General features: G+C 53.4%; 2 protein-coding genes across 16 annotated transcripts; both read left to right on the plus strand.

The window, feature by feature from the left end:
• Nucleotides 1-922: 922 nt before the first annotated feature.
• LOC135174575 (protein disulfide-isomerase TMX3-like) lies at nt 923-28,593 on the plus strand. Of its 15 annotated transcripts, none has more exons than XR_010302011.1 (13): nt 923-1,018; nt 6,045-6,143; nt 6,334-6,508; nt 11,531-11,641; nt 12,862-12,960; nt 17,875-18,287; nt 19,785-20,073; nt 20,432-21,742; nt 24,987-25,229; nt 25,933-26,055; nt 26,144-26,527; nt 27,420-27,549; nt 28,337-28,593. XR_010302011.1 is itself a non-coding variant. In XM_064141903.1 (7 exons), the coding sequence occupies exons 3-7, from the start codon at nt 25,163-25,165 to the stop codon at nt 28,433-28,435; spliced, it is 525 nt and encodes a 174-aa protein (XP_063997973.1). In that variant the 5' UTR covers nt 11,648-12,960; nt 17,875-18,287; nt 24,987-25,162; the 3' UTR covers nt 28,436-28,593. The 15 variants fall into 15 exon arrangements, 7 of the variants coding, with proteins under 7 accessions (XP_063997973.1, XP_063997975.1, XP_063997974.1 ...); XR_010302009.1 differs by lacking the exon at nt 6,334-6,508 and adding an exon at nt 1,747-1,919 and having other exon boundaries at nt 1,001-1,018; nt 11,575-11,641; XR_010302010.1 differs by lacking the exon at nt 6,334-6,508 and adding an exon at nt 1,744-1,919 and having other exon boundaries at nt 1,004-1,018; nt 11,575-11,641.
• LOC135174579 (protein disulfide-isomerase TMX3-like) lies at nt 15,337-16,888 on the plus strand. The gene is made up of 3 exons (XM_064141912.1): nt 15,337-15,498; nt 15,720-15,849; nt 16,629-16,888. Exons 1-3 carry the CDS (start codon nt 15,470-15,472, stop codon nt 16,728-16,730), a joined length of 261 nt encoding a protein of 86 aa, XP_063997982.1. The 5' UTR covers nt 15,337-15,469; the 3' UTR covers nt 16,731-16,888.
• Nucleotides 28,594-50,652: the final 22,059 nt, after the last annotated feature.

Here is a 50,652-nt window from a genome sequence, read left to right on the forward strand (position 1 = left end):
AGTTTCCCTGGCACTGAGGTCAGGCTGACAGGTCTGTAGTTCCCAGGTTCCTCCATCCGACCCTTTTTGTGGATGGGGACCACGTTGGCCATTTTCCAGTCTCCTGGGACCTCTCCGGTGAGCCAGGACTGCTGGAAAATGATGGAGAGTGGCTTGGCCAGCTCAGCTGCCAGCTCTCTCAGCACCCTGGGATGGATCCCATCTGGTCCCATGGACTTGTGGGTGTCCAGATGGCTCAGCAGGTCCTGAACTAATTCCTCTCTCTCTTTTCCCATAACATAAGTCCTCCTACCCTGGATGTGTTTAAGGTTCATCTTGACAGGGTGCTGGGCTGTCTCATTTCAACTCCAGTGTTACCTCTGACGGTTACTCCAGGGGATCCTTGAGGTCCCTCCAAGACAGTGTTCTATGGAGTAAGTCTCCTTGATGAATAGGGATAGAAAGAAGGTGGTTTTAATCCTCCTAACTGGCATGTATTCTGTATGGCTGATAGATTTCTAGGTGATCTTTCTCCAACAAATTCCAAGTACAAATGCACCTCCATGTCGCTCCAGGACACGTGCGGTCATTGTCTCCTGGCATTCTTTTGCATAGCAGAGCAATAGATTATTTCAGTTCAAAAGACATGAAAACTGAAACTTCCAAAACAAGGCAAACCTGTGCTAAAACCTCTGTAAAGCCTCTAGCTCCAACTAAGTGTGACAGTGCCATTCCCCTGCTCAGGCATTTCATGCCATGTGTCTACAGACAACTTAGAAAGCTTTAGGAACCTTGTCCATTTCAGGCAAGCTCTGTACTTCTGCTCCCTGTTCAGATTGAGTCACAAGTTTTATGGATCTCTTACTGTTGCACTTTCTTTTCAGTACATGACAAAAGTTTACTTGATTATTTTTTTGATTCAGAGGTGCTGAAGATGAACATTTTGATTTCATGTTTCTGTTGTTGTTTTAAATTTCAGATACAGCAGCACTGAGTTTTCATCAGTGAGCTGTTTAATAGCTTCTGCTTCATTCATTTGGTGAGTCACAACTTCTGTTTGTAATCTTCTCAAAGACCTAGTTGTAGCACGGGTACAAAAGCCAAAACTAGGACTTCTGTCCTGAGAAGAATTGAAATTTGCCTTGGCTTTACAGTAGAGCTTAGCATTTCTGTAGCTGACTGAGTATATTCATGAGCTGTGATTACTGGGACAAATCTGCATCCAATTAAGTGGCAGGTCAGTTTGGAAGGCTTGTGCATTCAAGTTTGAGTTCTTCAGAAGAAAGGAACTAACTGTGGCAAACCAAAATAGCAAAGCTCTTTCTATGTCATTGACTGCATCAGTGATGCAAATCTAACTGAACCATCTCCTGACCTGAGCCCTGCCAAGGGGAAGGTTTGGTACCACGGTTTAGCTTGGCTGTGAGCCTGCCAAGCTTTGTAGCCTTTGCCAGCTGCTTCTGCAAAGCCTTTTACAATTCACTGCCACATCTGGGTTGATGTTACATCTGTCAGCTGGCCTGCATTTTGAACACAGCAGTCTGCTTGCTGTATCTCAGCAACAGTAGCTGATAAAAGGCCAACTGAGAATTGGCTCATGTCTGTTAATCTATTGACTGAAGAAGCTTGTTGAGCAAGTTGAGGCTGAATAATGGTACTAGGTGCCCACAGCTGCTGGAGAATGGAAAGAGACAATGCTATGGAGTAGATGAGTATTGTAGCTGAAGTGGTTTTTGGTTTGTGTGTGTCCTATCTTGGTACAAGAAGTAGCCAACTTTACTGTGGCTATGGATGAGTGTCATGATTGGAAGATATCCTATGGATCACCAGCCAGCTTCTGCAGATTGGACTTGAGGGAGCTGATAGCTGAATTACAGAAGTATGTAACAGAATGTCTTGCAATGTTTGTGTTCAAATTTGCCATGTTTTGGATAAAGTAGGTAAGTTATAGCTGTTATCATAGCTACCTCTTTTTAACCTTGTCAAGTCAGTTCTTTCTTTGGAGCCTGGTAGAGTCCAGTAGCTTCTCATGTCTGCATTGTTGATTAGAAGCAGTTAGCATTTACCTGCTGCAGTGGGTAGCACGTGTAAGCCATGAATGTTCTTCTGCACAGTCATTACTGAGTGGAGCTTGCAAACAACAGTGATGTCTCTGACCAGAAATAGCAGTTGACATGTTTACTGTATCTGTGGGAGCTTCTTAGAAATACTTGGCTTTGTCAACTAGAAATTCAAAATGAGCCCTGGAAAAGCAGATAGGTGATTGGGCACAGTGGCTTGCCAGGAATCTTCCAATCTTCTTTGTCAGACTGGGAATTCTACAGAGGCTGAAGAGCTCCTCCATGTACAAGTCTCCATGGGCCTTTGGATATGACAAACACAGGCTAGACACATTTGATCTAGACATGAAGCTTCTTTTCATTAGTGTCCTCTCTGGTTTTAAATGTGTACAACTGGTATTGCAAAGATGAGTTGAAAAAAGATCAAGTTTGAAAAAGAAAGCTGAGTTATTTTTCAGTAGGTATATTGTATTAAACTGTTACAAGTAAAGACACTTGAAAAGAAAGTCTTCTGTAGTCTCTGAAATGACTTGAACTTTCTGAGCCCTGATGCTTATAACATCTGTACTGAAGTAACTGTGATAAAAGCTTTGCTCTCCTGTAGCTTTAATGCTACCAAATGAAGTGTTTTAGCAGTGTACATGTACCTGTAGTCTATAGCAAGAATAACCTTCACTTGCTCCTGAATACCGTGACTGGTTTGTTTCCCAACAGCTACCTGCAGAAAGAATGGGAATTGCTTTTCAAGTTATGTCCTTGGTGATCTGGGACAGGATTTGAAAAGTGGCAGTCCAGAACCAAGCAACACTTTGGCGTTTTTCTTAGGTAGCAGTGCAGATGTACAGCCATGGTGTTCTGAGACACACCAGTCGTGGAGAAATGCTGATTCTGTAGAACATACTTAATCCTGCCACTCTGTTGACATTTTTGTTGATTGATGCTAAGTTGCAGGCAGCACCTAGCAGCAAATTATCTGGTGGGAAGAGCAGAATAATGGGTTCTACTTGACAAGCTCATTTCACTGCCACCACAAATCAAATCATAATTGGAATATGCTAAAAGTAGAAGAGTAGTTCTTAACTTTGAACATAGTCACAAGTTATTTTGATGAATGTAAGGAAACTTTGAAATCAGGCTCTTCCACTTAATGCACTGTTGTTCATGCTTTTGCCTGAAACCAGGCAGTCGTTGAATCCTCAGCATGTGGAGACATTTTCCCTTTTCTTATCTCTTATCTAACCAGAGTTCTCTGCTTTTCCTTGTTGTGCTTATGTAGTAGTTTTCTGTTAGTAAAACTTGAAAACTGGAGAGAAGCAGCCAGTAACAAGTTGGTAAGTACATAGTAGACAGTTTTCAGGGAGAGTTCCCCTTCATTGAAGTTGCTGAATATGGAGATGATTGGTCAGAATGATCTCCATATGCACTGGCACATAGAGAGCTTTGTCATGTTCAGGCCAGTGAAAGCAAAGCCAAGAAGCATCTTGTGTAGCTTGTGACCAGTTCTTTATAAAATGCTTTCTAAGTTACCTGCCAATGGAAAGGGAATGAGGTCACAGTGACTTGCATTGAACAGCCATGCAGACCAAAGCAGCTATTGGGAGTCTGTAGTGCCTGCAGAGAATGGTCTCACAGTCTTTACCTTTTCAAGCTTGAAGATTGCATTTCAGAGAATGCTGATTTTGTGGCACTGCTAGGCAGCAGGCAGAGCTCAGGTGTTTTTATTCCTCTGATGTATTTCTAAAGGACATATTTATAGTAAGGAGGAAACATTCAGTTGACACAGGCAGGAATATTTAGGTAGGATTTTTTTCAGCTTCAGCCTGATCTAAAATCTGTCTGGGTGACTTCTCCCATATCTATGTACTGATGGAAAACACTATCTTGTAATGGGTATTTCTCAGCAAAGAATTGAGTCTGGTTTCCTCAGTCTTCTCACCACTCAAGTGAAGCAGAAATAGGTCAGATCTCACTGCTTGGGCAGGCTTTCAGTCTGTTATTCTCTTTCTGTCTCTTGTTGAGGAACTGTTTCACGGTAGAGCTAGAAAAGAAGAAGACATTCAGGACAACTGTGCCATTTCCCCTTTCTTACCACCTTCATGTAGGTGGCAGTAGTGCTCTGTGGGTGCTTTGGAACGGTTATCAATCATGATAAACACACTGTGTTAGGTCAGAAGGCTGGGAAATCACTGCAGCTTCATCTGCTTGTCGTTTGTGTAGATTCTTTATCTGAAGCTACTTTTGCACTGAACCTTGTCTTCAGTCAGCCCCATATGTCAGCTGCTAGAGGCTGGGCACTGGTTTACTGTTCCAGCATTTTTTGCAGTCTGTTAAGACTATGTGAGACACTGTTTTGTTCTTGCTTCCAATAACTCAAGATCTTCTATTTAATGCAATTCATCATTCTTCAGCATGTGAAACGATGCTCAGTGAAACTGAAACATTTCTTCAGTACCTCATAGCTGGCAGAATATTTTCTTCTTCACTGTCATCTTGCCACTGGATGACAAATGAGCTGAGCCCTTTTGTAGCATTACAACTTCATTTGCGATGCAGAATGTCCCAACTTAGTGGACTGGGACTAAGTAGCTAGGCCTCTGCTCCATTATTATCCTGTGGAACATTTCCTGTAAGGCTATAGATACTTTGGCTATTAAAAGATACAGGTAGATATGTATAGCTTATAGCCACGAGGAAACATCTTCTGACATGTAGCATTAGGAGATGCAAGCTGTTGTTCATTATTGGGTTTTATGGGAGGTGAGTTCAGTTTTTAAGGCATGAGCAACCTTTGTCATGGATTTTCTCTTCTTTGGTCAGGCAGATGTACCCTTAGGAAGTGCTTCCACCAGCAATTGTAATGTACATTATAACCTCCAGTAGTTTGTGCACTTGAAATGAGTCCATTTCAAGTGAGAGCAAGTAAAATGAGTTAACCTCATAGGATGGATTGTTCACAGTAATAACTATGTGTAGGAAAGAATAGTTTCAGAGGATCTTTGCTTGTCAGTATTCCTTATTTCAACATTCAGTGAAACAAAACTCACATGGGATGGGAGCAGTTGCAGAACTTAGGTTTGCTTAGAATTGGTAGCAGTAAGTGTACAGACTAATAAATTCTCCAAGTTACCTAGGAAAATTCTGATCTCCACACATTCTGTAATGCAACTGATTAAGGTCTCAGTAGTTTGTTCAAGTAATACACATTCTTCCAAAGTATCTAGTGATGAAATGATGGGTAAAAGTCATTGCTGGAAAGTTGAGACCTTTTGAAACCTTCACATCCAGCCCATTATTCCAACCTGAAAAGAGACTGAGCCCTAGGGGATGGAACCTATCCCATGTGAGTTTTGTTTCACTGAGTGTCCAAGTAAGGAATAGATTAAGATGTGTCAATAAACTTGCTTGATCAGCTTATCTGGATCTCCTCTTTTCCTTCTCTGCCTGGAATAGGACATTTTTTCAAGTAGTAGCCCTGGGTAGTATTACTTTTGTGTGATCTGTCACTATTGTTCTGAATGGAAATAGTAAAACCAAACCATACCATAATGGTTTTTTGTCTGGTTTCTCATATTGATAGAGACCTTTAAAAAGAGAACAGAATGAACTTACAGAGAAGGCTTAAATGTGACTCATTTTAATAGTTACTGAAGTTCACATCATTGTACTATGTAGGAACATAAATTTCCAATTGAAGTACCATTTGAATGTTCTCATGCTTGTTCTTGCTGTACAAATTCCTCAAATTGCTGGGTTTGAAGGCTTTAATAAAAGTAGTTTTAGGGTTTGGTTTCAAAACAGTAGCTCACCTAAGTCTAACTGTTGGTGTAATGTATAAAAAACCCAACCTTTGTGACTGTGATAATAATTCAGGCACAATAAGTTCAGTCTGTAGAAAGGAAGCTGTGTGCAAAAAGTACATTTTAAAGAGTACTATAGAAATAAGGTAGCACTGAAAATGTTTGTTTTGTTTCTTTTGCTCCCCTCCCCATCATCTTCCTTCTGCAGGTCTGATACTCCGCTGATAGACAAAGCTGTGCCAAGCTGGTTTGTAAGAGCGGAACACATGGTAGAGAAACTGCTGGAATGTAATGCCCAATGCTACTGGTAATGTCTCCCGCATCTGTTTTGGTTTTTGTGTGTCTAGGTTTGGGTGTTCAGGTGTGTGTGTGTGCTGGAAGTCTTACAGAGCTCTGTTTCACTGGTGGTGTGATCACTTCATATTTCTGTTGCATCTTCTGGAGCTGCTGTACTGGAATGAGGCTGGTAACCAGTGTTAAATGGTGTTTTATCTCAGGTTTCACAAATGCACTGGTTGGGCAACAGGACAGTTTCCCTCACATAACAGATACAACCTGCTTCAGTGCCTCTCAGCCTGCTGCTTGAACAGATTTGTACACAATTCCCTTCTTCGTGTCAAAGAAGGCGTTCCTTGCTGATGTGAAATCCTACTGAGAAATAGGTTTTAGAGTGTGAGTAAGGGTGACTGTGAATATGCACTAATGATTTACAATGAAATACATTGCAGGATCCTTAAAAACACCCTCTAATCGTGTTAGGCAACCCTGAACAATTCAGCACAGGAGAAACTGCAAAGGAAAGTCAGTCTGTGGAAGTGCACAGACAAAGCCTCTTTACAAGGGTCCACTGGAGAGAAGAATTTAGACAGTTGTAGGCACATGTTGTTTCAAATTGCAACTCACTTTAAGCTGTTTCTTCTCATGTCCTTATTACAGAAAAGGTTGATTATTTTGTCATAGGTGCATTTGAAGAATGAAACCCAAAGCTCTCACCGTGCCATACTGTTCTGTGCAAACCCCCTAACCTAGCTGCCCTAGCTTGTGTCGTAGTTGTGAGAATTGAGTTGGACAAGTTGCAGGAAATGTTATGCTCGTGGCAGAAATGAAGAAGTATTGGTGTGAAGTTGATTTAGAAAGCAACAGACACAGTAAGAGGGAACTCTTGGTGATGGTAGCTGTTTTAAGCGTTAGCCACAGGTTGATGATTTGTCAGGGACAGAAGGGACCATACCTTCTCCACATCCATAACTTTTAATTTTTCTTCTCTCATAATTAACTTCTGCCTGGGAAGTTGAGTCTAGGCAGGAAAAACGTGGAGGTTACAGCCTTGTTTGGGTGTACTGTGTGCCACTTGAGTTGTTGTCCAGTCTTTCCTTATGTGGACTGCAGCAGAGCTGGGATTCCACCACGATGTGCCTCTGCTTAGCAACTGAAACGATGTTAGAGTGACTCAACTTTCAGTGGACAATGACAGCTTATGATGTGTTTTGTCATGGGCTGCAGTTAGCAGTTAAATTCTTCATGAGCAGCTTTTGCATAACTGCTTCCATGGTAGAGGCACAGCAAATACTGGAGTGTCTGGGCAGAGCTGGTGATCTGTGCTGCAGACTGTCCGACAATGCTGCAGCGTTGGCTTGCCAACCAGCACATGCCCAGTCTGGGTGTGGAAGAAGATTGCATAGATTAGTAAGTGTTGCTTTCTGTTTGCCATAACAGAGCATACTGTGATCCTTCTTTTGGGGAAAAATAAGCTGGAGAGGGGGCGAGAGTGTTTGTTCTTAGCTTTAATTAGCTTTCTCAAGATGCTTTTACTGTTGTGATGACTGACAGTAGACCTGCATACTTAATTTTCACGTGTAATGATCCTCTTCAGGAAGTGCTTGAATGGTAGAGTTTTGCTTTCAGAAGCAAAGCTTCAAGAAGAAACTTTTTGGTGACCTCCACTCATCCAGGAGGTATTAATAAGAATTAGTAAGCAGTTTTATGAGTAATGTTTTAGACCTGGAAGAGGGGAGATTTAGAGTGGATATTAGGAAGAAATGCTTTACAGCGAGGGTGGTGAGACAGTGGAACAGGTTGCCCAGGGAGATTGTGGCTTCCCCCTCCCTGGAGATGTTAAAGGTCAGATTGGATGAGGCCTTGAGCAGCTTGGTCTAGTGGAAGGTGTCCCTGCCATGGCAGAGGGGGTTGGGACTAGGTGATCTTCAAGGTCTGTTTCAACCTAAAGTGCTCTATGAATTGATGAAGGTTGGATGGGAAGACCAAGTGACTGTATTAACTGGCAACGTTTAACATGCTCAGAATAAAAGTCACAGTTTGTTCTCTAGGCAGTTCTTGAGTCACACCATAATTCCATAATTGAGTAGAACACTGATTCCTCAGCATTCCTCTCAAAGCAGTAAGGGCTTGGAGATTTCAAGAGGAAATTTGTGGGGAGTATAGCTTCAAGTTGAGCTGTATTATCACTGAGTGGTTACTAAAAGAACAGAAACACATTTCCAGTATGGGATCTCATGACCACTAGTTGGAATACACAGTGGCTTTTGTTAGCTAAAGATGTTTTTTACAATCTAGCTTTTAAAATTAAGAGGCATTACCTTAAAGTTTACTTCACTAATGCCAGTTCTATTTGGGGTGTAACTTCTTCAGTTGGTATTGAGAATGCTGGCCTTATTCAGTAGCCATTCCTCTGAATGTGTCACAGGAATAATACCTAGCTTTAAAAACATTATTTTTGGACTCTCTGGGGCTTCAGCATGCCCTGGAAATGAAGAAATTGGGGATAAAAGCTTTTCAGGCTGTACTAACCTTTGTGAAATGAGTTTGACTGCAGTGCTTTTTTTTAGTTCCTTGTAATGACTGATAGGTGTTTTGTCCCTTAAGAATAGCTGCCCTCTTTCTATAGACAGCCTTTGTGATGAAATAGATTAAACAGAGTTGGACAAACTTGGCAACTTGATTGCATTTCTAATGATTTTTTTAATGAGCTAGCCTACCAGTGAAGCCATAGTTATTCACAATTTATTAAAGCAAACAACTGTATCTTCATTTTCTGGAATGAACTCATTGTAGCTCTCAAGAATGATTTCCATGTGCAATGTGCCAGCAGTTTGTAAAACCAGAAACCAGTAAAACCCTCTTACCTTTCTCCTCACCTTGTTCTGCTCAGAGTGGAAAGTAACTTGTGCTGGATGTTGCTGGAAGTGCAAAACTGGACCAGCATTCCAGTACTTAAGAAACTATGTTTCAGTCTTCAATTCAAGATCCCTTAGTGACTGTTTTCTTTGCTGACTTTGATAGGGCTGCTCTTGGAGGTTTCTTCCAACCTGGTGGGTTCTATGGTCCTATGATTCTGTGATTGGATTGGGCTGATCTTGGAGGTCTCTTCCAACCTGGTTGATTCTATGCTTCTATGCTTCAACCATTCACATTTCATTCAGAGACCTCTCTTGCCCTTAAGATGCCTCAGTGCCACAACTGGAGTGAGACTTCAATGTTTCTGAGCCTTAATTCAGTGCTGTCTCACCTGCTGCCACTCATGACCTGAAGTGTCCCTTAGAATTGCTAGGACATCCAAACCAGAATTGAATGAAAATAGTTTGTTAACCTTACTCCCAGTGCACCTCAATCTTTTGTCAGGCTTGGATATGACCTTTTACACTGTTTCCCCTTTATTATAACCAAGTGCATGCAGAGAAGTTCCTGCTCAAAGTCACCTCTGCAGCCCTGCAGCAAAGAAATGGGAAGGAAAAAAAAACCCTGGCAATTTATCTCCTCGAGCCTGCTGGCCTCAGCACTTTGCTTCCTTCAGATAAAGGCCAGCAGGATCCTGTTAGCTTCTCATCAGAACTCTCCAGCTTCCTCAGCTAGCATCACTTAGGTGCTGGAGATGGTTGTGAGAGATGTGGGGCTGTTATCAGAGAAGCACAGAATCAAGCAGGTTGGCAGAGAGCTCCAAGCTCATCTAGCCCAGCCTAGCACCCAGCCCTCCACCACCTCCCTGGGCAGCCCATTCCAATGCTGATCACTCTCTCTGCCAAGAACTTCCTCCTAATATCCAGCCCAAACCTGTCCTGGCACAGCTTGAGGCTGTGTCCCCTTCTTCTGGTGCTGGCTGCCTGGCAGCAGAGCCCAACCCCACCTGGCTACAGCCTCCCTTTGGGTAGTTGTGTGTAGAATCAAAGAGGTTGGAATCATAGAATCAACGAGGTTGGAATCATAGAATCATGGAATTAACCAGGTTGGAATAACAGAATCATAGAATTAACCAGGTTGGAATAACAGAATCATAGAATCAAGCAGGTTGGAATCATAGAATCAAGCAGGTTGGAATCATAGAATCACGGAATTAACCAGGTGAGGATCATGGAATCAACCAATCCAACCTGCTTGATTCTGTGATTCTATGGTTTCTCCCTTCCCTTCTTTGTAGCAAGGAACTGATCTCAGTGTGGAGCTGCAATAAATGTTGCTCAAGTGAGATGTGACTCTTCTGAGCACAGCCAGTTTGTCATTTCCCCCCCAAGCAAACAAGCTGCTTGCTCTGCAACTCCAGCTTGCTGCTTAGCATCGCTTAGAGTAGCTTCCTGAAAGAAAGCCCTCAGCTACCTGGAGTAAACCTGGAGAGGGAAACCGCTGCTGCTGCCTGTGGGCTAAGAAGGCTGTTCCAAGGAGAAGTTTGACTCTGCTGGCAGGGGGTGGATAAGCTAATTCAGCTTTTCTTCCCTTTGCACTGATCAAGGCAAGTTCTGCACACAGCCTTGCTGCTGTTGTCTGCAGCTAACTTCTTACCTTTGTTTGAAGTGGGTATATAAAGGATGAGTGCACAGCAGGGGATCAGCTTTGTCAGGCAGTGAGTGCACAGAGTGCTCATTTATCTCATTAGGAGTTGTATGTTTATTACAATAAGCATGCATAACTTAGAATCCAACAGGCTGGAGGAGACTTCCAGGCTCAGCCAGGCCAGCCTAGCGCCCAGCCCTGGCCAATCACCCAGCCCATGGCACTAAGTGCCCCAGCCAGGCTTGGCTTCAACACCTCCAGGCACGGCCACTCCATGGAACGTGCAGCTGGTGCTTCCAGAGCCACTCCATGTAAATCTTTGCTGCTGTTGAATTCTGCAGGTCTCTCCATGTATTGTTGTCTCCAAGTGGGACAGATAAAAGTCTCCTCCATGCCTGACAATGCATGACTTTGAGAACTAGCATCAGTTATTTTTTAAGCACCTGCATTTTCCCATCTCAATTTGCTTCATCACAAGTAGTGCACTGTTGGATTTCCAGAAGCCAGTCAGGGTTGGAAGGGACCACAGGGATCATCTAGTTCCAACCCCTCTGCGATGGGCAGAGACACCCTGCCCTAGAGCAGGCTGTCCAGAGCCTCATCCAGCCTGGCCTTAAACACCTCCAGGGATGAGGCCTCAACCACCTCCCTGGGCAACCCATTCCAGGCTCTCACCACTCTCCTGCTGAGCAACTTCTTCCTCACGTCCAGTCTGAATCTTCCCCACTTCCAGCTTTGCTCCATTCCCCCTAGTCCTGGCCCTACCTGGTAGCCTGAAAAGTCTCTGCCCAGCTCTTTTGCAGGCCCCCTTCAGCTACTGGAAGGTCACAATAAGAATAACAGAAAATAACCAGGAGAACTGTACTGGAATGAATGACATTTCCACATGGGAATATTGCTGGTGTCTTTCAGAGTCTTTTCATCTTCCCTGGACTAACTGAAAACACCTCTTTCAGTATGTGACCTTGCCTGAGTTGCCTGCTGTTGTGGTCTTCAAAGATGGAGCTTCCTTTGTTTCTGATGGTAAGTAAAAGTGGATATTGGCCATATCAGGGAATCAGCCAGGCTGGAAGAGACCTCCAAGATCACCCAGTCCAACCTAGCACCAGCCCTAACCAATCAACTGGACCCTGGCACTAAGTGCCTAACAACCAGCCTGTACCTCTCTTGGCACAACTTGAGACTGTGTCCCCTTGTTCTGTTGCTGGTTGCCTGGCAGCAAAGCCCAACCCTAGCTGGCTACTGCACTGCTCCTGTGCACTGCGGCCCTCCTCTGGACCTGCTCCAGCAGGTCCTTGTCTCTTCTGTTGGAGGTTCTGTAGCTGTGTGCAGTACTCCAGGTAGGTGTCACCAGAGCAGAGCAGACTCATAGACTCAGAGTCAAGCAGGTTGGAAGAGAGCTCCAAGCTCATCCAGTCCGATCTAGCCCCCAGCCCTGTCCACTCAACTAGACCATGGCACTAAGTGCCTCACCCAGGCTGTTCCTGAACGCTTCCAGACACGGTGACTCTGTGGTGCCACAGCAAAATACTCCAGGTGGGCCCTCAAGGGTATTCTTTGAGCTGTCATGGAAGGGCTGTGCTTGCCTTCCTCTTCGCTCTATTGCCTTGCAACCAGTCACCCACCAAAGAAAAGTTCACTCAGTGACCTCCTTGATCTGCATTTGATTTAGTTTTACTTTTGAAGCGGCCTGGAGAAGGAAATTTTGTCAAAGAGAAACAATTTTAAACTGCTTTTTTGTGATGTGACCTGTCTGCTTTTGCCACCCCTGTCAAAACACACAAGCCTTGTTTCAATCCAGGCTCCTAATTCACTGTGCACAAATCTTACTCTCTTAAAATGTATTAGAAGGGTTTTTGTAAACCAATCAGTGAAGAGGCCCTGCAAGAGACTGGATATTGTTTTATGTGCAGCTTACCATTGGGCAGGAAAGTGCTGTCAGTCACAGTTCCCTTCCCATGTCACATTCCCTTCTGGGAGAGGATTGTTTGTCCTTGGTTTGGGTGAAACTAATCAGCCAATCAGCACTGCATGCTGTGCTCTAATACACTTTTTGTTCAACAGCTGCAAATTGCTTTAGCAGCTTAGGAGTGACATTTCTGGAAAGGTGAGAGACCTTATCTGGAAACAGTAGAGGGTTAAAAATAGGCTTCTCTAGGCTGAAATAAATGTTATTGCCCACTTCACAGCAGCAACAGAAGAACACATTCTGCTTGCTTGCTTTCTTTCTCTTTTGTTGTCAGAGTGTGAAGATGGTGATTTGTCATCCTGGATAAACAGAGCAAGATTTCAAGGGTATCTTCATGTGGATGGCTTTACACTTCATGAACTTGGAGACAGAGGTGAGCTGCTGCTGCCACTAAAGTCTTTGCCATCTCTTCTACGGAACAGGAGTAACAACTGAGGAGCACTAAGAAGTAACTTTTCAAGCCCCTGAAATTATTTACAGTTAAGATGGACAGTGCCAGTCTGTGTTTGGTGTTGGTGAGGACCTGCTCTACTGACCAGAAGCCTCATCCAAAGCCTGAACCAGTCCTTTCCTCAACAGAAAAAATGAGTATGTCTAACCCTGTAGTAGTCACACACAAAAAAATGAGTAGGCCTTTTAATTTGAGAGCAGTTTAGGATTTGCATAAACTACCTATCAACTCTTGCAGTGCCTACAGGGAACTGAGAAGTCTTAAGTCTGGATGGGTTTATGTCTTGTATCTGATGGGTTCAGGTAACTTTGAAGTGGATCTGCTCTGTAGTTGTTATCATGGAATCACAGAATGGTTTAGGTTGGAAGGGACCTCAAAGCCCATCCAGTTCCAAGCCCCAGCCATAGGCAGGGACACCTCCCACTAGGACAGGCTGCTCAAGGCCTCGTTCAACCTGGCCTTGAACACCTTCATGGATGGAGCATCCACAAGCTCCCTGGGCAACCTGCACCAGTGTTTGACCCCCCTCGCTGGAAAGAACCCTTTCCTAACGTCTAGTTTGAATCTCCCCTCTGCCAGTTTAAACCCATTCTCCCTTACCCTGTCATTACAAGACCCTGTCAATAGTCCTTCCCCAGTCTTCCTGTAGGTCCCCTTCAGATACTGGAAGGCCACACCAAGGTTTCCTTCTCCAGGCTGCAGAGCTCCTGCTCTCTCAGCCTGTCCTCAGAGCAGAGCTGCCGCAGCCCTCTCAGCATCTTGGTGGCCTCCTCTGCACTGGCTCCAACACTTCCATGTCCTTCTTGTGCTGGGGGCTCCAGAACTGCCCCCAGGACTGCAGGTGGGGTGTGAGGAGAGCAGAGCCAAGGGCAGAATCCCCTCCCTTGCCCTGCTGCCCACACTGCTCTTGCTGGAGCCCAGCACAGGGTTGCTGTCTGGGCTGCACTCACACTGCAGGCTCCTCTTGAGCTTTGCATCAGCCCAGACCCCCAGGGCCTGTTCCTCAGGGCTTCTCTCAGCCGTTCCCCATCCAGCCTGGAGTTGTGCTTGGGATTGTGCCCACCCAGGTGCAGGACCTTGCACTTGGCCTTGATGAATGCCATGAGGTTGGCCTGGGCGCATCTCTGCAGCCTGCCCAGTTTGTAAGTGGGGCTGTAAAGAATGGTTATGCATTGCCTGTGCTTCTGATTTCAGGAGAGTCCCATTTCATTCTTGGTGCTTTCTTTAAGAGAGGCATACAACTAAGCTCCCTCAGAGAAGCAGCATGAAGTGCATGAAGGATGCTGGCTGCACTCAGTACAGACAAGGCACATTGGAGTAGGTTAACAAGATGCTTGACATTTGCCCTTAATGGTCATTGTCTTCAAATGCATCATTCGGGAGTTAAGTTGCTTGGCATTTGCAGTTGACTACTTCTTCTCTGGCCTTTGGAGTGAAGGAAGGGAAAAACCAGAGTTGAAGATGTCAGCTCTGTAAGTTTTCTCTGGGTGATCAAAGCATGCACAACATCCTGTGCTTGTGCTCTTGAAGATTCTAGGAGCTTCACGGGGACTCAGGGAGCACAAGTTCTGGATTTCTGTGGGCTGTCTCTAGATGAACACCTGAGTGCAGTGAATCTAAAAGCAGCTGTCTCTCATTTGAAGTTAAAGTGATGTGACTGATCTGGTGCTTTATAGGTGCCAAAAAGGAGAGCTTCTTCACCTGCTTCTCCTGTGCAAGCTCTTCTGTCTGTCTGCTGAGATGTTTCTGCCTGTTTCTCTGGCAGAGAAGTGTTTGCTTTTTGGGCTGGGTAAGTAGGAGATTTGTTTTGTTGATTTGCTTTGTTTTGTCGCTGAATACTTGGTGCAGCTGGCCTCAGATGCTGTTTGTTCACAAAGGACACACTACTGTGTGATTGGTGGGCATAGAAGCAGTAATTGCTGACAGAAGCACGCTTGTGAACTTGGCTGTAAATTCATGAACAGGCATTACAGTGTTTCTGTCTCTGCAAGCCAAAGTACTCTCATGCTGAAGAACTTCTTCCTCAGATCCACTCTAAGCAGCCCTGCTCTCCCTCAGCTTCAAACCATTCCCCTTGCCCTGTCTTTAGACACCCTTATGGAAAAAGTCCCTCTGCAGCCTTCCTGCTGCAGGTTCCCTTCAGGTACTGGGAGGTAGCTTTAAAGTCTCCCTGGAGTCTTGTCCCCTTCAGGCTGAGCAGCCCCAGCTCCCTCAGCCTATCCTCTTAGAAGTGCTCCAGCCCTTGGCTCATCCTCGTGGTCCTGCTCTGAACTGGTTCTAGCAGTTTTTCGTTCTTCAGCTGGACTGTGGCCATGTGGAATGTTTTGGGTTGTGCTTTTGCCTTTGCATGCTGAAAGACTTCCTGTGTTACCTTAGTAGTACGTTTCATGTGCAAGGTTCCTGTCTGTGATCTCTTGCTGCTGGGGAAGTCATGAGCTACCTGTGGGGGTGTGAAATGCAGTAAGCTTCCATCGCGTTGCCTGCACGGATGTGAGGGGACAAAGTACTGCTGAGAAGCTTTTTTGTACCATTCTCTTCCCCCTTCCCCTCTTGCCTTTAAGGGAACACACACAGGGAGAAGCTCACTGAGCGCCCTCTGACATGCTGTAGGAATTCTTTGCTTTGCAGTGTTTTACACTGTGGCTCTTCAAACCTGTAACCCATCTGCTTTCCATTGCCAGCGAGCTGACCATCCGTACTACCGTCGTCTTGAATGCCTCCAACCAGCAGTGTTTGCTGCCAGACAGACACCTTGAGAAGACAGAGGACATGGTTAAGTTCATGAAGGATATCTTGGATGGTGCTGCTGAAGTAAGTCTTTGTTGTGGCTTGAGATATATTGGTTGGTGTTTGGTTTTTCCCCCCTTAGCTGCGGTGGCTCCGATTGTTACGCCGTGTGATTTATCTTCCTGTCCTGGCTGTCTTCCCGTGCTGGGTGCTGGCAGTGAATACGTGGTGAGGAGTGCTTGGGGTGTGCCATCCTTTGCTGTTCTCACTGTGGGAACTCCAAGAGCCATGGAATGGGTGCGTTATGAGTGATGCACAATTAATAACCAATATTAATGTTGGTATCCAGGCAAAGGTTGTTAATAACTACAAACAACCTGTTTCTTATCATTCAGTCTCTGCAGAAAGCTTATTTACAAGGTTCAAAGCACACAGCTGGGGTATTTGTACACTTAGAATCATGGAATCAGCCAGGTTGGAAGAGACCTCCAAGCTCATCCAGCCCAACCTAGCCCCCAGCCCTCTCCAGTCAGCTAGGCCATGGCACTAAGTGCCTCATCCAGGCTTTTCTTGAGCAGCTGCAGGGACGGCGACTCCCTAGGCAGCCTCTGTGGTCTGAGAGCAGAGCAGCAACTTGCTGTTAGTTTGCTGTGATGGTCTCAAACAACTGTGGGAGAGTTTGGCATGAGCCTGTTGGAATGCTTAGCCTTACTGGAGGAGCTGGGAGCGTCTGGGCAGCATGAAATGCAAGAGCAATTGCTTTTCACTTCCTACTTAAGGGTTGGGAGGTCTGAGGAATGAACTGTTGGGATCCTAACTGCAAAGTGTCAGCAGTTTTGACATGGTTCCATTTGACATTGCAGGCACAGGCTGGTGATGATGGACTTCTGCAACGAAGCAAGAGAGTCATCTATGAGGCCAAGGCTGCTGTAATGGTAGAGTTCATTGCTTATTCAGTGAGGTGATGCTCTTGTCAGTCAAGAAGGACTTAGTTGCAGAGGCTTTAGAAATGCTTTGATGTAAGCTTGTTGCCATGCTGTGCCTAGTGTATCTATTGTCACTATTTAGAACTAGGCTTAAACCAAATGAACTTCTTGAATAAAACAGCCAATCATGTCTGCCATAGTTCTAACTGTTCCACCTGCATGAATTTCACATTTTTCACTCTGCTGTTAGTCTGACATATTTTAAGGGACAGAATCATGAAAATCCAACCTCTTTTCCTTGAGCTTTTTGCCATCGCTTCAGAGGTTCTTTTGTGTTCTGAGCAATGTTTTGGTTTCAGTCTGTGCCAGTCCTCTGTCAGCCTCCCAGACAAGAAATCTCTGCTCCTGTTGAGGCGGAGCAGCTTCTGTCTGTTGTTACTTGTCCTAGTGCTAAGCACCACCAAGCAGCAGCTGGCACCTTGGTGCTGACCCCTGCCCCTCGGCAATGTATAGACGTTAAGGAGATCCCTTCTCTTCTCCAGACTAAACATCCCCAGGCCTCTCTCTCTTCTTTCCAGCCCCCTCCTCTCTTGCCCCCCCACCGTGTCGCCCTACCCCCGTCCTTTCTTCCCCCCCTCCACCTCCTCTCTTTTCCCACCCCTCCTCTCTTCACCCCCCTCCACATCCTCTCTTTTCCCACCCCTCCTCTCTTCGCCCCCCCACCTCCTCTCTTTTCCCACCCCTCCTCTCTTCGCCCCCCCACCTCCTCTCTTTTCCCACCCCTCCTCTCTTCGCCCCCCCACCTCCTCTCTTTTCCCACCCCTCCTCTCTTCACCCCCCCTCCTCTCTTCACCCCCCCCACCTCCTCTCTTTTCCCACCCCTCCCCTCTTCCCCCCCCTTCCTCTCTTCACCCCCCCACCTCCTCTCTTTTCCCACCCCTCCTCTCTTCACCCCCCCCACCTCCTCTCTTTTCCCACTCCTCTTCTCCTCACCCCCCCCCATTTTTCTCTCCCTCCCCACCTCCTCTCTTCTCTCCCCCCCACAATAACGAGAGCCACACCAGAGGCCAGAGCTGTGCTGTCGCAGCAAGCAAAGGGCAAAGGAGGCAACGAGATGCTGTAGGGACTCTGACTCTTGCTGCCAGGCTGCAACAAGAGGAAGGGAGATTCTGGCCCCCAACAGGTGAAAACAAGAGAGGAGCAAGGCAGGAAGCACAAAAGCAAACCTATCTCATGAAGGAAACAGCACAACTGCAAGCACAGCTTTAAGCACAGCATACCAAGGAGGAACAGAAATCCCAAGCAGAGCAAAGGGGAGGAGTGGCTTAGAGAAAAGCAAAAGCACCCCACAAAGCACACAGCCAAAACACCACCCCACTAAGGACACAGCCAACCTACCCCCACAAAGGGGATCAGCCCAAGGCTTCTGCCTCTCCTGGGGCAGCTTAAAAAGGGGAGGTCAATTGAAGTCTCCTCCCACCCCAGCTGTGGCCACTTTGCCCTCCCTGCTCAGTGCCCTTTATAAGCAGAGCAGGAGGAGCCCAGCCCCAAGCTGGGCCCATTGCGGGCCAAGGGATCCTCCGCCTGGCATCCCAGGTGAGTGTGCACGGGTGAGCACCGGGTGCGTGGTGGAGGGTTTCAAAGGCCGGGGGGCCTGGCTGGCCCCCCGGCTAGTTAGGGCCACCTTAGGGCTGGGCTACTGACCCACTGCAACATCCACCTTAGCTCACGGGTGCTAAGTCTGTGTTGTTACTGAGGCTGAGGTTTCTCTAGGAGGTTGGATCCTCAAGGGTTTTGCTCTGGGTTCTGCAATGGATGCAAAGATGGAGCAGGAGCACTAACTGGAGCTGGTAACGGACCAGCAGCAGCAGCTGGTAATGGAACTGGTAATGGAGCAGAAGCTGGTAACGTAGAGTGGAGAGGAGGAGGAGGAAAGCAGCAGAGACTGCCTGGGGGAAGGCAGAGAGTGGGGGCAGGACGGCAGGGGCTGCCCGGGGAAAGGTGGAGGGCAGCGGCAGGAGGGCAGGGAAGAGGTACAGAGCTTTCAGATGCTGAGCTTCAACAGAAAGACCTGATGGAAAAGAAAAGAGACTAACTTGTTTAGCAAAAGTACTCTCTGGAATTTCCCAAGTCGCTTATTTATTGAAGGGAGTCATTTGTTGGTCATTGTCATCACGAGAGAGGACCTTTTGGTTTGCGTTAGGGTGGTTTGGGCTTGCCTGTAACTCCAGGCCCCTCAGAAATTGATGGGGGGGGGGAAACCCCAACCCATGGATGTTCTCTTGGTTGTCTTTAATAGATAAACAAAGAGCAAGTGCAACTGAAAGAACTTTGCAGGTAACAACTCTGTGACACTGTTTGGAGAGTTTTGAATTGGTCATTGCCAGTGAGATCAAGGTAGTGCCCCTTGGCCTTGCTGCATGTGGTGAACTGCTCCTAACACAGCCCAGCTGAACACAGAGTCAGGTGAAATGAAGGCTGAAGAGATAGGAAAAGTCTTTCTCAGCCTCATAGCTAAAGACAGTTTAGTTTCCCCAAGAAGTCCCTTTCTGCCTGTTGTGCATTGGTTTGATGCCAAAGCCAAACAACTGCCCCAGACCTTTCTTTTTTCTCAGCTTTGGTGTAAATGAATATGAATTGAGGTTGGATGAGGCCCTGAGCAGCCTGTTGCAGTGGGAGGTATCCCTGCCTAGAGCAGAGGGTTGGGACTGGATGATCCTTGAGGTCCCTTCCAACCTAAACCATTCAGTGAAGTCTTTTGTCAGCTCCTAGGATTAGTGACAGTGGGGAATGTTTGCTTGCTATGAGATGAGGGAGCTGTTTCCTAAATGGAATGTTCATTAGTTCTTTAGCACCTGAAAATGTTGGCAGGCTACTTGATAAACCTCCTGGAACACAGGGGCCTGTTGAATTGTTTTCCCAGTGCCTGAACAACTTGCAGTGCTGTAATGGCTTAGCCTCCTGTTTCCCTCCAACACAGAAGTGAGGCAAAAGTAACACAGCCAAGGAAAAACCCTCTGGGTTGAGATCAAGAGGTAAATACAAAATGAGATCCTGCGGTGCACAATTACCTTAGCCTGTTTCTGTTTGCAGAAAGCAGGAGTCAGCCACCTGCCACCCATCCCCTCCTGACCCCAACCCCAGAAACCCAAAGCAGCACTTGGCACAGGAGGTCTCTCGTGTTGCAGTCTCAACTTCAAGCCCTGGAATACTTTGCTTCAGCCAGCAGCATGGGGTTGGATACCAACAGCAGAGTCGACTTAACCTGTGACTAAGTGAACTTTAAGTTTTCTGACTCCACAGTAGAACTTGATAAAGAAAGATGTGAAGGGAAGCAGGCTCTGACTCCTCTGTGTAACTGATGAGAAGCTTTCTGAAGGAGGTGAATTTGTTTTACAGCCCTTCACTCAGCTTGTTACAGATCTTCAAGGTAGCTGCTGGTGCAGTGTCTGTTGGAGACTGTTAGCCCCTCTGAAGGAGGGAGTTAGTGGAGCATCATAGGAACATGTAGAGAGATTGGTCAGGAAAAGGCATTTGTGTTACCCTTTTGAGTCATTTGAGTCACTTTTATTGTAATCCCATGGCTGAGAGCAGGACTCCTTTGTGTCCAGGGTTAAAATCTTCAAGGAGAAACAGTGCCAAGGCTCTGAATTGATTTGGACTTGGTGCTGCTAGTTACAATGTAGGACAGTTAAGGCAGTCCTATGTTTTGTGATTTGCCTTTTTTCCTACCGTTCTAGTTTTGGCTCGGGCTAGTGTGAAGTGTCTCTGGAACGAGGTCCTTGTGGTCCCTTCTGACCCTGACTGATTCTGTGATTCCAGCAAGCAGCTTTTGACTTAAAAACCCCTGAGGTCACTGCAGCACCTCTCTATGGAATAAAAGAAAGGGATTTTGCTGCACTGCTGAGAACTGTTTCCAGCTCTGAGCCTTTGTTTTTGTGGTTGTTTTTGGTTCGTGTTTATAAACAGCAGTAGCTAAGCAATCCTCTCTGAGCTATGGACCAGAATCTGCTGCATCCTGTGCAAGAAGCAGATCCCAGTGTGATCTGGTGCAGCTGTAGCACTTCCTAACTGCTAGGTTTAGGAGGAGGGCATGTGTCTCAGTCGTTTCTGAGCTGTGATAGCAATCAGGTGTCTGCTTAAGTCTTGAACCTCTGCCACGTGCTGCCACGTTCACCAGATCTTTCTCCCGGCTTCAGGGAGAGAAGGAGTGTCCAGCTCCCAGAGTGGGTGTCAGAAGCGATGTGAAGTGAAAGGGGTTTGCTGAGGTCATGTAGAAAGTTGTGTGAGGGAATCTGGCAGTTTGGTTTTTGATTTCTTCAGTCTCTAAAGTTTTTCTTGGAGCAGCTTCACTGCAATCCTTTTAAATGCACAGAAAATCAGCACAGGCCCTTTTAGACAGTCCTCCAGCTTTGCTGTAGGTCCCTTTCAGAATCTGCCGTGTTGCTGGAAGGTCTGCCTTCTCTTCTGCAGCCTCAACAGCCCCAGTTCTTTCGGTCCTGCTTCCCAGGAGAGGTGCTGCAGTCCTCTGCTCATCTTTGTGGCCCTCATCTGGCAGAAGAGCTGTGTTTTTCCTCTAGCTCCTGCAGAACGGCCTTAATTCTGGTGTCAGCAGCTCCCCCTCTGTCTCCTCTGCTGTCTCTAAATCCCTCCAGAGTAGATCGAGGAAGTGCTGAGTAGCCCCAGCTGGAGTTGAGAGCTGTGCCTATAAACTGAGTGTGTAGGAGTGGCAGAGCGTGGGCTGTGCCTTGCGTGCGGTGTGCTGTTGGCAAAGGCAATAGGCAGAGCGGCGCTGGGCTGAAGGCGCTGCCCCCGGCCGGGCGCAGAGGCGCTCTCGGTTGTCTGTGCTGCCCCCCTGTGTTTGCTCGTGGGTACTGCAGTTGTGTAGCGGCTGCGGTGTGGCGCCGGTGCTCAGTGCTGCCACCGTGTGTTTGCTTGTCCACACTGCAGTTCCTCAGCCGCGGCGGTCCCCGTTTTCCTGCCTGGTCTCTAAAGGCCGTGCACGATTGAAGTGGCTGAAAGCTGAGGGGAGGGGAGGAGAGGAGGGGAAGGTGAGAGGTGGGAGGGAGAGCTGAGAACAGGTTTGGATTTGTAAGTATTGGAGTGAGCAGTTAAAAGCGGCAGGCAGGGGGGGGCGGGCCGGCGCTCGGGGGGGCGGGCCGGCGCTCGGGGGGGCGGGCCGGCGCTCGGGGGGGCGGGCCGGCGCTCGGGGGGGCGGGCCGGCGCTCGGGGGGGCGGGCCGGCGCTCGGGGGGGCGGGCCGGCGCTCGGGGGGGCGGGCCGGCGCTCGGGGGGGCGGGCCGGCGCTCGGGGGGGCGGGCCGGCGCTCGGGGGGGCGGGCCGGCGCTCGGGGGGGCGGGCCGGCGCTCGGGGGGGCGGGCCGCTAGGGCTCCGCTGTCGGACGCATGCGGCAGTGGGAGCGGGGCGGAGCATCACGGGCGGAGCCGCAGGGAGCGGCAGTGGCGCTGAGCAGGCTGCAGCGGAATGGCGGCCAGCACAGAGCGGCAGGAAGGCAGGCAGGGGGGCAGGGCGTTTCGGGCCAGAGGGAAGCCTCCCGCGTTCCCCGGCAGAGCTGCGTTCTTTGTCTCTCGCAGCAGAGGAGTTTGGGCAGGTGAGTTGCTCGGCAGCGGCGCCGCATCTGAGACGCGTTTTAGCGCAGCTGCCGTAAGTAGCCTTTGCGGCGCTGTCTGCACGTGTGCGGGGGTCTGGAGGCATCTGTAGGTACCCTTAGGGGCCTGGAGGGCTCTCTGGAAGTCTGTGGAGCTCTCTGGGTGTCTGTGGAGGTGGTTTGGGGTCTGTAGAGGTGTCTGTGGTGCTGTAGATGTCTCAAACGGCTGTGAAGGTCTTGAGGTGCCTTGCGAAGGTCTCGAGGTGTCTGTAGAGGTCTGTAGGGGTCTGCATGGTTCTCTGGCAGTCTGTAGAGGTCTGTGGGGGTCTCTAGGGGCCTCTTAAAGACATGTAGGGGTCTGTAGGGCTCTATGGAAAGGTCGGGAGGGGTCCCTAGAGGTCTCTAGGAGGCTGGAGGGGTGTGCAAGTGTCTGTAGCATTCAGCAGGGGTGTGGAGGTTTCTGTTCTGGGCCCGCAGGTGTCTGCAGGCATCTTGTAAAGGTCTGCAGGGGTCTGTGGAGCTCTGTCAGGCATCTGTTAAGTGTCTGCAGGAATGCATTCAAGGTGTGGAGGGGGCTGCAGGGCTCTGCAGAGGAGGCTGTGGCTGTGTGTAGAGGTCTTAGGGGTGTGAAGAGTTTGCAGGGGTCTGTAAGGGTCTGCAGAGCCCTTGGAAAGGTCTGAAGTTGTCTGTAGGAGTCTGGAGATGTCTCTAGGGCTCTGCAGGGGTCTGCTGCTGCGGGAGGAGTGGGCTGGCGGAGCCACGCCCCCCGGGCTGCGGAGCCACGCCCCCTCCCTGGCCTTTCTTGCCTGGCTCTGGTTGCTGCCTCTTTCTTTGCATAGCCACCCCCCCTGTCCCCTTGCTGTCTAGTCCCCGCCCCTTTCTTTCTGAGCCACGCCCCCTTCCCTCTTCTGTGTCTTATCCCCGCCCCTTTTCCTTAGCCACGCCCTCTCCCCATGCTGTGTCTAGTCCCCACCCATCCATAGCCACGCCCTCTCCCCATGCTGTGTCTAGTCCCCGCCCTTTCCATAGCCACGCCCTCTCCCCCATGCTGTGCTTAGCCCCGCCCCCTTGGCCCCGCCCCACAGCAACCAATGAAATGGTGACAGATTTGGCGCTTCCTTTGGAGGAGGAGTTCAGGAGGTGGCTGGTGATTGGTGGATTGTGATGGGCGTGGTTTGCCGCTTGTTCTGCCTCCCTCATTTGCATACATTTCAATATCAGGCTCTGCCTTTGAGTACCTTGGAGATGTGTTGGGGGTTGGGGAGGGGTTAGCGGGAGGGTCAGCAGCTGATTGGTGGATCCTGTGGGGGCTGTGGGCATGGTCACCCCTGTGCCCCGCCCCCTCATTTGCATAAATGAAGGCAGGGTCCACCTGGCGGAGTTTGGTGCTTTATTGGGGGGAAGGAACTGGTTAGGACGGGGAGGGTCAGCAGCTGATTGGTGCGTCCTCTGGCGTGGGCGGGGCCTGCCCCTGCCCCGCCCCTCCGAAGCGGCCGATGGTCTCCAGCACAGCCCCAGCAGCTCCAGGAAGGAGGAGACCTCCCCCCGCAGGCCTCCAGCCCCCCGGGAGACCCAGAGCCTGCGGGGGGAGGGCTCAGGGACCCCCAGACCCTCCTAGGAACCTCTCAGGGACCCTCAGGCCCACCCAGGGACCCCCAGACCCTCCTAGGGACCACCCGACCCGCCCACTGGCCTCCCAGAGACCCCCACTCACCTCCTTGTATGCCCCCACTAATCCCCCAGCCCCTCCCCGTCCCCGCCCAGCGCCCCCCAGTGCCCACTCAGGCCCTCAGCTTGTCCCCGCAGCACTGCAGCCTGGCCTGGGGGCGCTGCTGAGGCCTCCCCCCGGGCCGGGCTGGGGGCTGCAGGCCTGGGCCCAGCGCCCTCAGTGCCACCTGTGCCAGGCCAGCAGGCAGCGGCAGCAGCACCTCCCTGGCAGGGCAGGTCAAGGAGCCTCAGGGGAGGGACCCCAGCACCCCCCAGCGTCCCCCCAGTCCCTTCCCACTGCTCCCAGTCCCCCCCAGGCACCCCTGGGACTCTCTATGGCACCCACAGACCCTTCCCCTACCCCCAGCCACCTCTGACCCCCGTCAAAACCTCACCCGGGGACCCCCATGACACCCCCAGACCCTCCCTCTGCTCCACTGCCCCCTCCCCCCAGCCACCTCGGACCCTTCCCAAGGCGCCCCCAAACCCCCCCAACCCCGGGGCCGCCTACAACACCCCCAGACCCTCCCCTACCCCCTTCAGCCACTTCGGCCCCCCCCCAAATCCCCCTGCGACCCCCCCAAGCGCCCCTGGCAACCACTGACTCATCCCCAGACCCTCCCCCCACTGCTCGCCCCCCCCCAGCCACCTCATCCCCTGCCCCGGGACTCCTCAAAGCCCCCTGGGGCCCCCCCGAAGCCCCTCTGGGACTCTCCAAAACCCCCCAGCCCCTTCCCCCGCTCCCCCCCGAGCCCTCTCGGACCCCTCCCGGGACCCCCCAACTCCGCCTAATACCCCCCCGGAGCTGGGTACAGCCGCAGCAGCTCGCTCCGCGCCGCCATCTTGCCTCCGTGCCGTCACTTCCGGCTGGCAGGCGACGCTCTGGGCCGCTCCTCTCGCTGGTCAAAGCCGCTCTAGGCCTCCGAGGTCCTCCAGGCGCCACTGCGAGCGGCTCTGGGCCAAAGCAATGTCTGTGCTCAGCTGCAGGGATGGATTTGCCTGCACTCAAGCTGCTGCTGCCAGAGCCCCTCCGTGTCAATCTGTGCTGCCGTTGGGTTCTGCAGCTCTCTCCAGCAAGCATGGCATGAGCTGAAGGAGCAGCAGGAGCAGCATGGCCGTTCCCCAGGCAGCAGGAGGGTTCAGCCCAGCACCAGCTCATGCGGGAGGAGCAGATGCTGAGGAACATCCCCCACGAGACGCAGGTGGCCAAAGAGGCTGGGTCAGGTAAAGCTTTGTGTGGAGTTTGTGCTCCTTCTGGCAGTCAGGTGCACCGGTTCTGAGGAGTAGAAGCATGGAGTGGTTGCTGTTGGAGAAGAGCTTCCAAATCATCCAGGGCAGCCCTTAAGGCAGCACTGCCAGGTCACCCCTAAAGCATGTCCCTGAGCAGCACAGCTGTAGGACTTTGCCTCCCTCCAGGTAGCTGCAGCCAGCAGTGAGGTCACTGATCAGACTCTGTGCTCAGAGCAGAGCTGCTGCAGCCCTCTCAGCATCTTGGTGGCCTCCTCTGCACTGGCTCCAACACTTCCATGTCCTTCTTGTGCTGGGGGCTCCAGAACTGCCCCCAGGACTGCAGATGGGGTGTGAGGAGAGCAGAGGCAAGGGGCAGAATCCCCTCCCTTGCCCTGCTGCCCACACTGCTCTTGCTGGAGCCCAGCACAGGCTTGCTGTCTGGGCTGCACTCACACTGCAGGCTCCTCTTGAGCTTTGCATCAGCCCAGACCCCCAGGGCCTGTTCCTCAGGGCTGCTCTCAGCCGTTCCCCATCCAGCCTGGAGTTGTGCTTGGGATTGTGCCCACCCAGGTGCAGGACCTTGCACTTGGCCTTGATGAATGCCATGAGGTTGGCCTGGGCGCACCTCTGCAGCCTGCCCAGTTTGTAACTGGGGCTGTAAAGAATGGTTATGCATTGCCTGTGCTTCTGATTTCAGGAGAGTCCCATTTCATTCTTGATGCTTTCTTTAAGAGAGGCATACAACTGAGCTCCCTCAGAGAAGCAGCATGAAGTGCATGAAGGATGCTGGCTGCACTCAGTACAGACAAGGCACATTGGAGTAGGTTAACAAGATGCTTGACATTTGCCCTTAATGGTCATTGTCTTCAAATGCATCATTCGGGAGTGAAGTTGCTTGGCATTTGCAGTTGACTACTTCTTCTCTGGCCTTTGGAGTGAAGGAAGGGAAAAACCAGAGTTGAAGATGTCAGCTCTGTAAGTTTTCTCTGGGTGATCAAAGCATGCACAACATCCTGTGCTTGTGCTCTGGAAGATTCTAGGAGCTTCACGGGGACTCAGGGAGCACAAGTTCTGGATTTCTGTGGGCTGTCTCTAGATGAACACCTGAGTGCAGTGAATCTAAAAGCAGCTGTCTCTCATTTGAAGTTAAAGTGATGTGACTGATCTGGTGCTTTATAGGTGCCAAAAAGGAGACCTTCTTCACCTGCTTCTCCTGTGCAAGCTCTTCTGTCTGTCTGCTGAGATGTTTCTGCCTGTTTCTCTGGCAGAGAAGTGTTTGCTTTTTGGGCTGGGTAAGTAGGAGATTTGTTTTGTTGATTTGCTTTGTTTTGTCGCTGAATACTTGGTGCAGCTGGCCTCAGATGCTGTTTGTTCACAAAGGACACACTACTGTGTGATTGGTGGGCATAGAAGCAGTAATTGCTGACAGAAGCACGCTTGTGACCTTGGCTGTAAATTCATGAACAGGCATTACAGTGTTTCTGTCTCTGCAAGCCAAAGTACTCTCATGCTGAAGAACTTCTTCCTCAGATCCACTCTAAGCAGCCCTGCTCTCCCTCAGCTTCAAACCATTCCCCTTGCCCTGTCTTTAGACACCCTTATGGAAAAAGTCCCTCTGCAGCCTTCCTGCTGCAGGTTCCCTTCAGGTACTGGGAGGTAGCTTTAAAGTCTCCCTGGAGTCTTGTCCCCTTCAGGCTGAGCAGCCCCAGCTCCCTCAGCCTATCCTCTTAGAAGTGCTCCAGCCCTTGGCTCATCCTCGTGGTCCTGCTCTGAACTGGTTCCAGCAGTTTTTCGTTCTTCAGCTGGACTGTGGCCATGTGGAATGTTTTGGGTTGTGCTTTTGCCTTTGCATGCTGAAAGACTTCCTGTGTTACCTTAGTAGTACGTTTCATGTGCAAGGTTCCTGTCTGTGATCTCTTGCTGCTGGGGAAGTCATGAGCTACCTGTGGGGGTGTGAAATGCAGTAAGCTTCCATCGCGTTGCCTGCACGGATGTGAGGGGACAAAGTACTGCTGAGAAGCTTTTTTGTACCATTCTCTTCCCCCTTCCCCTCTTGCCTTTAAGGGAACACACACAGGGAGAAGCTCACTGAGCGCCCTCTGACATGCTGTAGGAATTCTTTGCTTTGCAGTGTTTTACACTGTGGCTCTTCAAACCTGTAACCCATCTGCTTTCCATTGCCAGCGAGCTGACCATCCGTACTACCGTCGCCTTGAATGCCTCCAACCAGCAGTGTTTGCTGCCAGACAGACACCTGGAGAAGACAGAGGACATGGTTAAGTTCATGAAGGATATCTTGGATGGTGCTGCTGAAGTAAGTCTTTGTTGTGGCTTGAGATATATTGGTTGGTGTTTGGTTTTTCCCCCCTTAGCTGCGGTGGCTCCGATTGTTACGCCGTGTGATTTATCTTCCTGTCCTGGCTGTCTTCCCGTGCTGGGTGCTGGCAGTGAATACGTGGTGAGGAGTGCTTGGGGTGTGCCATCCTTTGCTGTTCTCACTGTGGGAACTCCAAGAGCCATGGAATGGGTGCGTTATGAGTGATGCACAATTAATAACCAATATTAATGTTGGTATCCAGGCAAAGGTTGTTAATAACTACAACCAACCTGTTTCTTATCATTCAGTCTCTGCAGAAAGCTTATTGACAAGGTTCAAAGCACACAGCTGGGGTATTTGTACACTTAGAATCATGGAATCAGCCAGGTTGGAAGAGACATCCAAGCTCATCCAGCCCAACCTAGCCCCAGCCCTCTCCAGTCAGCTAGGCCATGGCACTAAGTGCCTCATCCAGGCTTTTCTTGAGCAGCTGCAGGGACGGCGACTCCCTAGGCAGCCTCTGTGGTCTGAGAGCAGAGCAGCAACTTGCTGTTAGTTTGCTGTGATGGTCTCAAACAACTGTGGGAGAGTTTGGCATGAGCCTGTTGGAATGCTTAGCCTTACTGGAGGAGCTGGGAGCGTCTGGGCAGCATGAAATGCAAGAGCAATTGCTTTTCACTTCCTTCTTAAGGGACTTAAGGGTTGGGAGGTCTGAGGAATGAACTGTTGGGATCATAACTGCAAAGTGTCAGCAGTTTTGACATGGTTCCATTTGACATTGCAGGCACAGGCTGGTGATGGACTTCTGCAACGAAGCAAGAGAGTCATCTATGAGGCCAAGGCTGCTGTAATGGTAGAGTTCATTGCTTATTCAGTGAGGTGATGCTCTTGTCAGTCAAGAAGGACTTAGTTGCAGAGGCTTTAGAAATGCTTTGATGTAAGCTTGTTGCCATGCTGTGCCTAGTGTATCTATTGTCACTATTTAGAACTAGGCTTAAACCAAATGAACTTCTTGAATAAAACAGCCAATCATGTCTGCCATAGTTCTAACTGTTCCACCTGCATGAATTTCACATTTTTCACTCTGCTGTTAGTCTGACATATTTTAAGGGACAGAATCATGAAAATCCAACCTCTTTTCCTTGAGCTTTTTGCCATCGCTTCAGAGGTTCTTTTGTGTTCTGAGCAATGTTTTGGTTTCAGTCTGTGCCAGTCCTCTGTCAGCCTCCCAGACAAGAAATCTCTGCTCCTGTTGAGGCGGAGCAGCTTCTGTCTGTTGTTACTTGTCCTAGTGCTGAGCACCACCAAGCAGCAGCTGGCACCTTGGTGCTGACCCCTGCCCCTCGGCAATGTATAGACGTTAAGGAGATCCCTTCTCCAGACTAAACATCCCCAGGCCTCTCTCTCTTCTTTCCAGCCCCCTCCTCTCTTGCCCCCCCACTGTGTCACCCTACCCCCGTCCTTTCTTCCCCCCCTCCACCTCCTCTCTTTTCCCACCCCTCCTCTCTTCACCCCCCTCCACCTCCTCTCTTTTCCCACCCCTCCTCTCTTCGCCCCCCCACCTCCTCTCTTTTCCCACCCCTCCTCTCTTCGCCCCCCCCACCTCCTCTCTTTTCCCACCCCTCCTCTCTTCGCCCCCCCACCTCCTCTCTTTTCCCACCCCTCCTCTCTTCACCCCCCCCACCTCCTCTCTTTTCCCACCCCTCCTCTCTTCACCCCCCCCACCTCCTCTCTTTTCCCACCCCTCCTCTCTTCACCCCCCCACCTCCTCTCTTTTCCTACCCCTCCTCTCTTCACCCCCCCACCTCCTCTCTTTTCCCACCCCTCCTCTCTTCACCCCCCACCTCCTCTCTATTCCCACTCCTCTTCTCCTCACCCCCCCCACCTCCTCTCTTTTCCCACTCCTCTTCTCCTCACCCCCCCCCATTTTTCTCTCCCTCCCCACCTCCTCTCTTCTCTCCCCCCCACAATAACGAGAGCCACACCAGAGGCCAGAGCTGTGCTGTCGCAGCAAGCAAAGGGCAAAGGAGGCAACGAGATGCTGTAGGGACTCTGACTCTTGCTGCCAGGCTGCAACAAGAGGAAGGGAGATTCTGGCCCCCAACAGGTGAAAACAAGAGAGGAGCAAGGCAGGAAGCACAAAAGCAAACCTATCTCATGAAGGAAACAGCACAACTTCAAGCACAGCTTTAAGCACAGCATACCAAGGAGGAACAGAAATCCCAAGCAGAGCAAAGGGGAGGAGTGGCTTAGAGAAAAGCAAAAGCACCCCACAAAGCACACAGCCAAAACACCACCCCACTAAGGACACAGCCAACCTACCCCCGCAAAGGGGATCAGCCAAAGGCTTCTGCCTCTCCTGGGGCAGCTTAAAAAGGGGAGGTCAATTGAAGTCTCCTCCCACCCCAGCTGTGGCCACTTTGCCCTCCCTGCTCAGTGCCCTTTATAAGCAGTGCAGGAGGAGCCCAGCCCCAAGCTGGGCCCATTGCGGGCCAAGGGATCCTCCGCCTGGCATCCCAGGTGAGTGCGCACGGGTGAGCACCGGGTGCGTGGTGGAGGGTTTCAAAGGCCGGGGGGCCTGGCTGGCCCCCCGGCTAGCTAGGGCCACCTTAGGGCTGGGCTACTGACCCACTGCAACATCCACCTTAGCTCACGGGTGCTAAGTCTGTGTTGTTATTGAGGTTGAGTTTGCTTTAGGAGTTTGGATCCTCAAAGGTTTTGCGCTGGGTTCTGCGATGGATGCAAAGATGGAGCAGGAGCACAAACTGGAGCTGGTAACGGACGAGGATCTTCAAAAGTTTTACTCTAGGTTCTGCGATGGATGTGAACGTGGACCAGGAGCCACAGCTGGTAATGGAACTGGTAACAGAGCCGAAGCTGGTAACGTAGAGTGGAGAGGAGGAAAGCAGCAGAGACTGCCCGGGGGAAGGTGGAGGGCAGCGGCAGGATGGCAGGGGCTGCCCAGAGAGGTTGTGGAGTCTCATTCTCTGGAGCCTTTCAAGGCCTGTCTGGATCTGTTCCTCTGTGAGCTGAGCCAATCTGTATGGTCCTGCTCTGGCAGGGGAGTTGGACTCGATGATCTCTTTGGGTCCCTTCCAACCCCTGACATCCTGTGAGTCTGTGATTATGTCTAAGCTTGACTTCAATATTGTCTAGGAGCTTGAATTCAGCATTACGTATAAGCTGAAATTAATTACTCTAATCACAGCCAGTTGCTAATCTTTTCCAGCCCCTTTGGTTATCTAGTCTCTGCCCACTGCAGCTGTGTGTGGGGTGCTCGGCTGTTTACAGCTCCATTTGCTGAGCTGACTGGGAACCAAAGACGTTCCCAGCATGGGTTGCTCATATTTATCAATTCTTGTGTGCTGTGCTAATCAAGAATTTCTCCAACAGATTATTTAATTTGACCCGGGGGAAAGTTAAGATGGAAACTTTGTCAAAATAGAGAAGTGAAGAATATTTAATCTATTTCCTGAAATTTCCTTAGCTGATATCAGAAATTAAATTGCATTACTGCTCAAGGCAAAACCAATAAAGCACTTCAAGCACAAATAGCAAGGAATTGGAACATTCTTACCAATGAAACTGGAGAATAGAGAGGAGTGTGGAGCACTAAAACTAGCATCATAGAATCAGTCAGGGTTGGAAGGAACCACAAGGAGCAGCCAGTTCCAAGCCCTTTTGTGGTGCAGTGGTAGAATTCTCATCTGCCATGTGGGAAACCCAGGTTCGATTCCCCAGAGGGGGGGATGTGTTGGTGGCCCAGGTTCAAGTCCTGGCCAATGCACCTAAGAAGGAGAGAAGTCTCCGTTTGGAAAAAAGCACCCAGAATTGATGAAAAAAGCACCAAGAATTGATGTCCCGGGTTGGGCAAGGTGCCCCCCGGGTAGAAGTCGACTCAGCACAACACAAAACCCATCCTTTTTTGAAAGTCAGGGAAAGATGAAATTGTATTTTCTTATAGTATAACAATGTAAAGAGAAATAATAACTAGAGAAGGAAGGAAGGAAAAAAAACAAACAAACAATACAATAACCTTAAGGGAGATGGGGGAGGGGTCAAGCGGCGGCGAAGCAGCAGAAGCAGCAGTAGCCAAAACAGCAGCCGGGGAAGATAGGCGAAGCTGCAGCAGCAGAAGCCAGCGGGAGAAGGGGGAGAAGAAACTGTGCTTCTAGACATTAAGTTCTTGATGCTCCAATGAAATTATATTAATTTAGCTATTGTTGCCATTTATGTGGCCTATCGCTGGAATGTTCATCTCTCCCCTATGTCTGAGCTAGAGGATCAGCTCAAACGGCCACAAGAGGGGCCGGGGAAGGTGTTGGGGTGGTTTGATAACCCCTCCTGGGGACTTAGGTTTCTGGGAGGGGAGTTGTGCTTCTGTATTGTTTACCCTTTGTATATTTCTGTATATAACTGTATATATTGTAAATATCTGCTTGTGTATTTGCTGCTGTAAAATAAATAGCTTCATTTATATTCCCAGAGGCCGTCTGAGTTAGCTGGGGCAATTCCAAAAGTGTGGGGGGGCGGGAAAGAGCCCAAACCATGACAGCCCCCCTCCCTTTGCTCCCCGCGTTGCCCCCCCCTTTGCTCCCCGCGTTGCCACCCCCTTTGCGCCCCGCTTTCCCCCCCCCTTTGCGCCCCGCTTTCCCCCCCCCTTTGCGCCCCGCTTTCCCCCCCCCTTTGCGCCCCGCGTTGCCCCCCCCTTTGCGCCCCGCTTTCCCCCCCCCTTTGCGCCCCGCTTAGCCCCCGTCTCTCTCTCTCTGCGCCCCGCTTAGCCCCCATCTCTCTCTGCGCCCCGCTGTGCCCCCGCCCCCTTTGCGTCCCGCTTTGCTCCCCCCTTTGGCGCCTCGTTTTTCCCCACCTTCTTTGTGCCTTGCTTTTTCCGTCTGTCTTTTCGCTCTGCTTTGCCCCCCCCTTTGCGCCCCGCTTTGCCCCCGTCTCTCTCTCTTTGCCCCCGTCTCTCTCTCTTTGCCCCCGTCTCTCTCTCTTTGCCCCCGTCTCTCTCTCTTTGCCCCCGTCTCTCTCTCTTTGCCCCCGTCTCTCCCTCTTTGCCCCCGTCTCTCTCTCTTTGCCCCCGTCTCTCTCTCTTTGCCCCCGTCTCTCTCTCTTTGCCCCGGTACTCTCTCTCTTGCCCCGTCTCTCTCTCTTTGCCCCCGTCTCTCTCTCTTTGCCCCCGTCTCTCTCTCTTTGCCCCCGTCTCTCTCTCTTTGCCCCCGTCTCTCTCTCTTTGCCCCCGTCTCTCTCTCTTTGCCCCCGTCTCTCTCTCTTTGCCCCCCGCCTCTCTCTCTTTGCCCCCGTCTCTCTCTCTTTGCCCCCGTCTCTCTCTCTTTGCCCCCGTCTCTCTCTCTTTGCCCCCGTCTCTCTCTCTTTGCCCCGTCTCTCTCTCTTTGCCCCCCGTCTCTCTCTCTTTGCCCCCGTCTCTCTCTCTTTGCCCCCGTCTCTCTCTCTTTGCCCCCGTCTCTCTCTCTTTGCCCCCGTCTCTCTCTCTTTGCCCCCGTCTCTCTCTCTTTGCCCCCGTCTCTCTCTCTTTGCCCCCGTCTCTCTCTCTTTGCCCCCGTCTCTCTCTCTTTGCCCCCGTCTCTCTCTCTTTGCCCCCGTCTCTCTCTCTTTGCCCCCGTCTCTCTCTCTTTGCCCCCGTCTCTCTCTCTTTGCCCCCGTCTCTCTCTCTTTGCCCCCGTCTCTCTCTCTTTGCCCCCGTCTCTCTCTCTTTGCCCCCGTCTCTCTCTCTTTGCCCCCGTCTCTCTCTCTTTGCCCCCGTCTCTCTCTCTTTGCCCCCGTCTCTCTCTCTTTGCCCCCGTCTCTCTCTCTTTGCCCCCGTCTCTCTCTCTTTGCCCCCGTCTCTCTCTCTTTGCCCCCGTCTCTCTCTCTTTGCCCCCGTCTCTCTCTCTTTGCCCCCGTCTCTCTCTCTTTGCCCCCGTCTCTCTCTCTTTGCCCCCGTCTCTCTCTCTTTGCCCCCGTCTCTCTCTCTTTGCCCCCGTCTCTCTCTCTTTGCCCCCGTCTCTCTCTCTTTGCCCCCGCCTCTCTCTCTTTGCCCCCGTCTCTCTCTCTTTGCCCCCGTCTCTCTCTCTTTGCCCCCGTCTCTCTCTCTTTGCCCCCGTCTCTCTCTCTTTGCCCCCGTCTCTCTCTCTTTGCCCCCGTCTCTCTCTCTTTGCCCCCGTCTCTCTCTCTTTGCCCCCGTCTCTCTCTCTTTGCCCCCGTCTCTCTCTCTTTGCCCCCGTCTCTCTCTCTTTGCCCCCGTCTCTCTCTCTTTGCCCCCGTCTCTCTCTCTTTGCCCCCGTCTCTCTCTCTTTGCCCCCGTCTCTCTCTCTTTGCCCCCGTCTCTCTCTCTTTGCCCCCGTCTCTCTCTCTTTGCCCCCGTCTCTCTCTCTTTGCCCCCGTCTCTCTCTCTTTGCCCCCGTCTCTCTCTCTTTGCCCCCGTCTCTCTCTCTTTGCCCCCGTCTCTCTCTCTTTGCCCCCGTCTCTCTCTCTTTGCCCCCGTCTCTCTCTCTTTGCCCCCGTCTCTCTCTCTTTGCCCCCGTCTCTCTCTCTTTGCCCCCGTCTCTCTCTCTTTGCCCCCGTCTCTCTCTCTTTGCCCCCGTCTCTCTCTCTTTGCCCCCGTCTCTCTCTCTTTGCCCCCGTCTCTCTCTCTTTGCCCCCGTCTCTCTCTCTTTGCCCCCGTCTCTCTCTCTTTGCCCCCGTCTCTCTCTCTTTGCCCCCGTCTCTCTCTCTTTGCCCCCGTCTCTCTCTCTTTGCCCCCGTCTCTCTCTCTTTGCCCCCGTCTCTCTCTCTTTGCCCCCGTCTCTCTCTCTTTGCCCCCGTCTCTCTCTCTTTGCCCCCGTCTCTCTCTCTTTGCCCCCGTCTCTCTCTCTTTGCCCCCGTCTCTCTCTCTTTGCCCCCGTCTCTCTCTCTTTGCCCCCGTCTCTCTCTCTTTGCCCCCGTCTCTCTCTCTTTGCCCCCGTCTCTCTCTCTTTGCCCCCGTCTCTCTCTCTTTGCCCCCGTCTCTCTCTCTTTGCCCCCGTCTCTCTCTCTTTGCCCCCGTCTCTCTCTCTTTGCCCCCGTCTCTCTCTCTTTGCCCCCGTCTCTCTCTCTTTGCCCCCGTCTCTCTCTCTTTGCCCCCGTCTCTCTCTCTTTGCCCCCGTCTCTCTCTCTTTGCCCCCGTCTCTCTCTCTTTGCCCCCGTCTCTCTCTCTTTGCCCCCGTCTCTCTCTCTTTGCCCCCGTCTCTCTCTCTTTGCCCCCGTCTCTCTCTCTTTGCCCCCGTCTCTCTCTCTTTGCCCCCGTCTCTCTCTCTTTGCCCCCGTCTCTCTCTCTTTGCCCCCGTCTCTCTCTCTTTGCCCCCGTCTCTCTCTCTTTGCCCCCGTCTCTCTCTCTTTGCCCCCGTCTCTCTCTCTTTGCCCCCGTCTCTCTCTCTTTGCCCCCGTCTCTCTCTCTTTGCCCCCGTCTCTCTCTCTTTGCCCCCGCCTCTCTCTCTTTGCCCCCGCCTCTCTCTCTTTGCCCCCGCCTCTCTCTCTTTGCCCCCGCCTCTCTCTCTTTGCCCCCGCCTCTCTCTCTTTGCCCCCGCCTCTCTCTCTCTCTCTTTGCCCCCCCTTTTCTCCACCTTTGCTCCCCAATTTGGCCCCGCACTTTGCTCCCAGCTTGTCCCCCCCCCCTTTGGTCCCCGCATTGCCCCCCCCTTTGTGCCCCGCTTTGCTCCCGTCTCTCTCTCTCTCTCTTTGCGCCCCGCTTTGCCCCGTCTCTCTCTCTCTCTTTGCGCCACGCTTTGCCCCGTCTCTCTCTCTCTCTTTGCGCCCCGCATTACCACCCCCCTTTGCGCCCCACTTTGACCCACCCCTTTGCTCCCCGCTTTACCCCTATCTCTCTTTGAGCCCCGCTTTGCCCCATCTCTCTCTCATCGTGCCCCACTTTGACCCGTCTCTCTCTTTGCGCCCTGCTTTGCTCCCATCTCTCTCTCTCTTTGTGCCCCGCTTTGCCCCTGTCTTTCTCTCATCACGCCCCGCTTTGACCCATCTCTCTCTCTCTTTGCACCCCACTTAGCCCCTTCTATCTTTTTGCCCCACATTGCCCCCCCTCTTTTCTCCCCGCTGTTGGGGTACGGAGGCTGGCGAGAGGCGAGATCGGGGTATTGACGACTCGAGACAGCAGCTTCTAGGCATCTGTGCATCAGTACAATTTTATTAGGGTAGTGCAGCGTCTTATATAGTGTTCAGAGGAGGGGTTTCCAGCCAGCCTGGGGCTGGCAGAAGTGGACAGTACAGATTGGCCCCAAGTTATGTGTAAGGCAGAGATAGGACACAGCCTCAGGCTGCGCCAGGGGAAATTTCGGCTCGAGGTGAGGAGAAAGTTCTTCACTGAGAGAGTCATTAGGCACTGGAATGGGCTGCCTGGGGAGGTGGTGGAGTCGTCGTCCCTGGGGCAGTTCAAGGCAAGGTTGGATGTGGCACTTGGTGCCATGGTCTAGCCTTGGGCACTGTGGTAAAGGGTTGGACTTGATGATCTGTGAGGTCTCTTCCAACCTTGGTGATACTGTGATACTGTGATAGGTTCCCTGTGGTAAACAACCTGTGAGTACCACCCAGGGGGGCTGGCCAGGGTCAGCCCCCCTTGGGGCTGCGTCCACCCCGGGGTCCGGCAGATTCCACCCCCTGACAGCTGTGCGTGGGTTGCTCATGGGTCTGTTAGGCCCCTGGGAATCAGTAAGGCTCCAAGGACACTTCCCATCACAGGGCCTGATGTTTACATTCCATACCTCGTTGCAGGAGAAAGCTTCCCACACCCCGCTTTCCCCCCCTCTTTGCACCCCGCTTTGCCCTCCCCTTTCTTGGTGCCCCACTTTCCCCACCCCTCTTTGCGCTGTGCTTTGCCCCCCCGCTTTGCCCCCCTCTCTCTCTCTTTGCACCCCGCTTTGCCCCATCTCTCTTTGCACCCCGCTTTGCCCCATCTCTCTTTGAGCCCCGCTTTGCCCCCACCTTTGGGCCCCGATTTTCCTCCCTCTTTGCGCCCCGCTTTGGCCCCCCCTTTTGCGCCCCGCTTTGCCGCCTCCCCAGTTTGTGCCTCGATTTGCCACCCCCTTTGCGGACCGCTTTGACCCCCCTTTACACCATGGTTTCCATCTGCTTTGCTCTCCGCTTTGCCCCCCGTCTCTCTTTGCGCCCCGCTTTGCCCCCGTCTCTCTTTGCGCCCCGCTTTGCCCCCGCCCCCTTAGCGCCCCACTGTGCACCCCCCCCTTGGCGCCTTGTTTTTCCCCACCTTCTTTGTGCCCCGCTTTGTCCCCCCCCTTTGTGCCCCACTTTGCCCCCGTCTGTCTTTGCACCCCGCTTTGCCCCCCCTTTGCACCCTGATTTTCCTCCCGCTTTGTGCCCTCCTTTGCCCTCTGTTTGCGCCCCGCTTTGCCGCCTCCCCAGTTCGTGCACCGATTTGCCACCCCCTTTGTGGACCGCTTTGAACCCCCTTTACACCATAGTTTCCCCCCGCTTTGCTCCCTGCTTTGCCCCCGTCTCTCTTTGCGCCCCACTTTGCCCCGTCTCTCTCTTATTGCGCCCCACTTTGCCCCGTCTCTCTCTTATTGCGCCCCACTTTGACCCGTCTCTCTCCCTTTGCACCACGCTTTGCCCTCCCCTCTTTGCGCTCCGCATTACCACCCCCCTTTGTGCCCGGCTTTTCCCACCCCTGATTTGCCCCCCGCTTTGCCCCTGGCTCTCTCACTTTGTGCCCTGCTTTGCCCCCCCCCCCGCTTTGCTCACCGCTTTGCACCCCGTCCTTTGATCCCTGCTTTCCCCCCCACCTTTGCTGCCCCGCTGTACCCCCGCCCTCTTCATGCCCCACTCTGCCCCCGCCCTCTTCGCACCCCGATTTCCCCCCTTTTGCTCCCTGCTTTGTCCCCCTTTGCACCTCGTTTTTCCCCCTTCTTTGTGCCCTGCTTTGCCTCCCCTCTTTGTGCCCCTTTGCCATCGTCTCTCTCCCGTTCCTGCCCCTGCTTTAGGGCCCCTCCTATCACTTTGTGCCCTGCTTCCCCCTCCGGCCCGCTCGTCCCGCCCCGTTTCGCTCTCGGCCCCCCCTCCGCTCATCGCCCCCTCCCTCCGCCCTCCCCCCCCCCTCCGCATCTCCCCCCCCGCTCTCCCCCCCCTTCGCTCTCCCCCCCCCCTTCGCTCTCCCCCCCCCTTCCTTCTTCGCTCTCCCCCCCCCCTCTTCGCTCTCCCCCCCCCCTTCGCTCTCCCCCCCCCCTCTTCGCTCTCCCCCCCCCCCTTCGCTCTCCCCCCCCTCTTCGCTCTCCCCCCCCCCTTCGCTCTCCCCCCCACAATAACGAGAGCCACACCAGAGACCAGAGCTGTGCTGTCGCAGCAAGCAAAGGAGGCAATGAGATGCTGTAGGGACTCTGACTCTTGCTGCCGGGCTGCAACAAGAGGAAGGGAGATTCTGGCCCCAAACAGGTGAAAACAAGAGAGGAGCAAGGCAGGAAGAACAAAAGCAAGCCTATCTCATGAAGGAAACAGCACAACTTCAAGCACAGCTTTAAGCACAACATTCCAAGGAGGAAGAGAAATCCCAAGCAGAGGAAAGGGGAAGAGTGGCTTAGAGAAAAGCAAAAGCACCCCACAAAGAACGCAGCCAAAACACCACCCCGCAAAGGACACAGCCAACCTACCACCGCAAAGGGGATCAGCCAAAGGCTTCTGCCTCTCCTGGGGCAGCTTAAAAAGGGGAGGTCAATTGAAGTCTCCTCCCACCCCAGCTGTGGCCACTTTGCCCTCCCTGCTCAGTGCCCTTTATAAGCAGTGCAGGAGGAGCCCAGCCCCAAGCTGGGCCCATTGCGGGCCAAGGGATCCTCCGCCTGGCATCCCAGGTGAGTGCGCACGGGTGAGCACCGGGTGCGTGGTGGAGGGTTTCAAAGGCCGGGGGGCCTGGCTGGCCCCCCGGCTAGCTAGGGCCACCTTAGGGCTAGGCTACTGACCCACCGCAACATCCACCTTAGCTCACGGGTGCTAAGTCTGTGTTGTTATTGAGGCTGAGTTTGCTTTAGGAGTTTGGATCCTCAAAGGTTTTGCTCTAGGTTCTGCGATGGATGCAAAGATGGAGCAGGAGCACAAACTGGAGCTGGTAACGGACGAGGATCTTCAAAAGTTTTACTCTAGGTTCTGCGATGGATGTGAACATGGACCAGGAGCATGAACTGGAGCTGGTAACGGACCAGGAGCCGCAGCTGGTAATGGAACTGGTAACAGCCAAAGCTGGTAACGTAGAGTGGAGAGGAGGAAAGCAGCAGAGACTGCCCGGGGGGAAGGTGGAGGGCAGCGGCAGGATGGCAGGGGCTGCCCAGAGAGGTTGTGGAGTCTCATTCTCTGGAGCCTTTCAAGGCCTGTCTGGATCTGTTCCTCTGTGAGCTGAGCCAATCTGTATGGTCCTGCTCTGGCAGGGGAGTTGGACTCGATGATCTCTTTGGGTCCCTTCCAACCCCTGACATCCTGTGAGTCTGTGATTATGTCTAAGCTTGACTTCAATATTGTCTAGGAGCTTGAATTCAGCATTACGTATAAGCTGAAATTAATTACTCTAATCACAGCCAGTTGCTAATCTTTTCCAGCCCCTTTGGTTATCTAGTCTCTGCCCACTGCAGCTGTGTGTGGGGTGCTCGGCTGTTTACAGCTCCATTTGCTGAGCTGACTGGGAATTCTTGTGTGCTGTGCTAATCAAGAATTTCTCCAACAGATTATTTAATTTGACCCGGGGGAAAGTTAAGATGGAAACTGTGTCAAAATAGAGAAGTGAAGAATATTTAATCTATTTCCTGAAATTTCCTTAGCTGATATCAGAAATTAAATTGCATTACTGCTCAAGGCAAAACCAATAAAGCACTTCAAGCACAAATAGCAAGGAACTGGAACATTCTTACCAACGAAACTGGAGAATAGAGAGGAGTGTGGAGCACTAAAACTAGCATCATAGAATCAGTCAGGGTTGGAAGGAACCACAAGGAGCAGCCAGTTCCAAGCCCTTTTGTGGTGCAGTGGTAGAATTCTCGTCTGCCATGTGGGAGACCCAGGTTCAATTCCCCAAAGAGGATGGGTTTTGTGGTGCAGTGGTAGAATTCTCATCTGCCATGTGGGAAACCCAGGTTCGATTCCCCAAAGGGGTGGGTGTTGTGGTGCAGTGGTAGAATTCTCGCCTGCCGTGTGGGAAACCCATATTCGATTCCCCAAACGGGTGGGTGTTGTGGTGCAGTGGTAGAATTCTCGCCTGCCGTGTGGGAAACCCAGGTTCGATTGTCCAGACGGGGGGATGTGTTGGTGGCACAGGTTCGAGTCCTGGCCAATGCACCTAAGAAGGAGAGAAGTCTCCGTTTGGAAAAAAGCACCCAGAATTGATGAAAAAAGCACCAAGAATTGATGTCCCGGGTTGGGCAAGTTGCCCCCCGGGTAGAAGTTGACTCAGCACAACACAAAACCCATCCTTTTTTGAAAGTCAGGGAAAGATGAAATTGTATTTTCTTATAGTATAACAATGTAAAGAGAAATAATAACTAGAGAAGGAAGGAAGGAAAAAAAACAAACAAACAATACAATAACCTTAAGGGAGATGGGGGAGGGGTCAAGCGGCGGCGAAGCAGCAGAAGCAGCAGTAGCCAAAACAGCAGCCGGGGAAGATAGGCGAAGCTGCAGCAGCCAGCGGGAGAAGGAACTGTGCTTCTAGACATTAAGTTCTTGATGCTCCAATGAAATTATATTAATTTATCTATTGTTGCCATTTATGTGGCCTATCCCTGGAATGTTCATCTCTCCCCTATGTCTGAGCTAGAGGATCAGCTCAAACGGCCACAAGAGGGGCCGGGGAAGGTGTTGGGGTGGTTTGATAACCCCTCCTGGGGACTTAGGTTTCTGGGAGGGGAGTTGTGCTTCTGTATTGTTTACCCTTTGTATATTTCTGTATATAACTGTATATATTGTAAATATCTGCTTGTGTATTTGCTGCTGTAAAATAAATAGCTTCATTTATATTCCCAGAGGCCGTCTGAGTTAGCTGGGGCAATTCCAAAAGTGTGGGGGGGGCGGGAAAGAGCCCAAACCATGACAGCCCCCCCCCCTTTGCTCCCCACGTTGCCCCCCCCCTTTGCTCCCCACGTTGCCCCCCCCTTTGCTCCCCACGTTGCCCCCCCCTTTGCTCCTTGCTTAGCCCCCGTCTCTCTCGCGCTGCGCCCCGCTTAGCCCCCATCTCTCTCGCGCTGCGCCCCGCTTAGCCCCCATCTCTCTCGCGCTGCGCCCCGCTTAGCCCCCATCTCTCTCGCGCTGCGCCCCGCTTTGGCCCCCCTTTGCTCCCCAATTTGGCCCCGCACTTTGCTCCCAGCTTGTCTCTCTCTTTGCGCCCCGCTTTGCCCCCGTCGTCTCTCTCTTTGCGCCCACGCTTTGCCCCCGTCGTCTCTCTCTTTGCGCCCCGCTTTGCCCCCGTCTCTCTCTCTTTGCGCCCCGCTTTGCCCCCGTCTCTCTCTCTTTGCGCCCCGCTTTGCCCCTTCTCTCTCTCTTTGCGCCCCGCTTTGCCCCCCCCTTTACGCCTTGCTTTGCCCTCCCCCTCTTTGCACACCGCTTTCCCCCCACCTCTTTGCACTCCGGTTTGGCCCCCTCTTTGCGGCCTGCTTTGGCTCCCCTATTTGCGCCCCGCTTTGCCCCTTCTCTCTCTCTTTGCGCCCCGCTTTGCCCCACCCCTCTCCCTTAGCGCTCTGCTTTGCCCCGTCTCTCTTTGTGCCCCACTTTGACTCACCCCTTTGTGCCCCTCTTTGCCCCCCTTTGTGCCCATCTTTCCCCCCTCTTTGCGCCGTGCTTTCTCCCCCCCTCTTTGCACCCCGCTTTGCCCCCTCCCTTTGCTCCCCGCTTTTTCCTCCCCTTTCTTGGTGCCCCACTTTCCCCACCCCTCTTTGCGCTGCGTTTTTGCCATCCTTTTGTGCCACGCTTTCCCCCCCGCTTTGCACCCCACTTTGCCGCCTCCCCGGTTTGCGCCCCGATTTGCACCCCCTTTGCGGACCGCTTTGACCCCCCTTCACACCATGGTTTTCCCCCCCTTTGCTCCCCACTTTTCCCCCCCTTTGCTTCCCGCTTTGCCCCCGTCTCTCTTTGCACCCCGCTTTGCCCCCGTCTCTCTTTGCACCCCACTTTGCCCCGTCTCTCTTTGCACCCCGCTTTGCCCCCACCCTCTTTGCGCCCCGCTTTGCTCCCCCCTTTGCGCCCCGCTTTGTCCCGTCTCTCTCTCTTTGCACCCCACTTTGCCCCTGTCTCTCTCTCTTTGCGCCCCGCTTTGCCTCCGTCTCTCTCTCTTTGCACCGCACTTTGACCCCGTCTCCTTGTGCCCCACTTTGCCCCGTCTTTGTGCCCCGCTTTGCTCCCCCCTCTTTGCGGACCTCTTTGCCACCCATGTCTTTGAGCCCTGATTTGCCCCCCCTTTTCTCCACACTTTGCCCCCCCTTTGCTCCCCAGTTTTCCCCCGTGCTTCCCCCTCTTTGATCCCCACGTTGCCCCCCTTGGATACCCGCGTTGCCCCCCCCTTTGTGCCCCGCTGTGCCCCCTGCTTTGCACCCCACTTTGCCCGGTCTCACTTTGCACCCCGCTTTGCCCCCATCTCTCTCTTTGCGCCCCGCTTTGCCCCCGTTTCTTATTGCGCCCCACTTTGATCCGTCTCTCTCCCTTTGTGCCACGCTTTTCACCATCTCTCTTTGTGCCCTGCTTTGCCCTCCCCTCTTTGTGCCCTGCATTACCACCCCCCTTTGCGCCCGGCTTTGCCCGCCCCTGATTTGCGCCCTGATTTGCCCCCCCCTTTTGAGCCCTGCTTTGCCCCATCTCTCTTTGCGCCCTGCTTTGCCCCCCCTTTGCCCCCCTCTTTGTCCCCCCCTCCTTTGCTCACCGCTTTGCACCCCCTCCTTTGCTCACGGCTTTTCCCCCTCCTTTGCTCCCCGCTTTGCCTCCCCCCCTTTGCGCCATGCTGTGCCCCCACCCCCTGTGTGCCCCGATTTTCCCCCCCCTTTGCTCCTTGCTTTGCCTTCCCTTTGCACCTCGTTTTTCCCCCCCCTTTGCGCCCCACTTTGTCCCCCCCCTTTGCGCCCTGCTTTGCCTCCCCTCTTTGTGCTCTGATTTGCTTCCCCCGCTTTGCCTCCATCTCTCTTTGTGCCCCACTTTGACCCCGTCTCTTTGCGCCTCGCTTTGACCCCCTTTGCACCCCGCTTTGCCCCGTCTCTCTCTCTTTGTGCCCCGCTTTGCCCCGTCTCTCTCACTTTGTGAGCCGCTTTGCCCCGTCTCTCTCACTTTGTGAGCCGCTTTGCCTCGTCTCTCTCCCTTTGTGCCCCGCTTTGCCCCATCTCTCTCACTTTGTGCCCCGCTTTGCCCCGTCTCTCTCCCTTTGTGACCCGCTTTGCCTCATCTCTCTCCCTTTGTGCCCTGCTTTGCCCCGTCTCTGTCACTTTGTGCCCCGCTTTGCCCCCCCAATTTGTTCCCCTCTTTGCCCCCAACTTGTGCCCTGATTTGCCCCCCCCTTTGCGCCCCGCTTTGCCCCCCCCTTTGCGCCTCGCTTTGCCCTCCCCCTCTTTGCACCCCGCTTTGGCCCCCCTCTTAGCGCCCTGCTTTGCCCCCGTCTTTCTCTCATCACACCCCGCTTTGCCCCGTCTCTCTTTGTGCCCCGCTTTGCCCCTTCTATCTTTGCGCCCGCATTGCCCCACCTCTTTGCTCGCTGCTTTGCCTCCACCACTTTGCTCCCCGCTTTGACCCCCCCCCTTTACGCCTCACTTTGCCCTCCCCCTCTTTGCACCCTGCTTTCCCCCCACCTCTTTGCACCCCGGTTTGGCCCCCCTTTTGTGCCCCGCTTTGGTCCCCCCTCTTTGCGCCCTGCTGTGGCTCCCCCCTCTTTGCACCCTGCTTTTCCCCGCCTCTCTTTTCACCCCGCTTTGCCCCATCTCTCTCTCTTTGCGCCGCGCTTTGCCCCATCTCTCTCCCTTTGTGACCCGCTTTGCCCCATCCATCTCCCTTAGAACTCTGCTTTGCCCCGTCTCTCTTTGTGCCCTGCTTTGACCCACCCCTTTGCTCCCCGCTTTGCCCCCATCTCTCTTTGCACCCCGCTTTGCCCCCTTCTCTCTCTTTGCGCCCCGCTTTGCCTTGTCTCTCTTTTTGCGCCCCGCTTTGCTCCCGTCTCTCTCCCTTTGCACCACGCTTTGCACCATCTCTCTTTGTGCCCCGCTTTGCCCACCCCTCTTTGCGCCCCGCTTTGCCCCCCCTCTTTGCGCCCAGCTTTGCCCGCCCTGATTTGCCCACCCCTGATTTGCGCCCTGATTTGCCCGCCCTTTTGCTCCCTGCTTTGCCTCCCCCTCTTTGCGCCTCGCTTTGCCTGCCATTTTGCCCCCTGCCTTTGCTCCCTGCTTTGCTGCCCCTTCTTTTTGCCCCGCTCTGCCCCCGCCCTCTTTGCGCCCCGCTTTTCCCCCCTTTGCTCCCTGCTTTGCCCCCCCTTTGCACCTCGTTTTTCCCCCCTCTTTGCGCCCCACTTTGTCCCCCCCTCTTTGCGCCCTGCTTTGCTTCCCCTCTTTGCGCCCCAATTTGCTTCCCCCGCTTTGACTCCGTGTCACTTTGTGCCCTGATTTGCCCCCCCTTTGTGCCCCACTTTGCCCTCTCTCTCTTTGCGCCCTGCTTTGCCCCGTCTCTCTCACTTTGTGCCCCGCTTTGCCCCCCCTCTTTGCGCCTTGCTTTGCCCCCATTTCATTGCGCCCCACTTTGCCCCCCCTTTGCACCCTGCTTTGCCCCGTCTCTCTCTTTGCGCCCCGCTTTCCCCCATCTCTCTTCCTTTGTGCCCCACTTTGACCCATTTCTCTTTGAGCCCCACTTTGCCCCCCCTTTGCGCCCCACTTTGCCCCCATCTCCCTCCTTTTGTGCCCCGCTTTGCCCCTCCTCTTTGTGCCTTTCTTTGCCCCCCCTCTCTTTGTGCCCCGCTTTGCCCCCTCTTTGCACCCCGCTTTGCCCCACCATCGTTGCCCCCTGCTTTGCCCCCCCTCTCTTTGAGCCCCGCTTTGCCCCCCGTCTTTGCACCCTGCTTTGCCCCCGTCACTCTTTGCGCCCTACTTTGCCCTCCCTTTCCACCCCGATTTGCCCCCCCCCGTTGTGTCCCGCTTTGCCCCCCGTGTTTTTGTGCCCCTCTTTGCCCTCCCCTTTCTTGGTGCCCCACTTTCCCCACCCCTCTTTGCGCTGCGTTTTGCCCCCCATCTTCGTGCCCTGCTTTGCCCCCCCCTTTGCGCCCCGCTTTGCCCCGCCTCTCTCTTCACGCCATGCTTTGCCCACCCCTCTCCCTTTGCGTCCCACTCTGACCCTGTCTCTCTCCCTCTGCGCACTGCTTTGCCTGTCTCTGTCTTTGAGCCACGGTTTGCCCCCGTCTCTATCTCTTTGCGCCCCGCTTTGCACCCCTCTTTTCTCCCTGCTTTGCACCCCGCTTTGCCCCCTCTTTGCTCACTACTTTGCCCCCCCTTTGCATCCCGCTTTGCCCCATCTCTTTGCGCCCCACTTTGTCCCCCCCTTTGCTGCTCGCTTTGCCCTTCTCTTTGTGCTTCACTTTGCCCCCACCTCTTTGCACCCTTCTTAGCCCCCCCTTGCGCCCTGCTTTGCCCCGTCTCTCTCTTTGCGCCCCGCTTTGCTCCATCTCTGTCTTTGAGCTCCGCTTTGCCCCCGTGTCTCTCTCATTGCTCCCTGCTTTGCCCCCCCTTTTCTCCCCACTTTACCCAACCCTCTTTGCGTCCCACTTTGCCCCCCTCTTTGCTCCCTGCTTTGACCCCCCCCTTTGCATCTCGCTTTGCCCTCCTCCTCTTTGCACCCAGCTTTCCCCCCCCCCACTTTGTACCCCGGTTTGGTCCCCCCTTTGTGCCCTGCTTTGGCTCCCCCCTCTTTGCGCCACACTTTGCTCCCCACTTTATGCCACGCTTTGCCCCCCCCCTTGTGCCCGGCTTTGCCCCCATCTCTCTTTGCGCCCCGCTTTGCCCCCCCCTTGCACCTCGTTTTGCCCCGTCTCTCTTTGCACCCTGCTTTGCCCCCATCTCTCTCTCTTTTCTCCCCACTTTGCCCCCCTCTTTTCTCACCGCTTTGCCTCGACCTCTTTGCTCCCCGCTTTGACCCTCCCCTTTGCATCTTGCTTTGCCCTCCTCCTCTTTGCACCCAGCTTTCCCCCCCCCTTGCACCCCGGTTTGCCCCCCCCTTTGTGCCCCACTTTGGCCCCCACCTTCATTGCGCCCCGCTTTGCCTCCATCTCTCTCCCTTTGTGCCCCACTTTGCCCCGTCTCTCTTTGTGCTCCACTTTGCCCCATCTCTCCTTGCATCCCGCTTTGCCCCACCCTTGTTGCACCCCACTTTGCCCCCCCTTTGCGCCCCACTTTGCCCCATCTCTCTCTCTTTGCGTTCCACTTTGCCCCCTTCTCTCCCTCTTTGCGCCCCGCTTTGCCCCCTTCTCTCTTTGTGCCCCGCTTTGCCCCCATCTCTCCTCTCCCCGTTTTTGCCCCCCGCTCTGTGCGCCCAGCTTTGCTCCCCCATTGTGCCCCGCTTTGCCCCCCTTGTGCCCCTCTTTGCCCCCGTCTCTTTGCGCCCCACTTTGTCCCCCCCTTTTGCTGCCCGCTTTGCCCTTCTCTTTGTGCTTCACTTTGCCCCACCTCTTTGCAACCCCTCTTAGCCCCCCCTTGCGCCCTGCTTTGCCCCGTCTCTCTCTTTTTGCGCCCCCGCTTTGCCCCGTCTCTGTCTTGAGCTCCGCTTTGCCCCCGTGTCTCTCTCATTGCTCCCCTGCTTTGCCCCCCCCTTTTCTCCCCACTTTACCCAACCCTCTTTGCGTCCCACTTTGCCCCCCTCTTTGCTCCCCGCTTTGACCCCCCCCCTTTGCATCTTGCTTTGCCCTCCTCCTCTTTGCACCCAGCTTTCCCCCCCCTCCTTGCACCCCGCTTTGCCCCCCCCCTTTGTGCCCTCTTTGCTCCCCCCCTTTGTGCCCCGCTTTGCCCTCCCCATTCTTGGTGCTCTGCTTTCTCCCCCCCTCTTTTTGCTTCGCTTTGGTCCCCCAACTTTGTGCCCCGCTTTGGCCCTCCCTCTTAGCGGCCACTTTGCCCCCCCCTTTGTGCCCCACTTTGCCCCCGCCTCTCTTTGTGCCCCGCTTTGCCCCCGTCTCTCTTCCTCTGCACCCCGCTTTGCCTCCGTCTCTCTCTCTTTGTGCCCTGCTTTCTCCCGTCTCTCTCCCTTTGTGCCCTGCTTTGTCCCGTTTCTCTTTGTGCCCCGTGTTGCCTGCCCCTCTTTGTGCCATTCTTTGCCCCCCCTGTTTGCGCCCCGCTTTGCCCCCCGATTTGCGCCCCCCATTGCCCACCCCGATTTGCGCACCGCTTTGCCCACCCCTGATTTGCGCCCCGATTTGCCCCGCCCTTTTGAGCCCTGCTTTGCCCCCATCTCTCTTTGCGCCCCGCTTTGCCCCCATCTCTCTCACTTTGTGCCCCGCTTTGTCCCCCGCTCTTTGTGCCCTGCTTTGCCCCCCCTTTGCTCCCCGCTTTGCACCCCCTTTTTGCTCCCCGCTTTGCACCCCCTTTTTGCTCCCCGCTTTGCCCCTCCTTTGCTCCCCGCTTTGCCTTCCCCTCTTTGCACCCCGCTTTGCCTGCCGCTTTGCCCCCCACCTTTGCTCCCTGCTTTGCTGCCCCTTCTTTGTGCCCCACTTTGCCCCCCCTTTGCACCCCACTGTGCCCCCACCCTCTGTGTGCCCAGCTGTGCTCCCGCCCTCTTTCTGCCCCACTGTCCCCCCGCCCTCTTCGTGCCCCGCTCTGCCCCCGCCCTCTTCGCGCCCCGCTTTTCCCCCCCTTTGCTCCCTGCTTTGCCCCCCCTTTGCACCTCATTTTTCCCCCTTCTTTGTGCCCCACTTTGTCCCCCCCTCTTTGCACCCTGCCTTTCCTCCCCTCTTTGTGCCCCGATTTGTTTCCCCCACTTTGCCTCCGTGTCTCTTTGCACCCCGCTTTGACTCGTCTCTCTCTCTCTTTGCACCCCGCGTTGACTCGTCTCTCTCTCTCTTTGCGCCCCGCTTTGATCCGTCTGACTTTGTGCCCCGCTTTGCCCCCCTCTTTTCTCCCTGCTTTGCCCCCATTTCATTGCGCCCCACTTTGCCCCCCCTTTGCGCCCCGCTTTGCCCCGTCTCTCTCTCTTTGTGCCCCACTTTCCCGTCTCTCTCCCTTTGTGCCCCGCTTTGACCCGTTTCTCTTTGTGCCCTGCTTTGCCTCCCCCCTTTGCATCCCGCTTTGCTCCCCCCTCTTTGAGCCCCACTTTGCCCCCCCTTTACGCCCCACTATGCCCCATCTCTCTCCCTTTGTGCCCTGCTTTGACCCCTCTCTCTTTGAGCCCCACTTTGCCCCCCTCTTTGCGCCCCGCTTTGCCCCATCTCTTTCTCTTTGCGACCCCTTTGCCCAACCCTTTGTGCCTTGCTTTGCCCCATCTCTCTTTGTGCCCCGTTTTTGCCTCGTCTCTCTTTGTGCCCCACTTAGACCCCGTCTCCTTACGCCTCGCTTTGCTCCCCCCTCTTTGCGCCCCGCTTTGCCCCCCATCTTTTTGAGCCCTGCTTTGCCCCCCCTTTTCTCCACGCTTTGACCCCCTTGCTCCCCAATTTGCCCCCACACTTTGCTCCCCGCATTGCCCCCCCTTTGTGCCCCGCTTTGTACACCGCTTTGCCCCCATCTCTCTCCCTTTGCGCCCCGCTTTGCCCCCTCTCTCTTTGAGCCCCACTTTGCCCACCCCTTTGTGCCTTGCTTTGCCCCCCCTCTTTGTGCCCTGCTTTGCCCCCCGTCTTTGCACCCCACTTTGCCCCTGCCACTCTTTGTGCCCTACTTTGCCTTCCCTTTCCACCCCGATTTGCCCCCCCGTTGCACCCCGCTTTGCCCCACCATCATTGCCCCCTGCTTTGCCACCGCTCTTTGAGCCCCGCTTTGCCCCTCGTCTTTGCACCCCACTTTGCCCCTGCCACTCTTTGTGCCCTACTTTGCCTTCCCTTTCCACCCCGATTTGCCCCCCCGTTGTGCCCTGCTTTGCCCCCCCCTTTGCACCTTGCTTTGCCCTCTTCCTCTTTGCACCCCGCTTTGGCCCCCCTCTTAGCGCCCCGCTTTGCCCCCATCTCTCTCTCATCCTGCCCCACTTTGACCCATCTCTCTCTCTCTTTGCACCCCGCTTTGCTCCCATCTCTCTCTCTTTGTGCCCCACTTTGTCCGTCTTTCTCTCATCACGCCCCGCTTTGACCCATCTCTCTCTTTGCACTCCGCTTTGCCCCTTCTATCTTTGCACCCCGCATTGCCCCACCTCTTTGCACCCTGCTTTGCCCCCCCTCTTTGAGCCCCATAATGCCCCCCCTTTGCACCCCAATTTGCCTCCCTCTTTGTGCCCCACTTTGCCCTCTCTTTGCGCACCGCTTTCCCCCCCCCTTTGCACCCCACTTTGGCACCCCCTCTTTGCGCCCCGCTTTGCTGCCTCCCCAGTTTGCGCCTTGATTTGCCACCCCCTTTGCGGACCGCTTTGACCCCCCTTTACGCCATGGTTTCCCCCCGCTTTGCTCGCCGCTTTGCCCTCCCCTTTGCTCCCCGCTTTACCCCCCATCTCTCTTTGAGCCCTGCTTTGCCCCATCTCTCTTTGCACCCTGCTGTGCACCCCCCCTTGGTGCCTCGTTTTTCCCCACCTTCTTTGTGCCCCGCTTTGTCCCCCACCTTTGTGACCCCCTTTGCCCCGTCTGTCTTTGCGCCCTGCTTTGCCCCCCCTTTGCGCCCCGCTTTTCCCCGTCTCTCTCTCTCTTTGCACCCCGCTTTGCCCCCGACTCTCTCTCTTTGTGCCCCTCTTTGACCCAGTCTCCTTGCGCCCCACTTTTCTCCCCCCTCTTTGTGCCCCGCTTTGCCCCCCATCTCTTTGAGCCCTGCTTTGCCCCCCTTTTTCTTCATACTTTGCCCCCCTTTGATCCCAAATTTGCCCCCCCCTTTGCTCCCCGCGTTGCCCCCCCTTTGATCCCCATGTTGCCCCCCTTTGATCCCCTCATTGCCCTGCCCTTTGTGCCCCGCTTTGCACCCCGCTTTGCCCCGTCTCACTTTGCACCCCGCTTTGCCCCCATCTCTCTCTTTGCGCCCCGCTTTGACCCGTCTCTCTGACTTTGTGCCCCGCTTTGCCCCCCCCTTTTCGCCTTGCTTTGCCCCCATTTCATTGCGCCCCACTTTGCCCCCCCTTTGCACCCCGCTATGCCCTGTCTCTCTCTTTGTGCCCCGCTTTGCCTCCCCCTTTGCATCCCGCTTTGCTCCCCCCTCTTTGAGCCCCACTTTGCCCCCCCTTTACGCCCCACTTTGCCCCATCTCTCTCCCTTTGTGCCCCGCTTTGACCCCTCTCTCTTTGCGCCCCACTTTGCCCTGTCTCTTTCTCTTTGCAACCCCTTTGCCCACCCTTTTGTGCCTTGCTTTGCCCCCCTCTTTGTGCCCTGCTTTGTCCCCCTCTTTGCCCCACCATCATTGCCCCCTGCTTTGCCCCCCTCTCTTTGAGCCCCGCTTTGCCCCGTCTTTGCACCCCGCTTTACCCCCGTCACTCTTTGCGCCCTACTTTGCCCTCCCTTTCCACCCCTATTTGCCCCCCCGTTGTGTCCCGCTTTGCCCCCCGTCTGCCTTTGTGCCCCTCTTTGCCCTCCCCTTTCTTGGTCCCCACTTTCCCCACCCCTGTTTGCGCTGCACTTTGTCCCCCCCCTCTTTGTGCCACGCTTGCCCCCCCTTTGCGCCCCACTTTGCACCCCGCTTTGCCCCATTCTCTCTTTGAGCCCCACTTTGCCCCCGTCTCTCTTTGCACTGCACTTCGCCCCCTCTCTCTCTCACTGCGCCCCACTTTGCCCCCTTCTCTCTCTTTGTGCCCCGCTTTGCCCCGTCTCTCTCCCTATGTGCCCCGCTTTGCCCCATCTCTCTTTGTGCCCCGCTTTGCCCCGTCACTCTTTGCGCCCCATTTTGACCCTGTCTCCTTGCGCCCCGCTTTGCTCCCCCCTCTTTGCGCCCCGCTTTGCCCCCCATCTTTTTGAGTTCTGCTTTGCCCCCCCTTTTCTCCACGCTTTGACCCCCCTTGCTCCCCAATTTGCCCCCACACTTTGCTCCCCACATTGCC

This window comes from Pogoniulus pusillus, unplaced genomic scaffold (assembly GCF_015220805.1).
Source record: "Pogoniulus pusillus isolate bPogPus1 unplaced genomic scaffold, bPogPus1.pri scaffold_81_arrow_ctg1, whole genome shotgun sequence".
Classification (NCBI taxonomy): Eukaryota; Metazoa; Chordata; class Aves; order Piciformes; family Lybiidae; genus Pogoniulus; species Pogoniulus pusillus.

Coding starts and splice junctions, on each gene's coding strand:
- LOC135174579 (XM_064141912.1), top strand. CDS start 15,470: ATGAGCTACCTGTGGGGGTGTGAAATGCA. Junction 15,499..15,719: donor CTGTGGGGGTGTGAAATGCA/GTAAGCTTCCAT, acceptor TTCCATTGCCAG/CGAGCTGACCATCCGTACTA. Junction 15,850..16,628: donor TCTTGGATGGTGCTGCTGAA/GTAAGTCTTTGT, acceptor TTGACATTGCAG/GCACAGGCTGGTGATGATGG.
- LOC135174575 (XM_064141903.1), top strand. CDS start 25,163: ATGCGGGAGGAGCAGATGCTGAGGAACATCCCCCACGAGACGCAGGTG. Junction 25,230..26,414: donor GGCCAAAGAGGCTGGGTCAG/GTAAAGCTTTGT, acceptor GGTGCTTTATAG/GTGCCAAAAAGGAGACCTTC. Junction 26,528..27,419: donor GTGTTTGCTTTTTGGGCTGG/GTAAGTAGGAGA, acceptor TTCCATTGCCAG/CGAGCTGACCATCCGTACTA.